Source organism: Pollachius pollachius, assembly GCF_949987615.1.
Source record: "Pollachius pollachius genome assembly, chromosome: 12".
In the NCBI taxonomy this organism is placed as follows: Eukaryota; Metazoa; Chordata; class Actinopteri; order Gadiformes; family Gadidae; genus Pollachius; species Pollachius pollachius.
Window position 1 is genome coordinate 381,741 of NC_136945.1, and position 68,260 is coordinate 450,000.

Here is a 68,260-nt window from a genome sequence, read left to right on the forward strand (position 1 = left end):
ATTTAATGTCCTCCAGCGTGCTTACTCGTCAAACATTTCGAGGTATATGTTGGAGCTGCGGTGCGTCCTGTGGTGGTCTTTACTGACCACAACCCTCTTGTCTTTCTTGACCGCATGAGCAATGACAATCAGCGTTTATTGCCTTGGAGTCTGATTCTGCAGGGGTACAACCTCGAGATTAAACACATTAGAGGACGCGATAATGTGGTTGCGGATGCCCTGTCTCGGGTGTAATTCGCGAATCATTGTAAATAAATTGTTTGTTAAAGTGTATTTTAAAAAAAACACTGATACACATGCTAACCATTTTTGTTCATTTTTTTCTAGTTCAGTCGCGTGTGGCGACATTGGCGAACGACGAAAGTAGTTTGTAACTATTTGTTCTCAATGAGTGTATTTTTGTAGATTGGTATTTTTGTAAATGTTGATATTGATTTTTCAAACTTAAACCCCCAATTTATTTTCTTAAGGGTGGGGGTGTTACGTCATTATAGCGGCACCGCTCCTGATTCTACTCCACAGGCTGTTTGTTCCCGCCGCAGACTGATTGTGGGCGTGGCATCGGGGATATCAGCACACCTGTCCCGATCTCTGGCGGATGATCCCGCACGCATCTCGCTTCCGTGTCGCAACGCCAGGCTGTTTTCACGCTGTGCTACGCCGGCACTTTGCGTCTTATGTGTAGAGTTTACCGATATAAACTGTCTGCAAGTTGCTGTTAAGCACCAATTTCCCATGTGGGAACATTCTTGCTTTTCCTCATTTATGCGTTGGTGGTTGGCGATGGTTGTTTTCACGTTATTAGTTCAGGTTAGAGCAGCGTAGTTAGAGGACCCGGCAGACTCGCCTACTTTTTGTTTCTGGTCGGCAGAAAGATACTTTGTTCCCCCAGAGTTAGGTTTAGTTAGGGTTTCCTTTCTGTTTTGTTTAATTTCCTTTCGTTGATTTAATAACCATCCCACCATGCGTCTAAAGCAATGCTTAAATAAATTCATTGTTTCCAACGCAGCCCATTGTCTTCAGCCTATGTGTTATTTGGTACCATCTCCGACCATGTGGTGGTGCTGTAACAGTCACCTATAAGGACAATTTAATTGAAGTTTAACCCAACTAACTGGCTGGCAACTTAGTTTATTTGTGAAACATGTGGACACTCTAGTGACGCTGGCAGCAGGGAGCAGCAGACAGCTGCAACGACAGCGATCCATTGCAGTCCATCCCAGGTGTTGCAACATTACATTTCTTCAAAAGATCACTCAACCGCACACGCAGTGTATTGCATTGCATTTTGATATGGTACTTTGAGTCTGGAATAAAGTCTTCATTCATTTATTTCATTCATTATGGTTCTAATCATTGTTTCTGTACAAGTCCCGTCTCTGGCCACGGCAGCTCTCTCAGTCCTTATGTGCTCCTGCTGTATAAAAGCTAGTATGGACCCGGCAATAAATGCTTTCGGCCATACCAGCCTGATCACGCCCGATCTCGTCTGATCTCGGAAGTTAAGCAGGGTCGGGCCTGGTTAGTACTTGGATGGGAGACAGCCTGGGAATACGAGGTGCAGTAAGCATTTTTATTTTTCAACTCGAGCTCATTGGCTGTAATGGCCTGCCATGTCCTGATCTTTATCGCCCACTGTTTGGGAGAATTTAACCAACATACAGAAAATGACAACGTCTCTCCAAACTCTATTTGTGAAACATGCGGACACTCTATTGACGCTGGCAGCAGGGAGCAGCAAAGAGCTGCAATGACCACGATCCATTGCAGTCCATCCCAGGTGTTGCAACGCTCCATTTCTTCAAAAGTACACTCAAACGCACACGCACACGCAGTGTATTGCATTGCGTTTTGATATGGTACTTTGAGTCCGGAATAAAAGTATTCATTCATTTCTTTCATTCATTATGGATCTAATCATTGTTTCTGTACAAGTCCCGTCAATGGCCTCGGCAGCGCTCTCACTCCTTATATGCTCCTCCTCTATAAAAGCTAGTATGGACCTGGCAATACTTGATCACGGCCATACCACCCTGAACACGCCTGATCTCGTCTGATCCCGTTCAGGTGTGCAACCAGGAAGTGGATTAGCAGAGAGCAGGTGGAGAGAGCAGGAGGACTTTTTTTTGTGTTGGATTGATAGTGAGTGAGTGTGTTCGATTTTTTGTGTGTTTAGTCTTGTTTCCCCCAGCAGCTTGCTGTTCGGGGGAACGTCTTTATTTTGGTTTGTTTGTTTGTTTGAATGAGTGAAACAATGGAAGAGAGAGCGTGAGTGGAGAGGAGTTGGACAGATACAAAGGCAATTGACTGCATGGAGAACCAAACAACAAAGAACACCGACCAAGGGAAGGCACCGACTACGAGCAGGAACACGGGCAATGGCATGGTGCAGATACCGGCAACCAACGCAGCCATAGGAAGGGCAACGACGAGAAAGAACGCGGACAACAGTAAAAATACCTGGGAGCTTCTTCAAAGAAAAGAAAAGAAATTTGAGAAGGAGCTTACCTTGAAGGTAGAGATCGTCGGAGATGAGATCATGGATACTATGATGGAACTGTTAAGTGAGGTATAAACAAATGTGCGGGGGGGTGAATGGATGCCGTTTTAAAATGCCCAAAAAATATGAAATTGCAATGGCCAATGTTGAAGGAAAGGATAAACTGTTAGATGGGATTAGAATAAAGAAGAGCACGGTAATTGCAACAGAAATTAGAAATGATGAACTGGTTGTATCTTTCTTAAACTTGCCGACGTATATTGAAGATGGTGTCATTCTTGCAAAGCTCGCAGAATGGGGAGTTAAGGCATTCTCGCCGATTAAAAGAAGATTGTGGCCAGGAACGGACATTGCCGATGGAACCAGGTTCTTAAAAGTGCGTGTAGCCCATGCCATTTCACAGTATCTGGTAATATATGAATGTATATATATTATGTGTATATATGAATATATATATTATAATAATATATATAATACAGTGTGTATGGTGTATATCTATAGTGTAAATATAGCTTTCCCAGTATATATTCCCGACGGCCCCTAACTGAAACTTTTCACTGGAGACAGTGTTTTGTTGACGCTCCCTAAAAGAGGCAAAAACATGCGACAGGTGGTCGCGTTATCGCAGCGCGACAGAATCGGCGAACGCGGGAGAAGTGGTTCCCTGCTGGACGTGAAAGAGAGACCGCGAGAGATAGGACAAGAGAAAATAGACATGGAAAAGCGAACAAATTGACTTGAAAGATTGAACATAGACTTGAAGAGCGAACATAGACTTGAAGATTGACCATAGAGACTTGAAAGATTTGACGATACTTAGAACAAGAGGACTTCGCATTGGAGGTGAACACTGGAAAGAGGACCACTCACTTCATGTATGAGAGAGGAAGAGTCCTTACTGTTTTTTGTACACCCCGTGTTCTGAGAGAGCCCGGATCCACGCTGAAGCAGCCTGTCATCAACCTGGCCCTGCTCAAGAACGTTTGGCCGTAGCAGTAGCGGTAGGAACAGAACGCCTCCTTTCATTGAATTGAGTGCACTCAAAGACTTGCTGGGTACCCATTTTATTTAGTTTGTTATTTCCCTTGTGGACCTCTTTTGGGTTCAGCGTTTTGAGTTCAGTGATTTAGGTTCAGTGTTGTTATTATTATTGTGTGAATAATCTTTGATTGATTCTGATTGCTCGTTAGATAAAAGGTCAAACGTACCTCACTGTGTCTGTGTGCTATTCCTTCTATCAGAGTTCTTTAAAGAATACAAGCCAGTCTCCTTACAACCTGGAATTGATGCACCACTGCATTGTGTTATATTACCTTTAACAATACAGTTGGTTACATAAAGTGGCGAGCTAGCCAGGAGACTGGTTATATACTCTGATCAGAGGAATTCATATTTTTCTTATATATTCACCGCTACAATATTTTGCATGATAGAGAACCTAAGATCAAAATGGAATATTGTAACCGCTATGATGTGCATGGACAGAGCTGCCTTTTTGTCTCTGGTATTGACGAAACGTATTCAGATGATTATATTATTTTAGTGATTATTATAGAGATTTTTAAGGTACATGGTGACATAGTGAAATGCATAAGAGTCCCTGATGAAGTAGGTAAACCTAATGGGAGGGTTCTGGTCCAGTACAGAGATGAAAGATCAGTAGCTCGTATGGATCCAGACTTCTTAGCCACAACATTTAGTCCTGATGATTCTAATGCATCATGGCACGTCACCGCCATACAAGAAGAGATGGCTCAGAAACCTGAGGAACAAAGTAACCTAGACAAACTAAAGTTTGCTGCGGCGGTTGCAGGCCTAAGCAAGACCCGTCTGATCCAGATGCTCCAAACTCAGCTTTCCAACCTTCAGATGGGTGGTGATACAGCCAGTTATGAGGACACAAATAACAATGTGCCTGAGATGCCTCAGAGGCCGTCATCTCTTGATGAGAGCCTCATCAATCCCCCCAGTGTCCAGAGAGTAGTTGTCGAGCATGTAATAAAAACGGAATCTGGGTCCTCGTATGTCAGCAAAATCCGCACCTTCTCGGGAAGAACGCCAAAGCCCAATGGAGTAGTTGATTATGAGACGTGGCACACTCAAGTAGAACTGTTATTAAGTGACCCTTCCAGCCCAGATACCCAGAAGGTCAGAAAGATTTTAGAGGGCTTATTGAAGCCAGCTAGTGACCTAGTCAAAAGCCTTGGCATTGACTCCCCGCCTGCACTGTACCTCACCCAGCTTGACGCAGCTTTTGGGGTAGTAGCAGATGGAGAAGAGCTGTATGCAGCATTCCTGGGCGCAAATCAGAATGCTGGGTAGAAGTCCTCTGACTATTTAAATCGCCTACACCTGATGCTTGACAAAGCTATTACCGGGGGAGGACTGTCCATTGAAAGTTCACACAACCAACTCATCAGACAATTCTGTAGGGGTTGCTGGGATCAGACAATGCTCATCGAGCTCCAGCTTGAGCACAAGAAGACTAACCCCCCATCCTTCCCTGAGCTGTTGCTACTCCTCAGAAAGCAGGAAGACAGACGGTTTACAAAAATGAACAGAATGAAGAAGCACCTCGGAAGCGCCAAAGCTATGTCTCACATGCACACAGTCTATGGCCTGTCCAACCGTGATGAGGAGTCAGATGAAACTGATGCTGTTTTAAGCCCGAAGGCAGCCAAAGAGAGCCTAACTGAGACTCAGAAGCTCGCCCAGGAAGTGGCTGACCTAAAGAAACAGCTTGCTTCCTACAAGCCAGCATCAAAGCCCAACGAACCACAACATGTAGAGAACCTCAATGAAAATGCTGTTAGGGGGAACTGTATGGTCTCAAATGTGACAAACCGCAGGATCGGCATGAACACTTCCAACATGCCCCGAGCCTGGTTCTGTTTTAAATGTGGAGAAGATGGCCACATTGCCGCCCTATGTTTAAACGAGCCAAACCCTGCTGCTGTATACCAGAAGAACCTTGAGCTCAGGGAAAGACTTGACCAATGGAGGATGCAGCATCAGGGCCAGCCCGAGTTTTCGTTAAACCTGTAAGGGCTTCTGCTGTGGGACATTCGGAAGCCGTGCACCCCCCTTTATCTAGTCCCATTTCAACCAACCTGAAAGCAAATGTAGTGAGGGCCGAACAATATGCCCAGAATGGGTCACCCCTCGACTATAGACCCTTACCCCATGGTCTTGTAGGGCCACGTTGCAGCACGACAGCCCTTGTTGAAGGCAACCAGTGTAAATGTATTTTAGACACCGGGTCACAGGTTACTACAATCTCAGAGACCTTTTATTCAGACCATCTCTCATCCTTCCCTGTTGAACCTATTAACGCACTGCTTGAGATTTTGGGTGCTGGGGGCCAGCGTGTCCCTTACATAGGCTACACCCAAGTCCTTATATCACTTCCAAAGAGTGTTACTGGCATAGAAGAGAAGATTTCCTCCCTGGTTCTCATTGTACCTGACTGTGACTTCAACAGTGAGATTCCCTTACTGGTTGGGACCAATGTACTTGACAGATTGTACCAGAACGGAGTTAAACGTGAAGGGCTGAAATTCCTACAGGGGCGTGAACTCAGTCACGAATGTCTCATGCTATTCCAGTACATTGCTCAGACTCACAGTGAAGAGGAGGAAGCAAGGCCAGTGAAGTTGCTTGGACGTTACCCAGTCGTCATTCCAGCTGGACAAAGAGTGTGTGTACTAGGAGGTGTCAAGATAAGGACATCCCCACCTCTCACGTCATATGCAATGGAGCCTCCTGCAAACCCTCCTATACCAGGTGGCATCTTCCTGGTACCAACACTACTGGACGTTCCCTATCAGTCCTTCAGCAAAGTCCCTGTCCTTCTTCGCAATATGAGTTCACACGACATCACATTGCATCCAAACCGTGTCATAGCAGAGATGATGATGGCTCAGTGTGTGATGCCCGTGAAACCCCATGACACTCCTATATCCTGTGGCCTCCAGACAGTGGATACAGAAGCCCCCCCAAGTAACAAAATATGCAGCCTGAAAGATTCTCCCTTTCCAGCAGAGTGGAAGAAACGCATCACAGACAAGTTGAATACCATACCTGAGGTATTCGCAGTTGATGACTTAACCCATGGTCGCACCTCTGCAGTCAAACACAGGATAAGACTTCAGGATGAAACCCCTTTCAAGGAGAGGCCCCGGCCGATTCACCCATGTGATAGAGAAGCCGTTAAGCAGCATCTTCGAGAGCTATTGGAGGCAGGGATCATAAGGGAATCAGAGGGCCCGTTTGCTTCCCCTATAGTAGTGGTGAAGAAGAAAAACGGGAAAATCAGACTGTGTGTGGACTATCGGAAACTGAACATGCGTACTATCAAGGACGCGTACGCTCTTCCCAATATCCAAGAAACCTTCTCGGCCCTTAGTGGAGCTAAATGGTTGTCCGTTATGGATCTAAAGTCAGGTTATTATCAAGTTGAACTTGCCGAAGAAGACAAACACAAGACCGCATTCACATGCTCGCTGGGTTTTTGGGAATTTAACCGCATGCCACAGGACGTTACCAATGCACCCTCCACATTCCAGCGGTCAATGGAGAGATGTGTGGGAGACCAGCACCTTAACGAAGTCTTGGTCTTCCTAGACGATCTGATTGTCTTCTCAGACACCTTGGTGGAGCACGAAAACAAGTTGATGAAGGTGCTGAACAGACTCAAGGACTACGGGCTGAAGTTGTCCCCAGACAAATGTCCCTTCTTCCAGTCCTCCGTGAGGTATCTGGGCCACATTGTAGATGCTCGTGGCGTCCACACTGACCCTGAGAAGATATCAGCCTTAAAAGACTGGCCCAGGCCCACCAATCGTAAAGAGCTCAAGTGCTTCTTAGGCTTTGCGGGGTACTACAGGCGCTTCGTACAAGGCTATTCGAAAATAGCAAAGCAGTTGAATGGCCTCACTGCCGGCTATGTGGCTACAAGGAAAAGGGGAAAGGACTATAAGATGCAAAAACCTCACACTTCAGTGAGCCCCAGCCAGCCTTTCGGAAGTGAATGGACACAGGACTGTGAAACCGCTTTCAGAACACTCATAGACAGGTTGACCTCAGCACCTGTACTGGCTTTCGCCAACCCTAACCTCCCTTACGTTCTCCACACAGACGCCTGTGGAGAAGGCCTTGGTGCAGCCATTTACCAAGAGCATGAAGGGACACTTAGGGCCATAGCCTATGCTAGCCGAGGGCTATCGAAAAGTGAACGCAACTACCCGACGCACAAGCTTGAATACTTAGCACTGAAGTGGGCTGTGTGTGAGAAGTTCCATGATTATCTGTATGGTACAGAATTCACAGTCCTTACTGACAACAATCCTCTCACCTATGTGTTGACCTCTGCAAAACTTGATGCAGCAGGTCACCGCTGGTTAGCAGCTCTGTCAACGTACCGTTTTGAGGCAAAGTATCGGCCTGGTAATACAAATCAAGATGCAGATGGGCTGTCAAGGCGCCCCCAGGAACCCTCACAAGAAGACTATGCTTTCCTCCAGGAAAAAGAGAGGATCGAGGAGCTTCGTCAAGGTGTGCTGGACGGGAATCACAAAGTACTCTCAGAGGACACCTTCACTGCCCTCTGCCAAAGACACTCAGTGAGACTGGAGCCCTGTGAATAACCCCCGGAACCCCCCGCCTTAGCAGATTCCCTAGCGGTGGACCCCCTCCGCCACACGAGTTACACCTGCCTTGCACAAAAAACTGTTCCAGGGATGACTCAAGAGGATTGGCACAATTCACAGAGGGCAGACCTGTCCATAAGGCGTGTCATCCAACTCATTGAGAGAGACTAAGTTAGAGCTACCGGAGGTGAGGCTCTTCCTCAGAGAGTGGAATCGACTTGAACTCAAAGACGGAGTCCTGTTCAGGAGATATGTTGACAGAGGAACAGAAGGCTACCAGTTAGTCTTGCCCGAGAAATACAGAGCCAAAGCACTAGAAGGTGTTCATGATGAAGTGGGGCACCTCGGGTTTGAGCGTGCCCTTCCCCTGGCCCGCGCCCGATTCTACTGGCCAAAGATGGCTCAAGCAGTCGATGTGAAGTGTCACACATGTGAGAGGTGTTTCAGAAGAAAGACAAACCCTGAGAGGGCTGCCCCAATGATGAACATCAGTACAAGTTACCCCCTTGAATTAGTCTGCATGGACTATTTGTCTATTGAACCAGACAACAAAGATACACGAAATGTATTGGTGATTACGGACCATTTCACTAAGTTTGCTGTGGCAATTCCCACAAAAGACCAAAGAGCAAGAACTGTAGCTAAAGCACTCTGGGAGAACTTCATCGTTCACTACGGGTTCCCTGCCTGCCTTCATAGCGATCAGGGAAGGGATTTTGAAAGTCACACCATCAAAGAGCTGTGTTCCCTGATAGGAGCGGAAAAGGTGAGGACTACCCCCTATCATCCTCGCGGGAACCCAGTCGAAAGATTCAACAGAACCCTGCTCGGCATGCTTGGAACGCTGGAGGACAAAGACAAGTACCACTGGAGAGACTTTGTGAAGCCACTTGTCCACGCGTATAATTGCACAAGGAACAACACCACCGGCTACTCGCCTTATGACCTGATGTTTGGCAGACAACCGACCCTTCCCATCGACCTCGTTCTGGGATTCCAGCCATAGGGGAATCATGCCAGGACTCACTGAGTATGTAAAGAGCCTTCGAGAAGGGCTGCTGGAAAGCTATGCTCTAGCTGCAGAGAGTGCACGGAAGATGGGAGAGAAGAACAAGACAAGGTTCAATGCCAAGGTCAGAGCAGCAGAACTGATCGCAGGTGACAGAGTCTTGGTGCGAAATGTCAACATCAGAGGGAAACACAAGCTTGCATACAGATGGGAGAGAGGGACCTATACAGTCGAAAAGAGGATGGGAGATGGACCGGTTTATGTCGTAAAGCCGGAAAAGGGTGGCGGCCCTCTACGCACTCTCCACAGGGACCTCCTCTTGCCATGTGGGTTCCTACCTGTCACCGATGGGAAGGAAGCTGAGCAAAAAGGCCCCTCTAAGGTGATGAAGTTGAGATCTGGAGTGCGGCCAACGATGGATGCAAGAGACAACATGCTGAGCCATGAAGAGGATGTTGATGTCTGCAGCAGCAGTGATGAAGAGGAACTTGTGGTGGTGCACAGGCCCGAAGTGACTGTGATGGGACCCTTAATCAAGACTGTGGAAAGGAGTGTCGAGATAAGAGCCCGCAGACTCAGATCAGACTCAGATCAGACTCCTGCTGAGAGCTTAGAAGCTGCCATTGGAAATATTCGCCATGCCCTGGACCACTCACTCCAGGGAGAGCTTCAGGAACGAGCAGTGGAGCCTCTTCATGATAACCTTGAGCCTGTGGATACAGATCAACGACATGAGTGTGATATCAGATCAGATCTCACGGCTGTGGAGGAAGAAGTAGCAGCGGCCATCAATCCTCTGCTTCAAGCTGAACAGTCAGAAGACATAGGAACACAAGCTGAAATCAGGAGGTCAAGCAGACCACGACAACAGCCTGATAGACTGCACTACGACACCCTTGGGAGACCCTTGATCCTGGCCATTGTTGCCTTCTGCAAGAGTCTGGAAGGCCTCCTCCAGGGTCCTGCCAGGTGGCAGGCGCATGAAGGGACTCATGCATTCTAGGGGGGGAGTATGTAGCCCATTCTATTTCACAGTATCTGGTAATATATGAATGTATATATATTTTGTGTATTTATGAATATATATATTATAATAATATATATATAATACAGTGTGTATGGTGTATATCTATAGTGTATATATATATATCTTTCCCAGTATATATTCCCGACGGCCCCTAACTGAAACGGTTCACTGGAGACCGTGTTTTGTTGACGCTCCCTAAAAGAGGCAAAAACATGCGACAGGTGGTGGAGTCATCGCAGCGCGACAGAATCGGCCAACGCGGGAGAAGTGGTTCCCTGCTGGACGTGTAAGAGAGAGAACGAGAGATAAGACAGGAGAAAATAGACTTGGAAAAGCGAACAAATAGACTTGAAAGATTGAACATAGACTTGAAGAGCGAACATAGACTTGAAGATTGAATATAGACTGGAAAAGTGAACATAGAGACTTGAAAGATTTGACGATACTTAGAACAAGAGGACTTTGCATTGGAGGTGAACACTGGAAAGAGGACCACTCACTACATGCATGAGAGAGGAAGAGTCCTTACTGTTTTTTGTACACCCCGTGTTCTGAGAGAGCCCAGATCCACGCTGAAGCAGCCTGTCATCGACTGGCCCTGCTCAAGAACGTTTGGCCCTAGCGGTAGCGGTAGGAACAGAACGCCCCCTTTCATTGAATTGAGTGCACTCAAAGACTTGCTCGGTACCCATTTTATTTAGTTTGTTATTTTTCTTGTGGACCTCTTTTGGGTTCAGCATTTTGAGTTTAGTGTTTTAGGTTCAGTGTTATTATTATTGTGTGAATAATCTTTGATTGATTCTGATTGATCGTTAGATAAAAGGTCAAACGTACCTCACTGTGTCTGTGTGTTATTCCTTCTATCAGAGTTCTTTAAAGAATACAAGCCAGTCTCCTTACAACCTGGAATTGATGCACCACTGCATTGTGTTATATTACCTTTAACAATACAGTTGGTTACATAAAGTATACTATAATTAAGGTAAACTGAAACTTGCATTGAAAACAGATACTGTTAATAATAAATAAATAAACAAAAATTGGGTCATAGGCTGTTTAGGTTAAATCATAAAATGAGATGAAATAAACAAAAATACACCACAACAGAGCCTATAGATAATAAATAATAACAGATAAATGATCAAATGGAGACTCCTTGAGTGTGTGGTGGAGAGGTGGGACGCTGCTGGTCCGACCGGTAGGTTGGTGGAGGGTCTCTTAGAATGTCTTTAGCTGGTGTGTAGAGAGAGAGGGGCTCACACACACACACACACACAATATCTCTCAGATAGCAGTTGTTATGCTACCATTACGTCTGCACATTATTCTGGCTCCTATTGCACTCCTACCATCCCTGGAGAGGGATGCCTCTTCAGGGTTCCTTCTGCAGGTTCCCTGATATTAGGGGGGGTTTCCCTACCCTTTGGGGGGCTAGGGTCAGGGGGCGTCCTTTAAGAAGCGGCCTGCGAAGCCCTTCAGATATCTGGTCCAGGGCGTTCTAAACTGTTTGACCTGATGGGGATGTGGTGTTTCAAGGCTGCTCGGATGGCCGGGGAGTTTCCCCCACAGAGCCATCCCGCCGAATACAGACGTGTTGCCCTGGCTGAGAATATAAATACACTCAATAATTATTGTGATGAAAAAACACAAGACTACGCACACACACACACACACACACACACAGACCACAGATAAAAAGACTCAGGGTGTAACATCCTTTAGCGCTACGTATCAGCAGATGCAGCGGTGCAAAGGAGGAAATGAAGATCTGAAGATAAATAAATCTCTTCATTACTATTAGTATGTAAGTCTTATAATGAAGGTTTGATAAAATAAAATAATCCAACAGCTTGATTTTCTATTATCCTTCATTCCTATAACTATATCAGCCTTATTATAAAGGGTAATGATGATAGTTTGATGATATTCTCTTGCAAAACAAAATAGCTTGTTGAATATATCTGGTTCAGATTATCTGGATCGGTGAGGTCTATTCCAGTTTCCCCCAACAGAGCCATACAGCCGAACACAAACATGTTGCCCTGGCTTGTAAATATTTTACTTTAAATAAAATTAGCATGGACTGAATTGAGAATATTGTTGGTCTGCAAGTGTCCATCACGGCTTGCACAACAGCAAAGGTGTGTGTGTGTGTATTTGTGTGTGTCAACATCAACTTTATTATGAGGCCTTGTCCCTCGGATAAGTACATTTACCTTTCACTTGTCCAGGCAGAAAAGTGACTTTTCAGAGTAAAAATTTGTCATTTTACAACAGTAATAATTTTTCATGTTGTTTGCGAATGGAGACTGTAGAATTCAGATGAACAAACAGTTGCAATCATTCACACCATGTCAACCACATCACTAAAACAGCCATAACCCTCCTCTCATTCACACCACCTCTGAGCAATAACTGTTTAAATCCTCACTTCTTCTCAATAGACTGATTTCCATCTTTAAACTGTCCAGGAACTCCCATAGACCAGTCCCTCTTCATGGAGACACAGCTGGGTCCAGGGGAGTCTGCTCTCTCCTCCTGCTCTGGGCTTTAACGCAACACAACACAGCTGTTTATCAGACTAATGATGGAGTCATGAAATACATCCAAACAGTGTCAACATAGAAATGTTTCGTAACAGTTTACAATAAGGTACGCAAAAACACGGGTAGTTACTGAGGAACAAATGAGTAACGAATGATGAACAACTGGGGCCCTAAGTGAAAGTTATTCAGTAACTACTGAGGAGTTACTATCAGGGGCGAGTCTAGGTTCTGCCTTTTCGGTGGGCTCAGCCCCAGGAAGCGGGGGGGGGGGGGGTTATTGTCAGAAAAGCACAGACCTTTTGTAACAGTTTAACCCCAGTTAAACTTACAATACCAATGAGTAAGGAGGATAGGATTAAACATCATAGTTGTGATTTCCTGCATTCTGCTGCATTTTAGGGTGACCTGGTGGAGATCCTACATTTATTTTGGTGGGGGGTAAATCTATGTATTTATCTATCATTCCAACATATTGTATTTTTGAACAGTCTGCTGGTTTATTGTCAGAAAAGCACAGACCTTTTGTAACAGTTTAAACCCAGTTAAACTCATAATACCAATGAGTAAGGAGGAAAGGATTAAACACATTTTGGCTAGTCTCTAGCTCTTTAAGAAGAACTAAATTGTTTATAACTTAACCTTTTTATCTGAGTTATAGACAATAGGATCAGCTAAATAATGCAGTTCTGAACCACTAAAGTGATGAAAGGAAAGAAGACTGTTTGGATGGAGTAATCAAATGGATGTGAACTGTAATAAGAAATTTGAGGTATAATAAATTTCCTTTGGGTAATTTTTACTCAGATGACCATATTTCCCCCTTTTTTTGTATTTACACAGTTACTGAAACACATTGGTTTTCAAGGTAAACTATACATGATAAATATGGAAATTGGATACTAAAATTGTGAAGACCAAGTAAAATGCAAACTTCAAAACAAATATTGTTTCATTGATATCAGAATATTGTTATTATTATATTATCAACAAAGATTTTTACAAGACTTGTGATGCAAGAAAGTACAACATGTACTAGATTAATACTATGAGAAACAGACCACTATTTCGGGAGCACTAAACTATGTCGCCTCACTTTCAGGTACCCATACATTTTTATAAATTGTATCAACATACATTTTAATAAAACTTGTGATGCAAAAAAGTCCACAAGTACAGCCTACTAGCCTAATTCTATGAGAAACACCACTTTTTTGGGAGCACTAAACTGCGTCGCCTCACTTTCAGGGACCCATACATTGTTATAGAACTTGTGATGCAAAAAGGACCTTTTTGCATCACAGGCCTACTTGTTGATTAGCTCACGTTGTTATGGCAATGAAAGCGCCCTCAGCTGATAAAATAATGTCAGCGTTTTTTTAAACTGAAAATTAACACTCATGTCAACTTTTTCTGCTCCTTGCGCCTTATCATGCTTATCATGCTATGCACCATTACAAGCCTCTGCCGACTAAAACATGAAGCAACTCAAGAAGAGGCATAGATAGAATTACCTTGTGGTCAACTGTCATTAAATAGACATCTAACAGATTATGTCAAGGTTTTAAAATGAATTATTACCTGGTCATGTTATAACACAGCTGTAAATCGTGGATTTTCTGAAAAAAAGACAAGCTAGCCTCTTTGACAGACGAAACAGCAGAAACTATGTTAGGTGCGCTCGTGCTGCATTTTTGATTTTGTCAAACAGGAGACGCCCACCCACCAATCAGAGGTAAGAGATTCCTGCAGTAAGGTTGCGCTCGATTTCACAAGCCCATTTGAGCCTATTCATTAGTGTACAGCAACCATCCTCCCACTGCTTGTGTAAAAAAAGGGAAGAATATTAGATTTGAGGACGAAACGATAGGGTAGGCTAAGGCAAGTTTTGGTTGGGCTTGAGCCCACCCAAAACAGGTCTAGCTTCGCCACTGGTTACTATTAAACGGAATAGGGAATACTGTATTAATTAATCATTCTGTGAATTAGCAAACTGATCAATTTATTATGAAAGCAACTGTATTTTCCTGGGATATCACAATTATTTGTTAAATTAACAGGGCACAGATGGGTTCATTGTCATATTTTAATAAAGACTAGAGTTTTCAACCTCTAGTTGTAGTCAAACCCTTAGCAATATTGTGGAAACCCCAGTCGATAATGTAAGAAATTCCTCCAGTAAGTTCATCAGGTCTTCTATGATCTCTTGGAGTTGGGGGAGGGGTTGATGTGGTGGGGATCTGACATGTCAGGTGCACACACTGTTCTTAAAACTTCCAGTAAGTTCATCAGGCCTTCGATAATCTCGTGGAGCCGGGTTAGGGTTGGGCTTGGGTGGGGGTGCAGTGGGTGTGGTGGGGTCCTGATATGTCAGGTGAACACACAGTTCACACACAGTTATTCTAGATCTGACCAGTAGGGGTGCACTCCGAAAAATACATACACACACAGGTACACACACACACTTTTTAAATCCGGTGAAACCTACCTAACGAGGACCAATATGGATTTTGAGGGGTACATTGCCAAGCATGTTAAAATTGTGTTTTCTATCTTTTGCAATGCTTGTGCCTCTGGGGACCTGGACTCACGAGGTCCCCACGGGTTTGGTGTGCAATCAGGTTCAAGTCCCCACCAAGTAGCCAAACAAGTACACACACACACCCACACACAGACCACAGGTAACAAAACTCAGGGTGTAGCGTCCTGCAGCTCTAGGTATCTGGAGACGCAGCGGTGCAAAGGAGGAAATGAAGATCTGAAGATAAATAAGTTTCTTCATTACTATTACTATATAAGCCTTATTATATAGGTTTTATTATATATCTTATTATAGTCACTTTTCCGAGTAAAAATGCGTAATTTTACAAAAGTAATAATTGTTCATGTTGTTTGTGAACGGAGAATGCAGAATTCAGACGAACAAACAGTTGCAATAATTCACACCATGTCAACCACATCACAAAAACAACCATATCCCTCCTCTCAATCTCACCACCTGAAGTGGCAAACCCTTTTTTCGCCCTATTTGTTCCTGAGGCAGAGATAGTCCGACACACATTTCTTGGGAAGCACGCACAGAGAGTGTTTAACTTTGTGTTGATTCATTTATTAAGCAATAACTCAGGTTGACTTTCCAGGAAATAACGAAACATAAAGACTCCAAACAATGTAACTGTTTTTGCGGCCAATACAGGGTTCTTAGTATTGTACAAAAAGGGACTTTTCCATGTAAAATAATATGTCAAATAATGCGTCCAATATTGTGTCCAATAATGCAAAATAATGCATCCAATATTGTGTCCAATAATGCAAAATAATGCGTCCAATATTGTGTCCAATAATGCGAAATAATGCGTCCAATATTGTGTCCAATAATGTGAAATAATGTGTCCAATATTGTGTCCAATAGTGCGAAATAATGCGGTCAGAAAACTGTTGGCTCCCTGCCTTCCAAACCTGAACAATAGTAGTTAGCCTGCCCTATATGAGGGCCTCCAATAGGCTCCAGGTAGATCGTGACACACCTATTTCCCCAGGTGACACAAAGGACTAATCACCACAACCTCACAAAATGCATAAATATACATATGAATGAAAATTTGATTAATATTTCATACACTTTATAATTCATAACTCATACTTTTAGCCTTAGACTCAAAATATATTTACTTAAAAATATTCAACACAAAAGACCTCTAAATGGCTCACTCACTCACTAACTCACTCACTCACTCACTCACATGCTCATCACACACAGACAAACACGCTCACACACACTCTTTCTCACACACACCTTACACACACACTCTTCCTAATTCCCGATTCCCAATGCAATATTCCCCCTGTCAGCCCAACCCTCTCCCTGTGATTGGACGACACTGTGGATCAGAGTGAGCGTACGTTAACCTGCTGACCACTGATTGGTCAACGAGCAACAGGTGTGCCCTACTCAACAAATGAGTAACGAATGAGTAACAACCAGGGCCTCCGTTAGGGCCCCAGTTAGGGCCCCAGTTGTTCATGATTCGTTACTCATTCGTTCCTCAGTAACTACCCACGTTTATGCGTACCTTATTGTAAAGTGTTACCGTAACATCAACTACTGGAACAACCCTAAATGCTTTTAGACCACACACACAATCTCTCTCTCTCTCTCTCTCTCTCTCTCACTCACTCACTCACTCACTCACTCACACACATACGCAATGTCTCCCTCTCTCTCTCTCTCTCTCTCTCTCTCACTCACTCACTTACTCACTCACACACAATGTCTCTCTCTCTCTCACTCACTCACCCACAATGTCTCTCTCTCTCTCGCTCTCTCTCACACTCACTCACGCACGCACGCACGCACGCACACACACACACACACACACACACACAATATGTCTCTCTCTCTCACTCACTCACTCACTCACTCACACAATATGTCTCTCCCACACACACACACACATACACACACACACACGCACAACGTCAGCAAAACAAACTGATTCTGCTGTTCCCATAATGTGGTGAGTTAAGTTGTATTCAAATTTGAATACAAATCTGTAGTGGACTCCTAGACATGTCCACCACGCTATCTGCTATATTATACCTATGTATGTTGTATCTTTATATTCAATGAAAAACAATCTTGTGTGTGTGTGTGTGTGTTTGCGTTTGCATTGGTCCGTGATTCTGTGTGTCAACTGAAGACATCTGATAAGAGTAGAAGAAAAACACTGTCACTTCCTGACACTGATGATATCAGATTGCAGGCTGATGATTGGTCAAAATTAAAACATGTAAGGTGGTTTTTCCAGCTGATATAGCAGAGCTGACTCCTGAGAGCAGACGTATTGGAAGCTGTCAGGGAGGAACCATGGTTACCATCTCTGAACCGGACCCTGGAATCTCTGAGGAACCTGAGGACACGTCTTTGGACCGGAGGAAGCACAGGAAGAGAAGATTTGGTAGGTGCCCTTTTGAGAGGATTTAAAATAAATAATCCAGTGAAAAAAACGTGTTTTCATCTGCATTCATTTTAAATGTAATTTTAGAAAACGTTTTTAGCCAAAGGGACCGACCTGATGAACCAGCAACCGTATAGACAGATTTATTCTCCTAAATAATGACATGTGTGTGTTCGAGACAAAAAGCTCACATTAGCCTTACTTGATGTGTGATTACGCCCATGAGATACGGACTATTGATAGGCATCTCAAGTAGTTGTGTGTTTCATGATGTATGTTTGTTATATACGTGGAACAGAGTGCAGAGTAACTTTAGGGAGCAGAATACAAGTTTAGTTTTTTCATTACTTATTATTAATGGTAGTTCATGACATTAGAGTGACAATGGTTTATTTAATCAACAATTTTGTGTTTTAATAAAGGCTGCTCATTTAACTGAAGTGATATCAGGTGTACTTATGAATTTAACATAATTATATAAAGTTTGTCATTAATATGAACATATCTCAAATTATCCCACAACACATGTCCTCATATTTTCTGCGTGGGCCGATGTGAAAGACCGTGGTGACATGCAGGCCACATGTTGTCCCCCCTCGATTACTGTGTGTATACGTATGTATTTCTGTGTGTATTACTGTAAAATGTGTGTGTGTGTATGTCAATAATGAGGGAATAATAACATGTATGCTAGAGACCAGTACTTTCTCTGTTTAAGTGTGTTCTAAACACGAGAGCCACAGTACCAGTCATCACTTACTGAGGTGTTCTCAGTAGAGGTCTTCAGGTGTTTCTTCAAGACGGGGAGGGATTGTGCAGACCGTAGGGAGTCTGGACTGTGAATGACAGCCACGCAGTATGAATATATCTGTGTGTACATTACTCTGTGTCCGTGTGTGTGTGCTTGAGTGAGTCTGTGAGTTTGTGTGTAGCAGAAGAAAAACATTTCCTTACACTGATGGTATCAGATTGCAAGCTGATAATTGGTCAGAATGAAAACAAGTGAAGTTGTTTTTCCAGCTGATAGAGCAAAGAAGAAGGGTAAGCTCAGAAGCCGTGGAAGACGTCAGAGAGCAACAATGGTCACCATCTCTAAACCTGACCCTGGACTCTCTGAGGAACCTGAGGACACGTCTTTGGACCAGGAGGAGACCAGGAAGAGAAGATTTGGTAGGTGCCCCTTTATAGAGTATTTAAAAGAAATAATAACTTTTTTAGCCAAAGTGACCGTGTGTGTGTGTGTGTGTGTGTGTGTGTGTGTGTGTGTGTGTGTGTGTGTGTGTGTGTGTGTGTGTGTGTGTGTGTGTATGTGTGTCCTACTCCTGAACAGCTCTATGGTTTCACATCATTGTCATTGTGAGCATCGGACTGCTGAGTATTCTCCTCATCTCCCTGCGCTTCAGTGAGTCTAAATCATATCATCCTGAATAGAATTACAATACAGTATAATCATATTAATGACTGTAATAAGAGCAATGATAATGATACATATTGTTTTTGTTAGATTCAGTGATAATAATAGGGTTAGCACACACACACCGCACACACACAATCCACACACACATGCACGACCACACACGCACACGGACACACACTGCACACACGGGCGCGCTGATGCAGACGTTTCAAGACAAGGGCAGCGCAGGACACCGCATACACACACACCACACACACATGCACACATGCACGCACATACATGCACGTGCATACACACACTGCACACACGCTGATGCAGATGTTTCAAGACAACGGCAAGATTGAGATAACAGCCCCGCCGTCGACACACTCTCCCACCTGAGCCTTATGTCTATCATAGGCACTTTTTTGCAAAACGTTATTTTTCTTTAAACATTATCCAACTCCTGAGCCTCCCGAAATGTCTTGCGATATAGAAATCCCCCCTCCCCCCTGCCGACTGTTTTAGTTGTTTTATTTTTCTCATGTTTCATGTGCAGGCTATGTGTGACTGTAGGCTACTGCTGCCTGTCTTGGCCAGATCACTTGAAGAGATGTTTAATCTCAATGATGCATTCGTCTGTTAACAAAAAAAGCATCTCCCACGTCAGGTAGCCAATGTACAATCTGCAATCTTGCCCTCACAACCCCTCCCCCTCCCCCACACAAGCCCGTGCTTTAGTTCACTATAGTTAGGTAGGTTGCTGCCTTAGCTGTTGTTACTTGAACACAATTTTCAGCTGTTTGTTATTATTATTTTCAACTAACCAATAGTAGTTGCCATGCATTTTTTAAGTATCAATACACTTTGAGCCCTGAATAACAGTAAAACCTATTGAATGATTGATTTGTATGCATAGTTTACTACACTTTCCATTAAACAATTACCCCTGTAACCCAACAGTTAGCTGAACATTACATGGTCCCGTCCTTCCACTCCCTGTTTTCTCACCCTGTTTAAACAACAAATCAACTGCATTTGTCCCAGTGTTTGTGCTATGGGAAATTAAAGGTCCCATGGCATGCTACTTTGTGGATGCTTTAATATAGATATTAGTAGGCCCCAAACACAGTATTTATAGACGTTCCCGAAATTCAGCCGTGGTGCAGAATTTCAGCCACTACGAGCCAGTTGCACATTGAGCTTTCCCCAAACGCGCCGTTTCGGTGTCTGCAGCTTTAATGCAAATGAGGAGGAGAGAGGCGGGTCAAGGAGGAGGGTGGGGGTGTGGCCCTGAGCAGCTTGCGGCCACAGTACCATGAGCTCTGTTTACAATGGATGTATCGCAATGGCGAGGCGCACACAGCCTTTGGCCGTGTTCTGTAAATATTCTAGAACACTCTGGGTGCTCCGGCGGGAGTCCTGGAGCTCTATTTTTAAATAATATCACATTATACGTAGATATCTAAATCATATAATATATATTATCACGGCCAAAAGCTGTGTGAGCCTCCAGACGATATTATGAATCTCAAACGACCGCGTCGGGTTCTCCAACGTCTCTGGTTCTTCCACGTCCACATCAATCTGAAATAGACTGAACAGTGACATGGAAGAGAAAGGGATTGTTGACCGCGGTTGTCTCCCGCCGGAGCCTCGCTAACGAGGGACCGCCGCCTCAGCAGTGGTCAGCGCTTAGGCACCACCGCCTCCTGCAGCGCCGAGGCGGTGGTCCCTCGGCAGCGGGAAGTGGGGCTCAAGCGGGAGACATTCACGGGCAACAATCCCTCTCTCCTCCATGTCATGGTTCACATACTTCAGGGGGAAAAGCCAAAGTTCCTTTCCCCCAATGTCTCTCAACCATGGCTGAGATAACCCCCACTACGAGTCTCGTTGTGGAAATACCAGAGACGAGAGTCTGACGTGTTATGCGCCATAACACCAACAGCAGAAGGGTTATCCAAATAACAAGGAAGTGTACAACACTTGCGTTACAGTCCTTGAGCTCTATATCTAAATTATATCATATAATACATAGAAATCAATATCATATAATACATATTATCACGGCCAAAAGCTGTGTGCGCCTCCAGACGATATTATGAATCACAAACGACTGCGTCGGGTTCTCCAACGTCTCTGGTTCTTCCACTTCCACGTCAATCTTAAGTAGACTGAACGGTGCGCTGCCAGCTGCCAGCTGCCGGCTGTCCGCTGCCTGCTGCCGGCTGCCAGCTGTCCGCTGCCCGCAACCGGCCAACCGTTCCCTGCAGTGCAGTCAGGGTTGAGCCACAGCATGGAGGAGAAAGGGATTGTTGCCGTTTGGACTCTCGGAGCTCTATATATAATAGTATATAATATTATATAATTTAATATATAATATCAGGGCCAAAAGCTGTGTGAGCTCCGGATGGCCGTAGCGCGTGGGGATTGGGCTTCGAGGGGTTTGTTTACCGCCGTTGCTATGGTTACCGGTCTTGTGTGTCCCAACGGTTTATTCGCGAAGGTATCTAATAAATCTCTGTCTAATCAATAGTTCATCCACTGCCTCTTCCGTGGTCATTACAATATAATGAACCGACCGTCGGGTTCTCCACGTCTCTCCCTCTTCCACAACAGGTGGAGACAGCGGTGGTTATCGGCCGTGGGGGACAATGGACAAAGGATGCTCGGTTCATAACTAAAGAGACAATTATTAGGCTTCCTTCGTTACGTAATAGCTGAACCGAAATGTTATACGTTGTAACATTATAGGCAAAATGTTGTTATATTATGCGCTCAGAAATGAAATACAATATCGGCTGGGGTTTCCACATTATAGCTATGGGTTTAATTACAACTAGAGGTTGAGCGTGCACTGCGCGCGCTTATCCTCTAGTTGTAATAATAGCAATGATAATGATCATTATTGTTTTTGTTAGAATTTGTGCTACTAAAATGAATAATTGTAACAATAGCAACGATAATGATATTGATAACTGTAGTTATTGCTATTTTAATGAGTATTAATATTATGGACTTTGTGTTCGGTTGGCTGTGGGTCCTGTGATGTTTAGAGACGATGTCGTTCTGTTTTAGAGCTCTTATCTTCTGTATTCCTCTGTCCTGTTCTAGACTCACCATCACCCTGGAGGGAGGGGAGAGAGCACTTACTGGGTGATCTCGGTGAGGGTTTTATCCAAGTTATTAAATCAACCGTGTCATTAACATTAATTTCAAAAACACCCTCTGCTTTTGTGATTCATATTGTGGTCTACTAAGGTCAGGTTTCTATTGTCGTCTATTAAGGTCATGCTTCTATGTGGTCTGTTAAGGTCAGGTCTCAGGGTTGTGTGTCCGTAACGAAGACCGTAAGACAAGCAGTTCTCTGTTTGTTCAGGATTTTCTTTTACATTCAACAGATGAATTGACACTTCAGGGCTGGATGCTTTATGACAAGAGTTTCTACCTTATTTCTACTACTAAGAAGGGCTGGAGGGCCAGTAGAGAAGACTGTCTGCAGAGGAAGGCAGACCTGGTGGTCATCAACAGCAGAGAAGAACTGGTGTGTGTGTGTGTGGGAGAGACATATTGTTTGTTTGAGTGAGTAAGTAAGAGAGAGAGAGAGAGATATTGTGTGTGTGTCTGGTGTGTGTGTGTGTGTGTGTGTGTGTGTGTGTGTGTGTGTACTTTGTGGTCATGACAACAGATGCTATTACCTTTGGAAACAGGTGTTTGTCAGCAGATTGATGGGTCCTTCCTGGATTGGACTGAGTGATCGAGAGACAGAGGGGACCTTCAAGTGGGTGGATGGTACCCCCATGACCTCAAGGTAAGGCTGAAGACTCTATTCAGCAGCATCTCTTCTCTGAGAGTGACAGAGTGACCTCCTCTGTCTCCTCCTCGTGGTTCTCAGTTGGAGACACGTCAAACCACGCGATGACGGCGGAGCAAGAGACTGTGTCGTGGCAGGGGAGGACGGCTGGTCTGAAGAACCGTGTTACAGACTGCACCACTGGATCTGTGAGAAGAGCGTAGACCTGGATCATCTGGAGGCTGAGCTGAACAAAAAGGGTCCGCAGACTTTGTTTGTGTTCATGAGTGGAGGACGGTTCCTCCTTTCTGTTCTCTGTGTCGTAGATACAGTAAATACACTCTTTAAGAGTTGAAAGGTTGTTGTGTTTAGGTCTACTAAGTTAAGGTTTCTATTGTGGTCTACTGAGGTCATGTTTCTATTGTGGTCTATTGAGGTCAGGTTTCTATTGTGTTCTACTGAGGTCATGTTTCTATTGTGGTCTACAAAGGTCAGGTTTCTATTGTGGTCTACTAAGGTCAGGTTTCTATTATGTTCTACTAAGGTCAGGTTTCTATTTTGGTCTACTGAGGTCATGTTTCTATTGTGATCTACTAAGGTCAGGTTTCTATTGTGGTCTATTAAGGTCAGGTTTCTATCGTGGTCTATTGAGGTCATGTTTCTATTGTGGTCTATTAAGGTCAGGTTTCTATTGTGGTCTATTGAGGTCATGTTTCTATTGTGGTCTAATAAGGTCAGGTTTCTATCATGGTCTATTGAGGTCATGTTTCTATTGCGGTCTCCTCAGGTCAGGTCACAAGGGTCAACCCTTTCTGGGTTCACTTGCACTAGTTTTTATTTGAGCTGCTCAACGGTTTTGCGTTCTTCTCTGCAAGCTCCGCCCCCGCCTCGTTAATCTCTGCGCTGGAGTGACTTCCCCTCCCTGGGAGATCTTTGTAGACACTGCTGTGATATTCAATCATGTATGAGGAGGCAGGCGAGAATACTGGGGGTGAATCCCCTGGGTCGCCCTCTAGTGGACAGGTGTTAGGACAGAGTGAAGGGAGTGTCTGACGCTGCATCTCTAGATCCGTGTTGTAAACGTTCACTCCTCTCCTCCTGCTTTCTTCGGGTTCAGTGATGCCCACGGAGGAGGAGGCCCCCAGCATCACAGAGTTCCACTCCTCTACCCACGTGTTGCCCGTGGGCCAAACGGCCCGCTATACCTGCCACGCCGGCGGCACGCCGGAGCCCACAGTAGAGTGGCTCCACAACGGCCGGCCCCTGGAGAGGGACGGCACAGACGACCAATCAGAGGCCTGGGTAGAGAGGGGCTTCCTCTTCGTCAGAGGGGTGGGGTATGGCGTGAACACGGTCTGCTGCATGGCGAGCAACAGCGCTGGCACGGCCAATCACAGCGCTCAGCTGCTTGTCTTTGGTAAGTCCTGGATCCAAGGAGAGATGTTTGTTGATGATGTATTCATAACACTGTTGTTGATGTATTCATAACACTGTTGATGATGTATTCATAACGTTGTTGTTGATGTATTCATAACACTGTTGTTGATGTATTCATAACACTGTTGTTGATGTATTCATAACACTGTTGTTGATGTATTCATAACACTGTTGTTGATGTATTCATAACACTGTTGTTGATATATTCATAACACTGTTGTTGATGTATTCATAACATTGTTGTTGATGTTTTCATAACACAGTTGTTGATGTTTGCATAACGTAATTGTTGAGGTGTGTGCAGCACTCGAGTTGAGGGGGCATGTCATCCCCCTTTGGAATTAAAATTATCAAAATCATCCCCCCTCTGAAACAGCCATCCCCCCTTCCCATCCCCTCTTATTTTATCAATTAATGTGGAACTATTACTGCTATTTCATTATAGTGGTTTTCTTTTTCAATTCGGCGCAACCTTACTTTTTCCCAGGGACAGATTTGACAGCGATACTGCATTCTCGGGCAGTATGCTATTGCGCAAGCACGCAGGCACACTTGTGGCGCGCCTGTGTACTTGCGCAATAGTGCCTTCACGAGCTCTCATTCCACACCGTACGAGACAGACACTGGTAGCGTGAAGCTGTCTCTGCATCTCAGACATCGCTTCTGCAGACAACTCTGTCCCCTTTTCTCCCTTTCATTCCAACCCATGAGCAACGCTAGTCTCCCTCCTCTGCCGAATGCATTTTTGAAAAAATAGAAAAAGAATCTGTTTTTAAAATCCTTAAATGTGATGCATGCCTCCGAATCGTGTGGTGCGTCTGATCAGCTGCGTTTTTTGGGATAAAGTATATAATAATATAATAATAATTATTATTATTATTATTATCACACGTTGGTCTCCCACCATATGCGCTGTCATCAGCAAAAATAATCTGTCCCTAAAAGTTAAAATCCACCATCCCCCCTGGCTGTTTTTTACAACTCGACCACTGGGTGTGTGTATCTATGTATGTGTACATATGTATATGTATGTCTGTGTACATATCTATATATATGTACATAGAGCGCAGGAGAACAGTACTGATGATGATGATGATGATGATGATGATGATGATGATGATGATGAAGAGCAGTTCAGCAGCTCATCATGTCTGGTTCTCCCTCAGATGCCTGTGAACTCACACTGGACCCCAACACGGCCCACAGACGACTCTCTCTGTCTGAGGACAACAGGAAGGTGACGGGGGTTGGAGAGGACCAGTCGTATCCGGATCACCCAGAGAGATTTGACTCCCAGTACCAGGTGTTGGGTAGAGAGGCTCTGACTGGCCGCTGTTACTGGGAGGTAGAGAGGGAAGGACCTGTTGTTATAGGAGTGACATACAGAGGAATCACAAGGAGAGGACGGGGTGATGACAGCAGGCTTGGATGGAACAACAAGTCCTGGAGTCTTTATTGTTATGATGATGGTTACTATGCCTGGTACAACGGTACAGGAACAGCCCTCCCTCTCCCCCCCGCTGGCTCCACCAGAGTAGGAGTGTATCTGGACCGGCCTGCTGGCTCTCTGTCCTTCTACAGAGTGTCCCCAGGTGGAGGAGGGTCCTCAGACACACTGACACACCTCCACACCTTCTGGTCCTCCTTCACCCAGGAGGACCTCCTCCCGGGGGTCTGGGTATGGGGGGGGGGGACCCCACTGGGAGAGGAGAGGGGGCGCTCAGCGACTCTGTGTCGGTTGTAGAAAAAAAAAACGCACGCGCACAAACACACACACACAGACACACACACTCACACACAAATACACACACACACACACATACAGCAAACACACACATACACAAACACACGCACAAATCTTACAAACACACACGCACAAATCTTACACACACACACACACACACACACTAGTTAGAGGATGAGAGGCTTTTGATGAAGAGCTTTGGAGGCCTGAGAGGACTGATGACTCAGTGTCTCTGTGGCAGTTATAGTCCCTCTCTCTCTCTCTCATTTTCTCTCTTTCTTTCTTTCTTTCTTTCTCTTTCCCGCTATCTGTCTCTCTTTGTTTCTCTCTCTCTTTCTCTTTCCCGCTATCTGTCTCTCTTTGTCTCTCTTTGTCTCTCACACTCTCTGTCTCTCTTTTTCTTTCACTCTCTCTCTCTTCTGGAAAGTATAGTATGATAAACCATGAAAATACTTTTAAGATCTCCCATATTTAGAGAAGCACATTTATTATTTGAAATGTATATAAAATACCTATTGATGGTAAATCTTTGTATATTTTCAGACATCACCAGTTTTCATCTTAAGGGCTCTGATATCATCATTTTTGTGATAACCCTGATTTACACCCTGATTTACAGCAGATTTTGTATTTTATTAATAATAACCAATAGGTCTATGGGATAATGTTGCATGTTGTAAATTACTTTAAACTGAATCTTGATTTTTTGTGTTCTGATGGGAATCAAGCGTCTGCAGAACATGCTCAGTTATTAAAGATACGTGCACAATGTTGATGATTTGTAAAGTCTGCTGCTTCTATTGTTTTAGTCCTAGTGTTTATCGTGTACATGTAAGGGACTATTTTTCTGTCTTATTTGTTAATGAAGCATAATTGTAATAAACAACTCAGTGGATCCAACTGAATGTTCTCATGTGTTCAGCCGATGATTTCTCGTTTTATTAGTGAATAATGCTTCCATAAGTGCCTTAAGAATAATAATGTATTAATCTGAAATTATAAATAGAACAAGAAATGTTTTCTCCGATATTATTCTCCAGGCGCGTCGTTAGACCTGGGCATTCGAGGCTATAGCCCCAGATCTTCATTATTAATAATAATAATAATAATAATGCTGAAAATAGCCCTTTAGAGTTTACTTCTTTGTGGTTGCATTACCAGCAGCCATAGATGCAACATTGTAGCCAGTGAAATCCGCAAAGTTCCATGTATTCCATGTTCCATGCGTGTCCATGTATGGGCAGATTTAGAATAATTTGTTGCAGAATGTTGCAAATTCAACGTCGGTATTCTTTCTTCTGTATGCATAGCGCATCTCGTCGATATTGCTGTTTCGTTCTGCCAGCCTTTTAGTGAGATCAGGGAGTGTTGAGAAGGACAGTAATAAAATATATTTTGTAAGATGGATACAAGAAGAGAGACCTGCAGTGAATTCAACCCGGTCCACTTGACATCGGGTATGTGCATGACAGTGGTACCGTAAAACTTCAATAGCCCGGGCTTTTATTTGTTTCAATCACTGAGCTTTCGAACAAAACTCTTGCTCAGCAAGATGGGAAATACCATCAAATGTATCATTTATATAAGTATGAATATTAGTAACCGTAGGTTACCAGGCAATCGAATAACGCCTGCACGCATGCTAAAACACACACACACACACACACACACACACACACACACACACACACACACACACACAATCTGTCAACGTCACAACCAATTCGATTCTGTCTAGAGGGGAGTAACTGAGCGGCCCCTCCCGAAGTGGTACAGCCCAGGTGGGCCTTGAACTGCGATTGGTCACAAAGACGCAAAAACAGCTAATGATAACAACATTGAACTCTTGTGCAGCAGGCTTGAACAGAGTGACACACACACACACACACACACACACACACACACACACACACACACAGTTAAGGAGTTTTTCACCCGCTCCGTATCCAGCTTGTTCCACGCTTAAAGCACCAGGCTACTAGTATGCGGCGAGCTGGGGCTCATACATTCATGCAGACTGGCTTTGAACGGCTGCTTCCATGTACTTCGCGTGTGCCGTGTTTTCCCGCCGATGTGGGGAAAGCATATGGTTATGCTTTTGAGAGCTTAAATAAATGGACTATATAAGTTGACTATGAACAATTATTGAAGTTGAACATTTTGTTCAGCAAATTTGACAACTGACAGATGCAATATTGTAGCCAGTGAAAACTGCAAAATTCTGAGTGTACAATTATGGGCAGATTTAGAATCATTTGTTGCAAAATGTTGCAAATTGTATTCTCCATGCATAGCGCATCAGGTCGATATTGCGGTTTAGTGCTGCTTGCACAGATTCAGGAGACCCGCAATGAATTCAACCCGGTTGAATTCATTGGCAGGGACGCGGGAAGTCAGTCCGAGGGGGGGGGGGTGCTGAGAGAGTCTATAATGACATCATAATAAATGCTGCGCAACATCCATTGTTTACAGAGACGAGATGACGGGTGACGTCACATTCAGGGCTCCGCTCTGATAAACCCTCTACTGGTGTGTAAAAAGACTAACTCTGTCAACTAGCCACTGTTATTCACAAACGTTAGCAAGTAAACAATGTGGAAATTAGAGTCAACTCGGCTGATACTGTGCTGAATTTCACACACTAACAAGATGCCGACAAGCTGTTGCGGTCCGGGATTATACCCAGCGTTATAACAAGGATTCAGGGGGTTATTTCTAAAGGTTTACAAAGGAAAGTGACAATAAAAGAAAGCCTTAATTTTCATCCAGAGTTACGAGTTGTCTGATATTAGGAAAGTGACGGTTTCTCCGTCAAGTGAACTGTCCGTCTTTGCTCTTTTTTTTTGCCAACCAGTCTGTCCAAAACAGTCTGCGCAGTCATATGCTCCTTAGCTACTGCTTGTGACATAAGGACATTAATTGGGGTCCTTTTCAATGCCGCCAGCTTGCTTATGGCTTCTGTATGGAAACAAGATTTTTCATGCTCCCGAAACTTTTCACCTGCCTTCCGCCAATTGCCAAACCCTCCTTTAATGAAGTTGCCAGCATTAATTATCCCGTCTGTCCTGACAAGCTTTTCCTCTATTGCAGAGCAGCACACGAAGCATAACGCGGTGTCGCTTTCCCCAACGTGGGGTAGCCACGCCCACTGGCCAAACCAACCAACCTTAAATGACCGGCTAAAGTTGTCACCTGCCGATCGCCTGGCTGGGAAGTGAACTCCTTTGGCTGGCAGGGCTCTTCAACAACAGAATAACTAGTTGTTGTGACTGCCGGCAGTTGCACGTTAGCCAAAGCCAAGATATTAGGATCGACCGGATGGGGGTTAGCATCATTGTTGCCGGCGCAGTCGATATTAGGCTCGACCGGGCTAGCAATAGCACCATTGAACTCTCTTCCTCAGGGATGCTGGGGAGACAGCGGGCTGCTGACAGGGAATCGGATGACCGGCAGGTGTTTTGATGAAGTTTTGCCTTCTTCGGGCCAAAAAAAATCGGAAATACATCTTTTCTGCGACATGTTGCACTTCTAACAAGCTTGACTTTTTGAATTTTCCCGCCGCGCATAGCATTGTTCTGCGTTGTGCGTCATAGCCTACGTCAGCCTACACGGACAATGTTCTAAATAAAATGAAATGATATGATAAATATCATGAAAAGGGTGGATGTCAATAATGTAATGAAAAATCCTGTTGTATAATAAAATTATACTCTAAAAAAAAAAAGTAGTGATTTGTTCAGAACACTTTCTCACTTGCAGTTACAGCCAGGGGCCGCCAAGCACCCCCACTTCCCGCGTCCCTTATCATTGGGTAGGCGCATGACAGCGTTTATTTGGCAACAAGCTTTTCTAATGTCTCATTTTGGCTGCCGGTGTATGTGGTGCACTTTCCTATCCTTAACGTCAACATTAACCTACTCAGTAGGCCTGCCCTGACATGAGTCCGACATGACGATTGGTCTTTCCTTTCCTTTTCAAACTACGTTACAATTGCATATTTCATCAGCCCTATTTTCAAATTTTCTTGAGGGAGAAATCCTCGAACCCCCCTTTTAAAAAGGGCTCCAACTTCTGGGCTTTAGGCCCGAATGTTTTAAATTGCTATACGCTCATACCCCCTGGCTCTACTTTGCTGTTCTTGTTCACACTTACTGTATGTTTGCTTCGTTGTTCTTAGTCATACTTGTTCCCACTCGTTTGGGTTCCACAAACCTCAGCCTGATATATGTGGAGAGGATTTTTTTCTAAACACTCAGCATCTCAAACACTGGGTCCAGCTTTACATGCTGCATCCTCCTTTGCAGTGTGCAGATGTTAGGCAGTGGAATCTGCATTTGCTGGAGGGTTTCATAACCAGTTGTCCATTTTATTTGTATTACTTTTTTAATTGTCTCCTTTCCTCACCGTACTCCTCTTTTGTTTTATAGTGTATATATATATATGTATTAGGGATGCACCGATACCGATACCAGTATCGGGTATCGGGCCGATACTTCATTAAAATACTCGTACTCGTATTCGTTTTTTAATTGCCGATACCACGCATGATACCACTATGTCAGTAGCCTTCATCAAACCGGTCGCATGCGGAGATGAGTTGTCCTACCTAACTTCAATGTCTAGGGGGAGATAATGAGCCGAAACTCGGCGATTCTGCCAAAGAATAGTAACAGAACAGTGTTAATCAAACAGTAGGCTAAGTCATGTCGGCGATTTGGGCATATTTTAAGATAAAGGATGACGACAGGAGTAAGGCAGAGTGTAAGATCTGTAATGCTTCCGTTTCGAGAGGCGGAAAGGAAAGTACTTCTTTTAATACAAGCAATCTCATAAAACATCTGAAGACGCACCATAGTGCTAAGTACACATAGTTCAGTAATGCTAGCGGAGCAAGACTGCCGACCTTAACTGACGTCTTGCAAAAGCGAGAGAAAATGTCCAAAGACAACTCATGGGCAATAAAAATAACAGAGGCACTTACTCACTTCATAACGCTCGATGATCAGCCACTTTCAGTTGTTGATAATGTCGGATTTCGCCGTCTTCTAGAAGTGCTAGAGCCCAGATATGATATTCCCAGTCGCCTCTACATCACAGATGTGATGTTGCCAAAGGTGTATGATAAAGTGAAAAATCACATTAGGTCCTTGGTGCATGATGCTGAGGCAATAAGCTTCACAACTGATATATGGACCAGCAGTGTCTGCCCAATGTCTCTCCTCAGCTTGACTGCCCAGTGGTTAGATGAAGCGTTTACCCTTCAACACATGGCCTTACACGCAAAACCTTTTCGGGGCACTCACACTGGGCAAGCCATAGCTAATATCTTCGAAGACATGCTACAAATATGGGGTATCCAAAAAAGCTCTGTCCATGTTGTGCTCCAAGATAACGCAAGAAATGTGGTCAAGGCCATGACGGATGCGGGGCTCCCCAGCCTGCCGTGCGCTGCTCACTCTCTTCAGCTGGTGGTTCACGCCTTCTCTCTCAGAGGAGTGTTGCTGATGCTGTGGCAGTCGGTCGCAGAATAGTTGGGTATTTCAAACATTCGGATTTAGCCTACTCCCGCCTAGAGGACATCCAGTTACAGATCAATCAGTCCATAAAACGACTCCTACAAGACGTACAGACTCGCTAGGCAGCACATTTTACATGATCCAGTCCCTGATCGAACAGAAACGGGCGCTGGCTAGGATTTTTTTAAAATAGGAATTCCTAAATGGCCACATAGCCTAATGACTGTAAATGTTGTCTGTTTTAGATACAAAAGTGTGCATTTCTTGAAGACCAACATTGCTGCAAATGCCAAGGAGGAGCTGCTGATGAGACTGATTGCAGAACAGGACAATCAGGAAGATGACACCCACTGTGAACCACCTACCAGAAAACCACGCAGGGTGGACCAGGCCAGCAGCAGTTTAGACTGTATATTTGATGAAATTGCAAATGAGCAAGCATCAGTAGCACTGACCCCAGCTGCTCTGGGTGTTACCGCACAATTGGAGACATACCTTGGGGAGGCCCCAGTGGCCCGTTAGGACAATCCACTGCAATACTGGGGGGTAACAAAGTGCGGTTCCCTTCTCTGGCCACCAAGTGGCACGCAGATACCGCTCAGCACCTTGCAGTAGCATTGAGAGCGAACGGCTGTTTAGCTCAGTGTCACACATTGTGAATGAAGGCAGAAACAGGCTAGCACCTGATCATACAGAGATGATTCTGTTCATAAAAAAAAATCTGCCTCTCACCTTCTCCAAAAATACATAGCCTAGTTCAGAGGCAACATTGTGTGTTGATAGTCATTTGACCACATAGTTTGTTGATTTGTTTAGCCTTTCTGAAGAAACATGGGAATAGTGCCACATGGTTTGTGTACTTGAAAGAAGGAGACTTTTGATAACTGAAATGTGATAATGTGCTTATTAAGCAATAGTTCTACCCACTTTTTTTGATTATTTTTGTTGTTATTCACTTTATCTGGTTATATTTACATTTACTCTAATGTGATGGCATTTTGTCTTTGAAGGCTTTTTTGTTAAAACCAGATAGCTCTGTTTACTTTTGGCTTGCAATAGCTTTCTGTTCATTTTGTATGGCCTTACTAAAGCTTTGACATAATCTTCGGGGCAGAAAATAAAATCTGCCTTCAAATTAATTGCACGTCTTCTTTCATAAAGACCAATTCTAGAAAATATCGGTATCGGTACTCGGTATCGGCAAGTACACAAATAAAAGTATCAGTATCGTATCGGTTTGCAAAAAAGTGGTATCGGTGCATCCCTAATATATATATATATATATATACAGTGGGGCAAAAAAGTATTTAGTCAGCCACCAATTGTGCAAGTTCTCCCACTTAAACAGATGAGAGAGGCCTGTAATTTTCATCATAGGTAAACCTCAGCTATGAGAGACAAAATGAAAAAAAAAAATCTAGAAAATCACATTGTCTGATTTTTAAAGAATTTATTTGCAAATTATGGTGGAAAATAAGTATTTGGTCAATAACAAAAGGTCATCTCAAAACTTTGTTACATGCCCTTTGTTGGCAATGACAGATGTCAAATGTTTTCTGTAAGTCTTTACAAGGTTTTCACACACTGCTGCTGGTATTTTGGCCCATTCCTCCATGCAGATCTCCTCTAGAGCAGTGATGTTTTTGGGCCTTCGCTGGGCAACACAGACTTTTAACTCCCTCCAAATCCCTCCTTGAAATGCTTCTTACGAAGCCACTCCTTCGTTGCCCGGGCGGTGTGTTTGGGGTCATTGTCATGCTGAAAGACCCAGCCACGTTTCATCTTCAGTGCCCTTGCTGATGGAAGGAGGTTTTCACTCAAAATCTCAATATACATGGCCCCATTCATTCTTTCCGTCACACGGATCAGACGTCCTGGTCCCTTGGCAGAAAAACAGCCCCAAAGCATGATGTTTCCACCCCCATGCTTCACTGTAGGTATGGTGTTCTTTGGATGCAACTCAGCATTCTTTCTCCTCCAAACACGACGAGTTGAGTTTTTACCAAAAAGTTATATTTTGGTTTCATCTGACCATATGACATTCTCCCAATCCTGTTCTGGATCATCCAAATGCTCTCTAGCAAACTTCAAACGGGCCCGGACATGCACTGGCTTTAGCAGGCGGACATGTCTGGCACTGCAGGATTTGAGTCCCTGGCGGCGTAGTGTGTTAGTGATGGTAGCCTTTGTTACTTTGGTCCCAGCTCTCTGGAGGTCATTCACTAGATCCCCCCGTGTGGTTCTGGGATTTTTGTTCAGCGTTCTTGTGATCATTTTGACCCCACAGGGTGAGATCTTGCGTGGAGCCCCAGATCGAGGGAGATTATCAGTGGTCTTGTATGTATTCCATTTCCTAATAATTGCTCCCACAGTTGATTTCTTCACACCAAGCTGCTTACCTATTGCAGATTCAGACTTCCCAGCCTGGTGCAGGTCTACAATTGTGTTTCTGGTGTCCTTTGACAGCTCTTTGGTCTTGGCCATAGTGGAGTTTGGAGTGTGACTGTTTGAGGTTGTGGACAGGTGTCTTTTATACTGATAAGGAGTTCAGACAGGTGCCATTAATACAGGTAACAAGTGGAGGACAGAGGAGCCTCTTAAAGAAGAAGTTACAGGTCTGTGACAGCCAGAAATCTTGCTGGTTTGTAGGTGACCAAATACTTATTTTCCACCATAATTTGCAAATAAATTCTTAAAAAATCAGAAGTTGTGATTTTCTGGATTTGTTTTTTTCATTTTGTCTCTCATAGCTGAGGTTTACCTATGATGAAAATTACAGGCCTCTCTCGTCTTTTTAAGTGGGAGAACTTGCACAATTGGTGGCTGACTAAATACTTTTTTGCCCCACTGTATATATATATACACACACACACACACGCACACACACACATTCTTGTTGTCTCACTCATTGTTTAACAAAAAAACGGGTGGGCGGGCTGACGGACGGACAGACAGACAGACAGGGTCAAAGGTCAAAGCTCTAGGTGTTGAAGGAGTATCTCATTGTTCTTTAGGAGTGGGTCCTAGACTTTAACACAGATAAACTGTTGTGATCCGTAGTCACTTATCTCCATCTAGTGCAGACTTTCTCAAAGTGTGGTCCCCGGACCACTGGTGGTCCGTGAGCGACCCCTAGTGGTCCGCGAGGTGACAGGTGAAAAATAAAAATTAAATAAAATTAAAAAATAAATGAATAAAATTTAACATTTCAGTCTTTAAATTTCAGTGTTTCTCAAACTGTCTGTGACATATATGTATTTTTTTGTGGCATTGTCTGACTTGAGTAGTGCAGTGGACCGGTTTGCGACACCGCAACCGGTTTACCTCAAATGAAGTGTGACCCTGCTGCCGAAACTGTGGGAATGTGCAAAGCGGTGTCAAGCCTGGATGTATGGTGCGAACAAGTTACAAATGGATCAGTGGATTAGGACCGGGTCATGTAAAAGAAAAGCAGATGAAAATTCTGATTAGACAGGAAAAGTTGTTGAGTCCCAGGATGTTGGTCCAACGCCCGCGACGTCGTCAAAGCAGATCCCGCCGCCAGCTCGTCATGAACGTGAAAAATCCACCGCTAAGGTGAAACGGAGGTACCACAGCGACTACATACAGTTTGTTTTGTTTTTGGACTGGCGACGAGGAGGATCCTAAACCACACTGTGTGTTGTGCTATGAAACGTTAGCTAACAAGGGAATGAAACCTGCAAAGTTGAAGCGACACATGGAAACTAAGGAGTACTTGGGGAAACTTACTGGATTTTTTGAACGGAAAAGCGACAAACTCACGCAGCATATGATAAAAGAGGCTGCACAGTTTTTTGCACCCAGAGAAAATGCTAAGGCTGCTGAGGCTTCATACAAGTCTTGATCCCTCTTGATCGCTAAAGCTGGAAAACCTCATTCAATAGGTGCAAATTTAGTTAAACCAGCTGCAAAGGTGATGACTAACATATTGTTTGGGGGAAAAGCCAGCAAAGAAATTAACAGGATTCCTCTTTCCAATGACACCGTCCAGCGGCTGAAAGCATGGAAGATCAGCTGGTGACACGTTGGCGCCAAAGCCAGTTCTTCTCACTACAGCTGGATGAATCCACCGACATTGGGAACGACGCAAATCTGATGTGTTTTGTGAGATATATTTATGCCTGTGAAGTGCATGATGACTTTCTCTTCTGCCGTTCCCTGCCGACCCACACCACAGGTGAAGCAGTTTTTCACTCACTCAATGATTTCATTATGACGAATAATCTGGACTGGTCAAGATGTGTCGGCATTTGCAACGACGGTGCAACTGCAATGACAGGAAAGCATAAAGGACTTGTGGTGCGCGTTAACGCAGTTGCGCCGTCTGCAGCAGCAACACACTGTAGCATCCACAGAGAACAACTGGCTGTGAAACAAATGCCACAGTGCCTAAAGTCAGTACTGGACGAATCTGTGAAAATAGTCAACAAGATCAAAGGCAAAGCACTGAACACACGTCTTTTTAAAGCTCTGTGTGAAGAAATGGAGAGCGAACACACAAAACTACTGTTCCACACTGAAGTTCGCTGGCTGTCGCGTGGCAATGTTCTCACCCGTCTCTTTGAACTGCGAGACGCGGTAATGTTATTAATGCACCACGGCGATGAACTGTATGACAGAATGCATGATTTCCAGTGGCTCGCAAAGTCGGCATACTTGGCTGATGTTTTCAGCGCTCTCAATACTTTGAATGTGGCGCTGCAATGGAAGACCGTCACCATCTTCAATGTCCAAGACAAAATGAAAGCCACACACATGAAAATGGAATTATGGGGTGGCCGTCTTGATCGCGGAGAATTCAACAGTTTTCCCACACTTGCTGATTTTATCCTCACTGCTGGAGAGGACATGGATAGGAGCACAGTTGCATCCTTCAAGCAACATCTGCAAGACCTCCACTTGCAGCTGGGAATATATTTCCCAGAATTAGACAAGCTTTGAGTGGATCAGAAATCCATTTGGGGACAAAACGTACATTGAGCAAGTCAGTTCCGAACTTTCACCAAAAGAGGTTGACAGCCTTGTGGACATTGCATCAGATGGGAAACTGAGAACAACTGGCATATTGTTTTGGGGCTATTTTGAGTTAGGTGGTCCTTGAGTGTTTTTTTATGGGTTAAGTGGTCCTTGGTCTGAAAAAGTTTGAGATACACTGATCTAGTGGACGAGACAAACCATTGCACCCACCTCATGAAGTAACAACAACCATTGGTCCTACACTCACAAACCACCAGCAGTGATTTTGACCTCAAATCAAATGGAAATGCAATCAACCCAAACACTATTATTAGCAGAAGTAAAGTTCTTTAGAGTTTCATCGTGGACATGCCCTTTGTTTTTTGTTCTGTAGGCATGTCCAAACTATTGCACAAAGGGCCGAGTGGCTGAAGGTTTTCTGTCCAGCAGCAGCAGCCCAACAGACTTGACTTCCCTCCTCTTGTCTCTGTCTTAAGCATTTACTTGTTGTTACGATCTGACCTACCGCGCTCGCTATTAACCTGGGTAGACAGCCCGTAACCTAAGTCTGTCCCTACGTGGTGTGCTTAGCTTGAGTATTGTTCTTAATCTTTCCCTGGGTGAGTTCAATCTAACCTATCTAGGGGGCTAGGTGCGAGGTACTCACCACAGGTCCACAGCCGTCGTAGGGGAACAGCTCCGCCGCACCGGCACCTAGTCTGCAGGTGACCAGCCAGCGCTTTGATCCAGCCTTTTAATTCACGGTGTGTATATATATATATATATATATATATATATATATATATATATATATATCCCAAAAGTGTTCTCTCATTTAAGTCGCCAAGCAACGTGTGTCCATCGGGTTACTTTCATGCACCCCTCTCACCTGATGAAACCAGGCACTCTCCACTCAGTCTCTAAACTCCCAGCGCCCCCTGCCCACTCAGCTGTTGCTACTTACCTGTGATGAGCACCTCAACACCGCCCCCTCTGTGTGACATCAGTACTGGCCGTAACCCTAAGCATACGCTACCCTACCGTAACACTTGTTTATTCATTTACTCCTTCATTTATTTATTTGTTTGTTTTTTGTTATAGCTGCTTATGTGGCAATACATTTGCTCGTCCTTAAGTCTGGTGATTACAATTGTCCCATATATCATTACGGAATGTTTCACATGCAGTGCACATTTTATGCATGCCCTTTCCCTGCAGTAGCAATGTTAGCTCAACGTTTAAGCCCTTTGTTTTTTTCTCAAATAAATGAGTTTAAGAAAAGACAGCGGTGTTGTGTTTTTCACTTTTTTGGAAACCCTTTCTATGTCAATGTAATGTTAACAAGACTTCAATTATTTTCACTAGAGAATAAACTGGGCTGGTCCACTAATAGAGAGGCCGTTTGTAAGAAGGGCCTGAGCCGGCTTGACTTCCTGAGGAGGCTCATTAAATATAATAGTATATATATATATATATATATATATATATATATATAATATTATATTCATTATAATAACTACTATTATTAACAGCGCCCCCTCCATGGACAAGTAGTGCAAGGGAGATACATCCCTTTCAACACGGCTGTAACTGCCCAGCTATCAAGCTGGCACAGACGATCAGGGGGAGTGAGATCACCTGGGGGAAGGCGGCGGCAGGAGGGTATTAAAGGCCGAGCACACGGCAGTCAAGGGAAGAGAGACGCAGAGGTGAGACCGACATGCTGTTGCCCTAACTCATGGAATACCTTCCCCCAGGAATAGCGGGAGGACGCCGGGAGCAGCATTCACGCCGGACACCAAGACGGGCCTGGCCGGAGACCCTACCCCTCCCCTTTTCCTCATAGCGGAAGTCACCTTAGTTGATGTATGATTTTCCTTATTCCCCTGAGCGGTCCTTCAATAAAAACCCTCGTTCCGACACCAGGCTTGCGCATCCTTTATTGGGAAACTCAGCCCCCAGCCACTGGGGTTGCCACAGTGGTGGAGAATGCAGGCAACACGATTCTTTGGCTGAAAACCCTCAAAACCACACCATGATGCAGCCAGGGGAGCAACCCGCAACTACCTGCAACTACCTGCCTACGCCGCACCCACGAAGCGGCTGACCAAGATGGGACCGGATGATGACGTCGAGGCGTACCTCGAGATATACAAGCGTACTGCGGAGCGTGAACGGTGGCCTGCAGAACAGTGGGGCGACATTTTGGCACCCTTCCTGACCGGGGAAGCCCAACGGGCCTACCGGGATCTCCCCCCGCTTCAGGCAGGGCACTATCCCACGCTCAAGCGGGCCATCCTGGCCCACTATGGACACAGTCTCCCAGCCCAGGCGCAACGCTACCATGAGTAGATATATGACCCGCTCGGCTCAGTGAGAAGCCAAATCTCACACCTCATCCGCCTAGCCGAGCGGTGGCTTATGGAAGGAGACGGACCCCCTTGGCTGGACCGGCTCGTAATAGATCGATGCATCCGATCCCTGCCTCCCGGAGCCAAGCGCTGGGGCTCAGGGAAGCAACCCCAAACAGTGAACGACCTCATTGAGCTGCTAGAAAACCACCAAGTCACCCAGCGGCTGTGCCAAGGAACAGATCCCCCTTCCAGAGGAGGCGAGATGCGGGTCGAGCGACGCGGACGGGCAACGGAGTCCCCACGTCCCCAGGCACCATCACTCTGGGTACGACCACGCCGGTTGCGTAGCCGGCCTGTCTACATGGCAGCCCAGCCACCGCCCTCCCTGTCCGACGGCGACGAGTCCCCCCGAAGACCTACGAGAGGGACGGGACGCCAACTACACGCCTCGTCCACGGACTCCATTCCCCGGGGGACCCCAGACACGATGACCGCCTCCGAACAGACGCCCCCACCGGAGGAGAGAGAGAGCCCGGACCTCATCGATTTCTCGGAGGTACCCCTCGCTGTCGAGGGACGTACGGACAGGGGCGGACGGTTCGCCACCGCCCAACTGGAGGACGACACCCTTTACCATGCCTGGGGACACGTGCAGGTCCATGATGGCGTATCCAGGGACTCGGTGAGAAGTCGGCACTACCCACTCTTCAGCACACGGGGGGGATTACTGCTCAGGGTAGTGCAGAGAGGAGGAGAAGAGACGGAACAATTGGTAGTGCCACGAGCATACGTGAGCAATATCCTGTATATGGCCCACACTCACCTCCTGGGGGCACATCTGGGGATGGATAAAACAAGGGACAGGATCCTGAATAGGTTTTATTGGCCTGGGGTAAAAATGGATGTCGAGGACTACTGCCGGGCCTGCCCCGAGTGTCAACGCACTGCCCCGAGACCCATAGCACGAAACCCCCTCATCCCCATGCCGCTGATAGAAGTCCCCTTTGATAGACTAGCGCTAGATATCATAGGCCCCCTGCCCCCGATGAGCAGAGGACACCGCTACATACTGGTCATTGTTGACAGACCAGGGCACCTGTTTTATGTCCCGAGTAATAAAAAGACTGCTCAGCATGCTGCAGGTCCGCCACCTCCGGACCCCCGTCTACCACCCCCAGACCGACGGTCTCGTGGAGAGGTTCAATCGGACCTTGAAAACCATGCTGAAGAAAGTGATGGAATTGGATGGGAAAAACTGGGACCAGCTACTTCCACACGTACTATTCGCTATCCGGGATGCACCCCAGGCTTCCACTGGCTTCTCTCCCTTCGAGCTACTCAATGGCAGACGACCGAGGGCTCCTCGACATCGCAAGGGACGCCTGGGAGAACCAACCCTCCCCGCTACGCACTGTCATCGAACACGTGGAACAGGTGCGAGGCCGGATGGCACAGATCTGGCCCCTGGTCCGGGAACACCTTGGACGAGCCCAACAAGCCCAGGCCCGGGTGTACAACCGGGGAGCCCAAATGCGCACCTTCAACCCGGGCGACCAGGTCCTCGTCCCGACCTCCGAGTGCAAGTTCCTGGCTAAATGGCAGGGGCCATACGAAATCATCGACCGGGTCGGCGACATCAATTATCGGGTCCGGCAACCAGGAAGACGCAAGTCCGTCCAGTTGTACCACGTCAACCTGCTAAAACGATGGCAAGCACTGACTGGCCCCCGGGATCCGGCTCTCCTGACACTGTCCGCTCGTCTACCCCTCCCCGAGGTCCAAGTGGGGGAGTCGCTGAGCCCGAGCCAGACCCAGGACATGCGGTAGATGGTGATCCAGCATCTCGACGTCTTCTCCGCGCGACCCGGGAGGACTACCCTAACCAGCCACGACATCCGGACGGAACCGGGAGTCCGACTCCGCCTCTGCCCCTACAGGGTCCCGGAGGCACGCCGTTCCTCCCATCAGGGAAGAGGTCGCCAGCATGCTGCAGATGGGGGTCATCGAGGGGTCCCACAGCGCTTGGTCCAGCCCGGTGGTTCTGGTACCCAAGCCAGACGGGACTTATAGGTTCTGCAATGACTTCCGCAAACTGAATGAAGTGTCAGCATTTGACGCGTACCCCATGCCCCGGGTGGACGAATTGATAGAGCAACTGGGCTCGGCCAGGTTCATATCCACCCTGGACCTCACCAAGGGATATTGGCAGGTCCCCCTCAGCCAGAGGGCCCGGGAGAAGACGGCGTTCGCCACATCCGACGGGCTCTACCAGTATACCGTCCTCCAGTTCGGGGTGCATGGGGCACCTGCGACCTTCCAGAGGATGATGGACCGGGTCCTGCGGCCCCACAGGGAGTACGCCGCCGCATACATCGATGACATCGTGATACATAGCAGCACCTGGGCCCTGCATCTGCACCACCTCCGAGCCGTTTTGGGAGCGCTCCTCACAGCCAGCCTCACAGCCAACCCAAAAAAGTGCCACCTGGGCCTGGAAGAGGCCTCCTATCTGGGCTATCGAGTAGGGAGGGGCAGTGTAAGACCCCAAGACGGAAAGGTGCAGACCATCCGGACCTGGCCCAGACCGCAAACCAATAAGCAAGTGAAGTCTTTTCTGGGACTCGTTGGCTATTACCAACGATTCATCCCCAACTTCGCCACACTGGCCAGCCCCTTCCACGAGCTAACGCGTAGGGCTCTATCCAACAGAGTGGCCTGGACGGACGAGATCGAGGACACCTTCTCGCGCCTACAACAAGCCCTATGCACCGAGCCACTGCTGATCACCCCCAACTTCAATCTCCCCTTCGTGGTTCAGACTGACGCGTCTGAGGTGGGACTGGGAGCGGTCCTGTCCCAGGTCCGGTCAGGAGAAGAGCACCCCGTATCTTTCATCAGCCGGAAACTTCTGGCCAGCGAGAGGGCGTACTCCACCGTAGAGAAGGAGGTGCTGGCGATCAAGTGGGCCCTGGAGAAACTCCGTTATTACCTCCTCGGACACCACTTTACCCTCATCACCGGCCTGGCCGGAGACCCTACCCCCCCCCCTTTTCCCCATAGCGGAAGTCACCTTAGTTGATTTTCCTTACTCCCCTGAGCGGTCCTTCAATAAAAACCCTCGTTCCGACACCAGGCTTGCGCATCCTTTATTGGGAAACCCAGCCCCCAGCCACTGGGGTTGCCACAGTTTCTAGGGAGGTTTGGCTGACCCGGTTAGGGTTAGGGTTGTAATTGTTTCTAGGGAGGTTTGGCTGGCCTGGTTAGGGTTAGTGTTAGGGTTGTTATTGTATCTAGGGAGGTTTGGCTGACCTGGTTAGGGTTGGGGTTGTTATTGTTTCTAGGGAGGTTTGTTTGACCCGGTTAGGGTTGGGGTTGTTATTGTTTCTAGGGAGGTTTGGTTGACCCGGTTAGGGTTAGGTTTGTTATTGTTTTGTAGGGAGGTTTGGCTGACCCGGTTAGGGTTAGGGTTAGGGTTGTTATTGTTTCTAGGGAGGTTTGGCTGACCCGGTTATGGTTAGGGTTGTTATTGTTTCTAGTGAAGTCATTTTCTCGAGGTTTGGCTGACCCGAATAGGGTTAGGGTTAGGGTTGTTCTTGTTTCTAGGGAGGTTTGGCTGACCCAGTTAGGGTTAGGGTAAGGCTTGTTATTGTTTCTAGGGAGGATTGGCTGCCTGGTTAGGGTTAGGTTTAGTGTTGTTATTGTTTCTAGGGAGGTTTGGCTGACCCGATTAGGGTTAGGGTTGTTATTGTTTCTAGGGAGGTTTGATCACCCGGTTGGGGTTAGGGTTGTTATTGTTTCTAGGGAGGTTTGGCTAATCCGGTCAGGGTTAGGGTTAGGGTTGTTATTGTTTCTAGGGAGATTTGGTTGACCCGGTTGGAAGAGGACGGCGACTTGGCGTTTGATGGTCTTGAGGAAGCAGCTGGAATTGCCGGGAGGTCTGAGGGCATCAAAAAGGGTCTTGGTGGCCTCGTCCACATGATGGGGGAGGGAACAGATTCTGTGAAAGCGGATGAGTTGAGATTTAATGATGGAACTAAAAGTGTGTCGGGGGTGATAGCTGGTGCTGAATAATAAAGAATGTCTGTCCGTGTCTTTAAAGTAAACTTTAGTTGTAAATGTTTTCTGTCCCTCCACCGCATTAGTGAAGAAGACCACTGTGTCCAGGAAGGGGACCTGTTGGAGATGAAGGGTGGGCTTAAATTTTATGCGGGGGTGTTGTGAATTAACAATATTATTAAAGTTATTGAATTCTGCCTCAGATTTGTCCCAGAGTCCAAATATTTCATCCAGGTAACGGTAATATACCAGGAGGCGTGATGAGCATTTAGGAAAAGCTGCCTGGTCCCAGTCAGCCAGGTAGATGTCTGCGTACGAGGTCGAGGCCGCTAGCACCACCTCAGGGCGACGGGGTGCCTGGGCCCTAGCACCACCTCTGGGCGACGGGGTGCCTGGGCCCTAGCACCACCTCTGGGCGACGGGGTGCCTGGGCCCTAGCACCACCTCTGGGCGACGGGGTGCCTGGGCCCTAGCACCACCGCTGGGTGACGGGGTGCCTGGGCCGGACGCTCTCCGAGGGAGAGGCCATCAGGCTGGGTGGGTAAGGAGGTAAGAGCCGGGGTTCAGGGCAGAGGGGCTGGTGTGGGTAGCTTAAGAGTACCACCACCGAGGCACAGGTGGGCTGGGGAGGACGTGGGTCCTCTATGGTGGTGGTCCGTACTGGGATGACAGGAGGCGGGCGTGGCCTAGTTACTGGGAGGTATTGTGGTAGAGGAGGGCGGTCAGGTCGAGGTGGTTGAAGGTCAGGTAGGACTGTGGAGGGAGGAGGGAAGTAACGGGTCGGATTAAGGGAAAGGGATGGGAGGGAACAGAGAGGGGATGGTGGAAGGCCTAGACGGTAACGTTAGTGTGTTCTGGTTCTTAAAAGGAGCCAGGGTGACCTGCGGTCGTATAGGGAGCGGTGGGAAAGCCATGCTACCCGATGAGTAGCGGGGGAGCAGGCGGTGGCGAGGTGCTCAATAGAGAGCGTAGTGGGGGGATAGAAGACGCAGTGAGGCGTCTGCCGTACCGCTGGTGGGCCCCCCTGAGGGCTCTGTCTGAAGCCTCACTGTTAGAAGGCCCTAAGCCAATGCTGAGGTCCCTTTGGATCTCAGCGCTCCTCTGGAAGGTGGAGGTTGTTGTTCATCCAGCTGATGGTGTTATCCTTGATCTGAGACAGTACAGTGTCATTAGGAGCACTGGCTTTATGAAAGCTGTTCAGTAGGCGACCTTCTTTGCCGTCCCTAGTAGAGGGGCCCCTTTGAAGAGGGCTTCCTCCAACATCTCTGCATGGTGGATGGCCTGTAGTAGTTTAAAATAGGATTTTATTAATTGGAGGTCTGTATTAATTATTGTGTTTGTTCCAACAGGGATAACCCTTAATGGAGGAGGTCTATGTGGTCCAGTGGGGTTAGTCCCTAATACCCTAAATCGATTATTGGAAGAGTTGGTCATTTGATTCAAATCAGACAGGCCAAGAATAATTCAAAAGAAAGGGGGGGGGGGGGGGGGTGGGCGCTAACAAAACACAACAGAAGAGATGTAAAGCATAGTATAATTAGGGGAAACTGAAACTTGCATTGAAAACAGATACTGTTAATAATAAATAAACAAATTGTGTCATAGGCTGTTTAGGTTAAATCATAAAATGAGAGAAAATAAACAAATGCACTACAATAGAGCCTATGGATAATAAATAATAACAGATAAATGATCAAATGGAGACTCCTTGAGTGTGTGGTGGAGAGGTGGGACGCTGCTGGTCCGACCGGTAGGTTGGTGGAGGGTCTCTTAGAATGTCTTTAGCTGATGTGTAGAGAGAGAGGGGCTCACACACACACACACACACACACACACACACACACACACACACACACACACACACACACAGATAACAAGACTCAGGCTGTAGAGTCCTGAAGCTCTACGTATCTGGAGACGCAGCGGTGCAAAGGAGGAAAAGAAGATCGCTGAGATCTATTCCAGTTTCCCCCAACAGAGCCATACAGCCATCACAAACATGTTGCCCTGGCCTGTAAATATTTCACTTTAAATAAAATGAGTATGGACTGAATTGAGAATAGCGTTAGTCTGCAAGTGGCCATCACAGCTTACAGAACAGCAAAGGTGTGTGTGTGTGTGTCAACATTAACTTTTTCATGAGGCCTTGTTCCTGGGATGAGTACATTTAAATTTCACTCGTCCAGGCACAAAAGTCACTTTTCCGAGTAAATATTTGTCATTTTACAATAGTAATAATTTTTCATGTTGTTTGCGGACGGAGAATGCAGAATTCAGACGAACAAACAGTTGCAATCATTCACACCATGTCAACCTCATCACTAGCTACTAACAGCCATATCCCTCCTCTCAATCACACCACCTCTGAGCAATAACTGTTTAAATCCTCTCACTCAGTCACTGACTCACTCACTCACGCACTCACTCACTCACTGCACACACAAACACGCTCACACACACTCTATCTCACACACAACTTACACACACACTCTTCCTAATTCCAGATTCCCAATGCAATATTCCCTCTGTGAGCCCAACCCTCTCCCTGTGATTGGACGACACTGTGGATCAGGGTGAGCGTACGTTAACCTGCTGACCACTGATTGGTCAACGAGCAACAGGTGTGCAGCCTCCCCTAGCCCCAGGTTGGTTTTCAAGTCTAATGAGAACCCTCTCTCTCTCTCTCTCTCTCTCTCTCTCTCTCTCTCTCTCTCTCTCTCTCTCTCTCTCTCTCTCTCTCTCTCTCTCTCTCCTGTGTAAAGTTGGTCAGTAAGTGCTTTGATTCAAGTTACAGTCAGTGCCTTCAACGATGAAGATGTACACTAAAAGTGGAAGAATCCTTTAAGTACATATAAAAAAAAATCATGAAAGAACTAAAGCATCAGCTTTTAAGTGTTGTACTATATAGACAGGAGATAGGGATGGATAGAGGATATCTCTCAGATAGCAGTTGTTATGCTACCATTACGTCTGCAAATTATTCTGGCTCCTATTGCACTCCTACCGTCCCTGGAGAGGGATCCCTCTTCAGGGTTCCTTCTCCAGGGTCCCTGATATTAGGGGGGGTTTCCCTGCCCTTTGGGGGGCTAGGGTCAGGGTCGTCCTTTAAGAAGCGGCCTGCGAAGCCCTTCAGATCTCTGGTCCAGGGCGTTCTAAACTGTTTGACCTGATGGGGATGTGGTGTTTCAAGGCTGCTCGGACGGCCGGGGAGTTTCCCCCACAGAGCCATCCCGCCAAATACAGACATGTTGCCCTGGCTGAGAATATAAATACACTCAATAATTATTATGATGACATGGAAAAAAACACAACACTACGCACACACACACACACACACACACACACACACACACACACACACACACACACACACACACACAGACCACAGATAACAAGACTCAGGGTGTAGCATCCTTTAGCTCTACGTATCTGTAGATGCAGCGGTGCAAAGCAAGAAATGAAGATCTGAAGATAAATAAGTTTCTTCATTACTATTATTATGTAAGCCTTATAATGAAGGTTTAATAAAATATTCGTCAACAGCTTGATTTTTTTATTATCCTTCATTCCAATAACTATATTAGCCTTACTATAAAGGGTAATGATGATAGTTTGACGATATTCTCTTGCAAAACAAAATGGCTCGTTGAATAGACCTGGTTAAGATTATCAGGTTCGGTGAGATCTATTCCAGTTTCCTCCAACAGAGCCAGACAGCTGAACACAAATATGTTGCCCTGGCTTGTAAATATTTACTTTTAATCAAATTAGCATGGACTGAATTGAGAATACTGTTGGTCTACAGGTGTCCATCACAGCTTGCAGAACAGCAAAGGTGTGTGTGTGTGTGTGTGTGTGTGTGTGTGTGTGTGTGTGTGTTTGTGTGACATTAACTTTTTTGATGAGTCCTTGTCCCTCGGATAAGTTCATTAACCTTTCCCTTGTCCTGCCACAAAAGTCACCTTTCCGAGTAAAAATTCGTCATTTTACAATAGGAATATTTTTTCATGTTGTATGCGAACGGTGAATGCAGAATTCAGACGAACAAACAGTTGCAATCATTCACACCAACCACATCACTAAAACAGCCATAACCCTCCTCTCAATCACACCACCTCTGAGCAATAACTGTTTAAATCCACTCACTCACTCACTCACTCACTCACTCACTCACACACACAATATGTTTCACACACACACACACACACACACACACACACACACACACACACACACACACACACACACACACACACAGGCAACATCAGCAAAACAAACGGATTCTGCCGTTCCCATAATGTGGTGAGTTAAGTTGTATTCAAATATGAATACAAATCTGTAGTGGACTCCTAGACATGTCCACTACGCTATCTGCTATATTATACCTACGTATGTTGTATCTTTATATTCAATCAAAATAACCTTGTGTGTGTGTGTGTTTGTGTTTGCATGTGTCCGTGAGTCTGTGTGTCAACTGAAGACATCTGATAAGAGTAGAAGAAAAACACTGTCACTTCCTGACAGAGTGTCAGATTGGTCAGAATTAAAACATGTGAGGTGGTTTTTCCAGCTGATATAGCAGAGCTGACTCCTGAGAGCAGACATATTGGAAGCTGTTAGGGAGGAACCATGGTTAACATCTCTGAACCGGACCCTGGAATCTCTGAGGAACCTGAGGACACGTCTTTGGACCGGAGGAAGCACAGGAAGAGAAGATTTGGTAGGTGCCCTTTAGAGAGGATTTAAAATAAATTATCCAGTAAAAAAAAACGTGTTTTCATCTGCATACATTTAAAATGTACTTTTAGAAAACGTTTTCAGCCAAATGGACCGACCTGATGAACCAGCGACCGTATGGACAGATTTATTCTCCTAAATAACGACATGTGTTTGTTCGAGACAAAAAGCTCACATTAGCCTTACTTGACTTGTGATTACGCCCATGAGTTACGGACTATTGATAGGCATCTCAAGTAGTTGTGTGTTTCATGATATACGTTTGTTATATACGTGGAACAGAGTGCAGAGGAACTTTAGGGAGCAGAACACAAGTTTAGTTTTTTCATTACTTATTATTAATTGTAGTTCAACGTGACATTAGAGTGACAATGGTTTATTTAATCAACAATTTAGTGCTTTAATAAAGGCTGCTCATCTAACTGAAGTGATATCAGGTGTACTTATGAATTTAACATAATTATATAAAGTTTGTCATTAATATGAACATATCTCAAATTATCCCACAATACATGTCCTCATATTTTCTGCGTGGGCCGATGTGAAAGACCGTGGTGACACGCAGGCCACATGTTGTCCCCCCTCGATTACTGTGTGTGTACGTATGTATTTCTGTGTGTATTACTGTAAACTATGTGTGCATATATGTCAATAATGAGGGAATAATAACATGTATGCTAGAGACCAGTACTTGCTCTGCTTAAGTGTGTTCTAAACACGAGAGCCACAGTACCAGTCATCACTTACTGAGGTGTCCTCAGTAGAGGTCTTCTGGTGTTTCTTCAAGACGGGGAGGGATTCTGCAGACCGTAGGGAGTCTGGACTGTGAATGACAGCCACGCAGTGTGAATATATCTGTGTGTACATTACTCTGTGTGTCCGTGTGTGTGTGCTTGAGTGAGTTTGTGAGTCTGTATGTAGTAGAAGAAAAACATTTCCTTACACTGATGGTATCAGATTGCAAGCTGATAATTGGTCAGAATGAAAACAAGTGACGTTGTTTTTCCAGTTGATAGAGCAAAGAAGAAGGGTAAGCTCAGAAGCCGTGGAAGACGTCAGAGAGAAACAATGGTCACCATCTCTGAACCGGACCCTGGACTCTCTGAGGAACCTGAGGACACGTCTTTGGACCAGGAGGAGACCAGGAAGAGAAGATTTGGTAGATGCCCCTATATAGAGTATTTAAAAGAAATAATAACTTTTTTAGCCAAAATGACCGTGTGTGTGTGTGTGTGTGTGTGTGTGTGTGTGTGTGTGTGTGTGTGTGTGTGTGTGTGTGTGTCCTACTCCTGAACAGCTCTATGGTTTCACATCATCGTCATTGTGAGCATCGGACTGCTGAGTATTCTCCTCATCTCCCTGCGCTTCAGTGAGTCTAAATCATATCATCCTGAATAGAATTACAATACAGTATAATCATATTAATGACTGTAATAACAGCAATGATAATGATACATATTGTTTTTGTTAGATTCAGTGATAATAATAGGGTTAGCACACACACACCGCACGCACACAATCCACACACACGTGCACGACCACACACGCACACGGACACACACTGCACACACGGGCGCGCTGATGCAGACGTTTCAAGACAAGGGCAGCGCAGGACACCGCATACACACACACCACACACACATGCACACACGCACGCACACACATGCACGTGCATACACACACTGCACACACGCTGATGCAGATGTTTCAAGACAACGGCAAGATTGAGATAACAGCCCCGCCGTCGACACACTCTCCCACCTGAGCCTTATGTCTATCATAGGCACTTTTTTGCAAAACGTTATTTTTCTTTAAGCATTATCCACCTTCTGAGCCTCCCAAAATGTCTTGCGATATAGAAATCCCCCCTCCCCCCCTGCCGACTGTTTTAGTTGTTATATTTTTCTTATGTTTCATGTGCAGGCTATGTGTGACTGTAGGCTACTGCTGCCTGTCTTGGCCAGATCACTTGAAGAGATGTTTAATCTCAATGACGCATTCTTCTGTTAACAAAAAAAACCATCTCCCACGTCAGGTAGTCAATGTACAATCTGCAATCTTGCCCTCACAACCCCTCCCCCTCCCCCACACAAGCCCGTGCTTTAGTTCACTATAGTTAGGTAGGTTGCTGCCTTAGCTGTTGTTACTTGAACACAATTTTCAGCTGTTTGTTATTATTATTTTCAACTAACCAATAGTAGTTGCCGTGCATTTTTTAAGTATCAATACACTTTGAGCCCTGAATAACAGTAAAAGCTATTGAATGATTGATTTGCATGCATAGTATACTACACTTTCCATTGAACAATTACCCCTGTAACCCAACAGTTAGCTGAACATTACATGGTCCCGTCCTTCCACTCCCTGTTTTCTCACCCTGTTTAAACAAGAAATCAACTGCATTTGTCCCAGTGTTTGTGCTATGGGAAATTAAAGGTCCCATGGCATGCTACTTTGTGGATGCTTTAATATAGATATTAGTGGGCCCCAAACACAGTATTTAAAGACGTTCCCAAAATTCAGCCGTGGTGCTGAATTACAGCCACTACGAGCCAGTTGCACATTGAGCTTTCCCCAAACGCGCCATTTCGGTGTCTGCAGCTTTAATGCAAATGAGGAGGAGAGAGGCGGGTCAAGGTGGACGGTGGGGGTGTGGCCCTGAGCAGCTTGCGGCCATGGTACCATGCGCTCTGTTTACAGTGGATGTATCGCAATGGCGAGGCGCACACAGCATTTGGCCGTGTTATGTAAATATTCTAGAAAACTCTAGAATATTTACATGCTCCGGCGGGAGTCCTGGAGCTCTATTTTTAAATAATATCACATTATACGTAGATATCTAAATCATATAATATATATTATCAGGGCCAAAAGCTGTGTGAGCCTCCAGACGATATTATGAATCTTAAACGGCCGCGTCGGGTTCTCCGACGTCTCTGGTTCTTCCACGTCCACATCAATCTGAAGTAGACTGAACCACGACATGGAGGAGAAAGGGATTGTTGACCGCGGTTGTCCACCACCGCCTCCTGCAGCGCCGAGGCGGTGGTCCCTCGGCAGCGGGAAGTGGGGCTCAAGCGGGAGACATTCACGGGCAACAATCCCTTTCTCCTCCATGTCGTGGTTCATGTACTTCAGGGGGAAAAGCCAAAGTTCCTTTCCCCCAATTTCTCTCAACCATGGCTGAGATAACCCCCACTACGAGTCTCGTTGTGGAAATACCAGAGACGAGAGTCCGACGTGTTATGCGCCACAACACCAACAGCAGAAGGGTTATCCAAATAACAAGGAAGTGTACAACACTTGCGTTACAGTCCTGGAGCTCTATATCTAAATAATATCATATAATACATAGAAATCTATATTATATAATACATATTATCACGGCCAAAAGCTGTGTGCACCTCCAGACGATATTATGAATCACAAACGACTGCGTCGGGTTCTCCGACGTCTCTGGTCCTTCCACTTCCACGTCAATCTTAAGTAGACTGACAGCAGCCCGCTGTGGGCAGCAAAGACAGCCATCAGTGTTCAACAGCGTGACCACTGAGTGACGTTACGTAACAGCCAATCAGCGTTCTATAGCGTGGCCACTGAGGGACGTAACGTAACAGCCAATCAGCGTTCAATAGCGTGGCCACTGAGGGACGTAATGTAAAAGCCAATCAGCGTTCAATAGTGTGGCCACTGATGGACGTAACGTAACAGCCAATCAGCGTTCAATAGCGTGGCCACTGAGGGACGTAACGTAACAGCCAACCAGTGTTCAACCCGCCAACCGTTCCCTGCAGTGCAGTCCGGGTTGAACCGCAGCATGGAGGAGAAAGGGATTGTTGCCGTTTGCACTCCCGGAGCTCTATATATAATAGTATATAATATTATATAATTTAATATATAAGGGGGGTTTCGAGGGGTTCGTTTACCGGCGTTGTTACTAATATGAATAATTGTAACAATAGCAACGATAATGATATTGATAACTGTAGTTATTGCTATTTTAATTAGTATTAACATTATGGACTTTGTGTTTGGTTGGCTGTGGGTCCTGTGATGTTTAGAGACGATGTTGTTCTGTTTTAGAGCTCATATCTTCTGTATTCCTCTGTCCTGTCCTAGACTCACCGTCACCCTGGAGGGAGGGGAGAGAGCACTTACTGGATGAACTCGGTGAGGGTTTTATCCAAGTTATTAAATCAATCGTGTCATTAACATTCATTTCAAAAACACCCTCTGCTTTTGTGATTCATATTGTGGTCTACTAAGGTCAGGTTTCTATTGTCGTCTATTAAGGTCATGCTTCTATGTGGTCTGTTAAGGTCAGGTCTCAGGGTTGTGTGTCAGTAACAAAGACCGTAAGATAAGCAGTTCTGTATGTTCAGGATTTTCTTTTACATTCAACAGATGAATTGACACTTCAGGGCTGGATGCTTCACGACAAGAGTTTCTACCTTATTTCTACTACTAAGAAGGGCTGGAGGGCCAGTAGAGAAGACTGTCTGCAGAGGAAGGCAGACCTGGTGGTCATCAACAGCAGAGAAGAACTGGTGTGTGTGTGCGTTTGTGTGTGTGTGTGTGTGTGTGTGTGTGTGTGACATTAACTTTTTTGATGAGGCCTTGTCCCTCGGATAGGTACATTAACCTTTCATTTGTCCTGCCACAAGAGTCACTTTTCCGAGTAAAAATTCGTCATTTTACAATAGAAATCTTTTTTTTTGTGTGTGTGTGTGTGTGTGTGTGTGTGTGTGTGTGTGTGTGTGTGTGAGTGAGTGAGAGACACATTGTGTGAGTGAGAGACATTGTGTGGGTGTGAGAAAGAGAGAGGGAGAGAGTGTGTGTGTGTGTGTGACTGAGTATGTGTTTGTGTGTGTGTTCATCTGTGTTGTCATAACAACAGATGCTATTACCTTTGGAAACAGGTGTTTGTCAGCAGATTGATGGGTCCATCCTGGATTGGACTGAGTGATCGAGAGACAGAGGGGACCTTCAAGTGGGTGGATGGTACCCCCATGACCTCAAGGTAAGGCTGAAGACTCTATTCAGCAGCATCTCTTCTCTGAGAGTGACAGAGTGACCTCCTCTGTCTCCTCCTCGTGGTTCTCAGTTGGAGACACATCAAACCACGCGATGACGGCGGAACCAGAGACTGTGTCGTGGCAGGGGAGGATGGCTGGTCCGAAGAACCGTGTTACAGACTGCACCACTGGATCTGTGAGAAAAGCGTAGACCTGGATCATCTGGAGGCTGAGCGGAACAAAGAGGGTCCGCAGAATTTGTTTGTGTTCATGAGTGGAGAACGGTTCCTCCTTTCTGTTCTCTGTGTCGTAGATACAGTAAATACACTCTTTAAGAGTTGAAAGGTTGTTGGATGTGTTTACGTCTACTAAGGTAAGGTTTCCATTGTGGTCTACTGAGGTCAGGTTTCTATTGTGGTCTACTGAGGTCAGGTTTCTATTGTGGTCTTATAAGGTCAGGTTTATATTGTGGTCTACTAAGGTCAGGTTTCTATTGTGGTCTACTAAGGTCAGGTTTGTATTGTGGTCTACTAAGGTCAGGTTTCTATTGTGGTCTACTGAGGTCAGGTTTCTATCGTGGTCTATTGAGGTCAGGTTTCTATCGTGGTCTACTAAGGTCAGGTTTCTATTGTGGTCTCCTCAGGTCAGGGCACAAGGGTCAACTATTGTGGTCACAAGGTTTCTATTGTGGTCTACTGAGGCCATGTTTCTATTGTGGTCTACCAAGGTCAGGTTTCTATTGTGGTCTACTGAGGTCATCTTTCTATTGTGGTCTACTGAGGGCATGTTTCTATTGCGGTCTACTACTAAGGTCATGTTTCTATCGTGGTCTACTAAGCTCAGGTTTCTATTGTGGTCTACTAAGGTCAGGTTTCTATTGTGCTCTATTGAGGTCAGGTTTCTATTGTGGTCTACTGAGGCCATGTTTCTATTGTGGTCTACCAAGGTCAGGTTTCTATTGTGGTCTACTGAGGTCATGTTTCTAGTGTGGTCTACTGAGGTCATGTTTCTATTGTGGTCTACTGAGGGCATGTTTCTATTGCGGCCTACTAAGGTCAGGTTTCTATTGTGGTCTATTGAGGCCATGTTTCTATTGTGGTCTACTAATGTAACGTGAGCGTTTGGCTGAACCCAAGTGCACAGACGGGCGAAGAGCGTGGAACAGTGTCAATCGTTTATTCGGATTCAGGATCGGCAGGCAGGATAGTCAGACAGGCGGGGATCAGGAGCAGGCAGGATAGTCAGACAGGCGGGGGTCAGGAGCAGGCAGGATAGTCAGACAGGCGGGGATCAGGAACCGGCAGAATAGTCAGACAGGCGGGGGTCAGGAGCAGGCAGGGTAGTCAGACAGGCGGGGATCAGGAGCAGGCAGGATAGTCAGACAGGCGAGGATCAGGAGCAGGCAGGATAGGTGGTAGATCAGGATTCAAATCGCGGGAAAGCACTGTGAAACACAAGAGACAATCTGGCAGGGAATGTTTGGGAGGAAAGGACTGATATAGACTGATATATAGAGGAAAGGACTGATAATTGGGAGTGATCAGGAGGGCAGGCAGGTGAATGGGAAAACCAGGGGTAAATCATGACAACTAAGGTCAGGTTTCTATTGTGGTCTATTGAGGTCATGTTTCTATTGTGGTCTACCGAGGTCAGGTTTCTATTGTGGTCTATTGAGGTCAGGTTTCTATCGTGGTCTACTAAGGTCAGCTTTCTATTGTGGTCTACTAAGGTCAGGTTTCTATTGTGGTCTACTAAGGTCAGGTTTCTATCGTGGTCTATTGAGGTCAGGTTTCTATCGTGGTCTACTAAGGTCAGGTTTCTATTGTGGTCTCCTCAGGTCAGGGCACAAGGGTCAACCCTTTCCGGGTTCACTTGCACTAGTTTCTATTTGACCTGCTGAACGGTTTTGCGTTCTTCTCTACAAGCTCCGCCCCCACCTCGTTAATCTCTGCGCTGGAGTGACTTCCCCTCCCCGGGAGATCTTTGTAGACACTGCTGTGATATTCAATCATGTATGAAGTGGCAGGCGAGAATACTGGGGGTGAATCCCCTGGGTCGCCCTCTAGTGGACAGTAGTGTTGACTCGTTCGCGAACGAATCAGTTCGAATGAACGAATTGTTAAGACGAACGAACTGAACTGGTTCCTCTCTCTCTCGTTCGTCTCGTTCGCCTCGTTCGTCTTGCTCGCCTCGTTCGTCTCATTCGCCTCGTTCGTTCTCAGACTCGACTCCTCCCAGACCCACTAGACGCTGACTCGCTGACAGTTCGTTCACTCACTGTGTGAGTGTTGAGGAGGGACCGACTGAGAGACGTCACGGCACACGAGAGCCAGCCAATCGTATGCTGTTCTAGGACTGAGTCTAGGACGCTCTTGTTGAATTTTAGTCAATGAGAGACAGAAATCAACAGGTTTAATGGGGAAAAAACAAATGGGCTTAGTGAGCGAGCTATCTATTATTCACATTGGCCATCTGTTGCATGGACGTATTTAAAGGATGCATTGTACATATTTATAATTCGAAATTCGTCCCAGCCTTTATACCACATTTTTCACAACCTACCAGCTCTCGTTGTGAAGACTAGTCACCGCGCAATTCGTTTCAATGGAAATCGCGACAGTATACTTTCAACATAAAGTGTACATATTTATCATTTGAAATTCGTCCCAGCCTTTATACCAGAAACTCTAGAGTCTATAGTGTAGCGACCCTGGGACATTTATAGAGTTTGTGTGTTATGTGTTGCATTGTATTTCGTTGTCCGTTATGCCAATTGTCCTCTGTGCATGCATTGGATGTTCTTCTTGTCAATCAATGTGGGGGGCGAATCATCAGGTCAGCTACGGGAGGGCCTTGGGCGAACAGGAGGGTGGGGGCTTGCACGTTGAAGGGACCGGGTTGGGGGGTTGCCAGGGTAACCGGTTGTTGTTAGTGTGGCTTTTTGCCGTTGGTTACGGGTTTTCAGTGACCTGGTTTGTCACCGGCGAGGTCATTACAATAGCGTATAACTGCGTTGTCTGATGACAGTTTAATTCATTTTTCACAATTAACCAGCTCTCGTTTTGAACGCAGTGTTAATTTTGGAAGCTAGATTTAGTCTTTGGCTGCACAGGGTTCTGTTTATGGGAGCCTTAAACACCCGGGACACCCACCATCATCGCTAAATCAAGTCTATTATTTTGCTGATATGTTAAACATCCAATAATCAACTACACCCCCCATCCCGCTGCGTTTGGTTAAAGTTGTAATGTTGATGTATGAGAATGAGAACGAGGGAGGCGCTGAGTCTGAGCCGTTCATTCCATGATTCTACCGGAAACTCGACTGAACCGGAAACTCGACTGAACGAACGAACGAGGGGCTGAGTCTGACTGACTCAGAGAACCGTGTATGATTCGATTCAACGCTACCGGAAACGCGACTGAACGAACGAACGAACGATTCGCGAACGACTCCTCTTGGCGAACTGAATGACGCGAACTGGTTCGCGGAAACAAATCACTAAATCCAACCCTAGTGGACAGGTGTTAGGACAGAGTGAAGGGAGTGTCTGACGCTGCATCTCTAGATCCGTGTTGTAAACGTTCACTCCTCTCCTCCTGCTTTCTTCAGGTTCAGTGATGCCCACGGAGGAGGAGGCCCCCAGCATCACAGAGTTCCACTCCTCTACTCACGTGTTGCCCGTGGGCCAAACGGCCCGCTATACCTGCCACGCCGGCGGCACGCCGGAGCCCACAGTAGAGTGGCTCCACAACGGCCGGCCCCTGGAGAGGGACGGCACAGACGACCAATCAGGGGCCTGGGTGGAGAGGGGCTTCCTCTTCGTCAGAGGGGTGGGGTATGGCGTGAACACGGTCTGCTGCATGGCGAGCAACAGCGCTGGCACGGCCAATCACAGCACTCAGCTGCTTGTCTTTGGTAAGTCCTGCATCCAATACAAGGAGAGATGTTTGTTGATGTATTCATAACGTTGTTGATGATGTATTCAAAACACTGTTGTTGATGTATTCATAACACTGTTGTTGATGTATTCATAACGTTGTTGTTGATGTATTCATAACACTGTTGTTGATGTATTCATAACACTGTTGTTGATATATTCATAACACTGTTGTTGATGTATTCATAACACTGTTGTTGATGTATTCATAACGTTGTTGTTGATGTATTCATAACACTGTTGTTGATGTATTCATAACGTTGTTGTTGATGTATTCATAACACTGTTGTTGATGTTTTCATAACGTTGTTGTTGAGGTGTGTGTATATATATATATATATATATATATATATATATATATATATATATATATATATATATTTATACATGTATTTATACATGTATGTGTGTATATATATCTATATGTGTGTTTGTTTGTCACTATATGTTTATATGTGTACTTTTTTTATTGTCACTTGTGTCATCCCCTGCTTTACCCTAAACGTAGCGAACCCAAAACCGTGAGATGAACCGAACCACAAATTCTGTAAACCGTTCCCTAGTTTTTGTGGATGTCATGACGTGAAAGAGGTGTTTTTTAAGTCCATTGACGTTTAGTTTCTACCGGAAGCAGACAACCAGCCATGTTTGTTGTCCGATAGAACCTAGCCTCAAACCACAGACTCGTTCTCAAAAACAAAACAAACTATAACTCAGACGTGCAAACTTAATCAAAAAGTGAAAGGAAAGTGAAACAGTACAGGAATAGGAACTAGAAGTTGTACAATTATTGGAGATATTGTACTTGTACTGCCATTACACACACATTGCACATACTGTGTGTGTATATTAGTATGTTTGTTTATGTATGTGTATGTATGTTTAGGTATGTGTACATATTTATACGTATGTTTACATATGTGTACCAGTGGCGGCGGTGGTTTTTAAAGTGAGGGAGGAAGGACTGAGCGCTTGGTTGCCATTGGCCTGCTTGCACTGTTAGTGGCGTATGGTGGCATAAGTATGTGATACTCAAGTTGTTTCAGGGTGTTTTGGTGAACTAAAAAAAAGCAGGGAGGGATAATTATGTCAATAAAATGGATACAAATCCACCAGTGGCAGCATTGTACTTGGACTGGTGGGCAGCAAGTCTTGGACTACAAGGGCAGAAGGAAAGGATGCAAAGCCAATTGGTCAAATCAGGCCTACTCTTGATTTGTTTTTTGTTTGTAAGTAAATAAAAAAATCTGGGCCTATCATTGGGCATATTTCTGCTCGCAAAGACTGAAGCTATAGGTCGTAATTTTGCAATGTTTATTTTCAGCTACAATTGTTTTAAGAAAAATTAAGACACAAGACCAAAAGTGATGCCATTTAAAATGCATCATGCTCTGAGTCATTCACTAACATCCTTTCCACAATATCAAACAGAACGGTCAGAGTAACAAACAATTAAAAGAACAAGAACATTATTTCCCAACTATTTACATGGGCTAACATTGCCTAACATTGTTTGAGGCAAATGTGGATGTTAATGGATGTTTCAGAATGTTGGTCATGGTGTTAAGCCAATTAAGTTTGAGGGACTTCATGTATAGATCAAGTCACACACACACACACACACGCACACACACACACACACACACACACACACACACAGAAACAAACACACACACACAGACATACACAGTCAGACACATACACCCATTCATAACATAATATACACACACACACACGCCGACACAGTCACACTCACCCACGCACGCATGCACACACACACACAGACACACACACACAAACACACACAAATACAAACACACACACACACAGTCAGACAAACAGAAACACACACACACACACAGATACAAACTAAACTGTATATATATAATGTGTATTTATACTATGTATGCATGTGTATGTGTACTTATGTACACATGAATAAATACATGTCTGATGTATGAACCAGTTCTATGGTTCATCAGTCCATCTCCAGCCTGTCTGTGTGTGTATGATGATATAGATATGAATCCTAGCCAAGTGCCCCCAGTGATGTGAATATGTATGTGTAGGTGAGCAGGTGTATGTCTGAGTACATCTCCAGCCTGTATGTGAGCTCAGCTCCTTCTGTCTGTTCTTTACACAGGTGTCCCTTTGGAGGTTGAGTGACATGTATGTGTATTGGGAAACCCAAAAGTGGAATATCTTGGAAGATATTACAAATATTGTTTAGATATTTCATGGATGTAATAAGCTCATCAAACATTTGTATGATGTATGATATGTTAATTTAAAGTAAATACTGAGGGAGTAAATGCACTTTATACATTTGTACTCGTTTCAATGTTTTGATTAAGACAGCCACTCACACACACATGGGATTTCCAATCAACTTTAACTTTAATTATCTTAAACACAATGTGTCCTATTGCTTAGAAAATAAACAGCACATGATTCCAATGTAGTACCTATCATATGATATTTTTTTTGTCTTTCTATGTTAATGTTTGAAGAAGAGAGAGCGATCACAAAAAGAGTCTGAAGGAGAATAAAGAGAAGAAGAGCGCAGGAGAACAGTACTAGTGATGATGATGATGATGATGAGGATGAAGAATTGTTCAGCCGCTCATCATGTCTGGTTCTCCCTCAGATGCCTGTGAACTCACACTGGACCCCAACACGGCCCACAGACGACTCTCTCTGTCTGAGGACAACAGGAAGGTGACGCGGGTTAGAGAGGACCAGTCGTATCCGGATCACCCAGAGAGATTTGACTCCTGGCCCCAGGTGTTGGGGAGAGAGGCTCTGACTGGCCGCTGTTACTGGGAGGTAGAGAGGGAAGGACCTGTTGTTATAGGAGTGACATACAGAGGAATCACAAGGAGAGGAGGGGGCCCTGACAGCGAGCTTGGACTGAACAACAAGTCCTGGAGTCTTGATTGTTCTGATGATCGTTACTCTGCCTGGTACAATGGTACAGTAACAGACCTCCCTCTCCCCCCCGCTGGCTCCACCAGAGTAGGAGTGTATCTGGACCGGCCTGCTGGCTCTCTGTCCTTCTACAGAGTGTCCCCAGGTGGAGGAGGGTCCTCAGACACACTGACACACCTCCACACCTTCTGGTCCTCCTTCACCCAGGAGGACCTCCTCCCTGGGGTTAGGGTATGGCAGGGGGAGACCCCAGGGGGAGAGGAGAGGGGGAGCTTAGCGACTCTGTGTCGGTTGTAGAAAAAAAAAGCGGGCGCGGGGGAGGAGGACCGTCGGCTGCAGTACTGCAGTACACACACACACACACAAACAACCACACACACACACACACACACACACACACACACACACACACACACACACACACACACACACATACACACACACAAACACACACACACACACACACAAACAACCACACACACACACACACACACATACACACACATACACACACACACACACACATGCACAGACACACACACACACACACATACACACATACACACACACACACACACATGCACAGACACACACACACACACATACACATGCACAGACATACACACACACACACACACACACACACACACACACACACACACTGAGAGGACTGATGACTCAGTGTCTCTCCGGCAGTTATAGTCTCTCTCTCTCTCTCTCCCTCTCTCTCTCCCTGTCTCTCTCTCTCTCTCTCTCTATTTTTCTCTCTGTCTCTCTCTATTTTTCTTTCCCTCTCTCTCTCTCTATTTTTCTCTCTCTCTCCCTCTCTTTTTCTTTCCCTCTCTCTCTCTCTCTCTCTCTCTCTCTCTCTCTCTCTCTCTCTCTCTCTCTCTCTCTCCCTCTCTTCTAGAAAGTATAGTATGATAAACCATGAAAAGACTTTTAAGATCTCCCATAGTTAGAGAAGCACATTTATTATTTGAAATGTATATAAAATACCTATTGATGGTAAATGTTTGTATATTTTCAGACGTCACCAGTTTTCGTCTTAAGGGCTCTGATGTCATCATTTTTGTTATAACCCTGATTTACAACCTGATTTAAAGCAGATTTTATATTTTATTCATAATAACCAAGAGGTCTATGGGATAATGTTGCATGTTGTAAATGACTTTAAACTGAATCTTGATTTTTTGTGTTCTGATGGGAACCAAGCATCCGCAGAACATGCTCAGTTATTAAAGATATGTGCACACCTGTTGATGCTTTGTAAGGTCTGCTGCTTCTATTGTTTTAGTCCTTGTGTTTATTGTGTACATGTAAGGGACTATTTTTCTGTTGTATTTGTTAATGAAGCATAATTGCAATAAACAACTCAGTGGATCCAACTGAATGCTCTCATGTGTTCAGGCGATGATTTCTCGTTTTTTTAGTGAATGATGCTTCAATTGTGCCTCAAGAAAAATAATATATTAATTAGGGCTGTCAAATTAACGCGTTTATTCCGATTAATTAATCACAGAAAAAATAACGAGTTAAAAATATTAAGGCAGATTAATCGCACTTCTATAGCGCCCTTTGACCCGGTGCGTCATTTGCGTTAAAACAAAATGGAGGCAGACGAGAAGACGCTGCTCGGCCCAGTGCACGGAAAGTTCAAGTTTAAACTCCCAGACGGAACTGTAGATAGGAACGCCGTTATCTGCAATCTCTGTAGTAAGGAATTTTCCTATCACCGGAGTTCATCAACCCTTAAATATCACCTCAACGCAAAACGTTTGGTAGCAAGCTGGCAGGTACGAGCTGCCACCGCCCCTGAAGCTGGCGCTAGCAGCCAGCCTCGTCAAGCCACACTCGACTGAGATGCATTGAATCCTGAGTGAGATGGAAATGTTATTCATTTGATCTTAACATGCACCGTATGTTAATGAAAGACACTCATCTGCCGTAATTAAATTATTTTTGAAATACCTTCTCGGAAAAATATGAGATTAATTTAGATTAATTAATCACAGAGCCTGTAATTAATTAGATTATGTTTTTTAATCGCTTGACAGCCCTAATATTAATCAGAAATTATAAATAAAACCACAAATGTTTTTCCTCCCTGGGTTTTGGTTGGGGGGGTTCTCAGTGTCTCTGTCGGTTGTGGAAAGAAACCACAGACAGACGGACGGACACTCTGTCTCTCTTTCTCTCTCCCCGTCTCCCTCTCCCCCCCGTCTCCCTCTCCCCCCCGTCTCCCTCCCCCCCCGTCTCCCTCTCCCTCTCCCCCCTGTCTCCCTCTCCCCCCCAGTCTCCCTCTCCCCCCCGTCTCCCTCTCCCCCCCGTCTCCCTCTCCCTCTCCCCCCCCCGTCTCCCTCTCCCCCCCGTCTCCCTCTCCCTCTCCCCCCCGTCTCCCTCTCCCCCCGTCTCCCTCCCCCCCCCGTCTCCCTCTCCCCCCGTCTCCCTCTCCCCCCCGTCTCCCTCTCCCTCTCCCCCCCTGTCTCCCTCTCCCCCCCGTCTCCCTCTCCCCCCCGTCTCCCTCTCCCCCCCGTCTCCCTCTCCCTCTCCCCCCCCGTCTCCCTCCCCCCCCGTCTCCCTCTCCCCCCCGTCTCCCTCTCCCCCGTCTCCCTCTCCCCCCCGTCTCCCTCCCCCCCGTCTCCCTCTCCCCCCGTCTCCCTCTCCCTCTCCCCCCTGTCTCCCTCTCCCCCCCAGTCTCCCTCTCCCCCCCGTCTCCCTCTCCCCCCCGTCTCCCTCTCCCTCTCCCCCCCCCGTCTCCCTCTCCCCCCCGTCTCCCTCTCCCTCTCCCCCCCGTCTCCCTCTCCCCCCGTCTCCCTCCCCCCCCCGTCTCCCTCTCCCCCCGTCTCCCTCTCCCCCCCGTCTCCCTCTCCCTCTCCCCCCCTGTCTCCCTCTCCCCCCCGTCTCCCTCTCCCCCCCATCTCCCTCTCCCCCCCGTCTCCCTCTCCCTCTCCCCCCCCGTCTCCCTCCCCCCCCGTCTCCCTCTCCCCCCCGTCTCCCTCTCCCCCCCGTCTCCCTCTCCCCCGTCTCCCTCTCCCCCCCGTCTCCCTCCCCCCCGTCTCCCTCTCCCTCCCGTCTCCCTCTCCCCCCGTCTCCCTCTCCCCCCCGTCTCCCTCTCCCTCTCCCTCTCCCTCTCCCCCCCATCTCCCTCTCCCCCCCCTCTCCCTCTCCCCCCCGTCTCCCTCTCCCTCTCCCCTCCCCCCCGTTTCCCGTGTGTGTGTGTGTTCGGTGTGTGTGTGTGTGTTCGGTGTGTGGGTGCGTGTGTGTTTGGCGTGTGTGTGTGTGTGCGTGTGTTCGGTGTGTGTGTGTGTGTGTGTGTGTCTATGTAAGTTCTCTTGTGTGTGTGTGTGTGTCTATGTAAGTTCATGTGTGTGTGTGTGGGTGTCTATGTAAGTTCATGTGTGTGTGTGTGTGCGTCTATGCAAGTTCATGTGTGTGTGTGGGTGTGTGTGTTTGACAAGTAAACCTTTTAAACTTAATTTTTGTGGATATTGGGTGAGGTATGCGTCGAGGGGAAAAAGGACCGTCAATCTGGAGCTTCACTAATCGACCTATTGATCCTACAGTAACAACACAAGCTTGGCTATAATGTGTGATTCAAACACATTGAAATTGTGTGTATAAACTTTTCGGATGCACATTTTACAGGCTTAACTGAATCTTCTCTTCACTTCATCCAAGACTTTGTGTTTTATCTGACGCCACCACTGGAAGTCTGTCTTAGAGGGCTTGGAAGGTCAGGAAAAACAAAGGAAAAGTCACTAATCACTCATCACCTTTTCAGGGGAGTTCCAATGTACCAGAGCGATGCTGTTTAGGGGTTTTAACTGAAGCTTTTAGATGAAAACGTCCTGAAACTAAAGGTGTTGGGTATATTTGGTGTAATGAGCTCACAGGAGTCCCAGCGTTCTGCTCTCAGCGCTTTATTAAAACATTCCTGGACACGACGCTCGGTGATCATGAGGGATGTGATGATGATAGTTGATCAGGAGCCCGTCCTCTGGCCGGGTCACACGGGGCTCCAGGTGGGAGGTCAGAGGTCAGAGCCTGTCCTCTGGCCGGGTCACATGCTGTTTAAGTCCGGTGAGTATCCTGGGCTTTGTTTCGCCGACATATATGATGTGGCATTCGGAGCATGTGATGGCGTAGATTATGTTTTTGTCCAGCGTGGTGAGTTTTTGTGGAACAGGGCTGGAGGTGGAGGCGGGCTGGTTCCTGATGACCGCCAGCTGCTGAAAGTGGCCTCGTTGTTGAGAGGGGGGGCTTCTAATATATGTGGAGAAGCGGCCCGCACCAGGACATCCTGGAGGTCCCAGGACATCCTGGAGGTCCCAGGACTTTCCTGTAAGCTGAAATTATTTTATGATTCTGGAGTGTGTGTGAGACGGAGTGGGTGACGAGGGGTTAAGGTGAGACGGAGTGGGTGACGAGGGGTTAAGGTGAGACGGAGTGGGTGACGAGGGGTTAAGGTGAGACGGCGTGGGTGACCAGGGGTTAAGGTGAGACGGAGTGGGTGACGAGGGGTTAAGGTGAGACGGAGTGGGTGACGAGGGGTTAAGGTGAGACGGAGTGGGTGACGAGGGGTTAAGGTGAGACGGAGTGGGTGACCAGGGGTTAAGGTGAGACGGAGTGGGTGACGAGGGGTTAAGGTGAGACGGAGTGGGTGACGAGGGGTTAAGGTGACACGGAGTGGGTGACGAGGGGTTAAGGTGAGACGGAGTGGGTGAGGGGTTAAGGTTAGGGCAGGGGGAGGCGGGGTTAAGGTTAGGGCAGGGGGAGGCGGGGTTAAGGTTAGGGCAGGGGGGGGCGGGGTTAAGGTTAGGACAGGGGGAGGCGGGGGACGAAGACCCAGACGGCGGGGGTCCCCAGAGGAGGCCCCCGGCCCGAGCTCTGCCATTGGCCGGACAAGATGGAGCGCAGGAACCCCTAGTGTACCCCCCGCCCCTCAGGACCCTGAAGAGGGTCCCGGTCGCCCTCCGCATGTCCGTCTCCTCCGGGCAGGGTCTGTGAAACCGGATGATTTGTGATTTAATAATACCCACCAATGTGTGCTTGGGGTGAAGGCTACTTCATGGAGGAGTGTGTGTGTGTCGCTGGGTTTGAAATCAACTTTTGTGTGAAGGACTGTGTGTGGTGCGTGTGTGGTTAGAAATCGATGTGTTGCATGTTGTGTATATTTATCCTTAATAGTAGGGTGATGTGTATTGAATATGTGTATGAATTGCAGGAAGTGATCTAAGCTTTGTGGCCGGAGCCCGAAGATGTCGTCCAGGAACCGACAGTATGAACCCAGCCATGTAGATGTTCTCATAGCTGGGGGGGAACCTCTTGCCCATCGCCGTCCCGTGTGTCTGGAGGTAATGCTTGTTGTTATAAACAAAGTCCTTCCTGCAGGTTGATGGTCAGTGACTCCAACAGGTGACTGGGGGGGCTGTCGGGGGTCTGGGTACCGGAGGAGTGCAGAGCGGACAGCCCGCAGGCCAGGATCCATGTCCATGTTGGTGTAGAATTAATCTAGATCAACTGTAAATAAAAAGGCTTGTGTGTAAACCGGTGTGTTATTCAGTGTTTGGATGAGGTGGTAGGTATCTTTGATAGCTGGGGTGTTTCCGGGAGATGGGCTTGAGGTGGTACTCTATAAACTCAGCTGCTGCAGAGGACTCGCTCCCACAGTGGGAGATGATTGGTCGCCCCGGCGGCACTAAGAAAGGGACCGTCCAGGACTCAGGCGCCTTGTGGATCTTTGGCAGAAGATAAAACAGGCGTTCGCGTGTCTTGACCGTCTAAGTATATGTACTGTCTATGTGTGATGTATTTACGTTTATGGAGGTCAGTAAATATATTGCGAATTTGATGTTGTGTGGCCAATTGGAGTGAATCCTGTATGGGTCTGTAATGTAATGGATTCCCTAACAGTCTGTGTGCTTTTAAGAGGTATTGTTGTGTATCTAAGATCACTATTTTGGACCCTTTGTCTGCAGGTTTAATGACTATGTGTTTGTAATTAGGCATGTGTCCAGTGCTGTATATTCTTGTTCAGTAGTGTTGGGTGTTTCTAAAGTGTTGTTGAGTGGTTATGTATGGCTGTGTGTTTATTCGTACGGAGGAGTGTGGTGAGGTTCTCCGACAAGGCGCCCGGCGGTGGTTCCCAGCTGGACGGCCCCTGAAACGGTGGAATGGGCCCACCGGGACGGCCATGGAAGGGTTCTAATCATTTAAGTGACCGGTTGTAATGGTGGACGGGGGGTGGGGATGAAACTAAGGCCCCTCTGCAGCAGCTGAGTCTCCGTTCCTGACAGATGGAAGACGGTGGATAGGTTCAGAATGTTAGATTCCTGGGGACGGGGGGGTCCCTGTTGGGACGTAGCCCCCGCCCGAAGTTTAACTGAGCCAGCCGATGTTGTAGTATGTGTGATGCAGTGTCTGCTGTCCAATGTATCTGGTCGTGAGTTGTGTGGAATTCAGAGTGGTGTATTTCAAAAGGTGAGTTGTATTATGTAGTGATGAATGCATTAAGTCGTGTTAATAGGGTCTGATGTGGTGCAGCTAAATGATGTGAGAAATGAATGATGAGGACATAGATGGTGGCCTGCGGGTTTGTCCGTCGTCGACTCCAACAGGTTGTCCCTATGGTTGATGCCCAGAGCGACCACCACAATCTTGGTGTGTGAATCGGGAGGATTTTCATCTAAGATCTGTGTGATGTCTTGGTATTTGGCTCTGTGATAACTGTCAATGTGGACGTCTGTGTGTGTGTGGGGAGGCATCCGACTCAAGTTTGAGTCACCGATGATCAGTACGGGCTTGATGGATCAAATAGTCCAATCCCTCTCTTTATGCCCCGTAGGATCGGTCATTTTGAATATCGTCTTGTTCGATCGAGGCTTCGGGTCGGTGGTTACACTCGGCCGTCGGCGCTCGGGAGTGATGGTGAGGGGACTTAACGTGGCCGAATTAAGGGCGTGGTGGAGTCTAAGCTGCACAGTGCGCTGTGAGGGTGTGCTGGTGGACTGGACGGACAGCGGAGGAGACTTGGTGTTGTTAGAGGTGGCTTCAGATTGGGATTGCTTTGTGGGACATTTCCCTTTGCTTTGACCCATCATCATGGTGTTCTGTTCAGCCACCTCGTTGAGTCTCTCCGCTGTACCTGTACCAGTCCGGGTCTGTGGTGGGGGCCGCTGCTTGGTGGAATCTACAGGAGGGGGAGGAACAGAGTGAGTGGGGGGTGGACTGAGATCTAATTCTATTGAGGGGGAGACCAGGGTAACTATGTGGAGCTGCGGGGGGCTGTCTCTGGGTGGCGGTGGGTGAACGCTGTGAGGCCAACTTGTGTGTCGCCTGCTTGCTTTGACAGTGATAATGTTCATACGGGGGTCTGTGTGATTAGCTTGGGATATTGGAATGGTCAACAAGAATAGAAAGCCAGGCAAGAGCAAAATAAAAAGGGATAAAAACATTCCGATGAATCAAAGCAAAAGAGAACAGTGGATCTGGTGATAAAAACAGGTTAAACCAGGGGGGTTAGAAGTGGGCTGCCCCCCAGCAATGGGGGGTGGTGAGTGGAGGGTCCTTAGTATGGATTGGTGAGTCTCTGCCTCCGTTTGTGTCCCCCAGGTGGTGATTGTCCGGGGGACCTTTTCCTGAGGCCTGCCGGGGGTCAGTGGGGGTCTGTGATTGGCTTCTCCAACCAACAGGGAAGAGTTTTCCTGTGGTTCTGCTGTGATCTGGAGGTCTCCTGGGAGCTGGTTCACATGCCCAACTTAAAACACCCCAGGTAAGAGCTTACCAAAGAATACTAAAAGGAATAAAAAGATAAAAACATTGAACAACTCGGCCCGGCGAAGGTATTTGTTGGGTGGTCACTTAGCTCGACAAGCTTCTTAAGAATGCAATAAAAGGAATAAAAACCCCAATAGGGTAAAAGGATTGCCCTTGGAAAAACTGGGGATGATAAAATAAATAAAAAAGGTAAAAAGGGAGGTTCCTGACATTTCGTTGTGCAACAACTTCTTCAGAAGCTAGGTAAGGTAACACTCGCAGGTCAGGGTGAGGGTCAGGGTCAGGGTCAGGGTCATGGTTAGGGTCAGGATGAGGGTCAGGGTTAGGGTTAGAGTCAGGGTCAGGGTTAGGGTGAGTGTGAGGGTAAGGGTCAGGGTGAGGGTGAGGGTCAAGGTCAGGGTCAGGGTCAGGGTGAGGGTCAGGGTTAGGGTCAGGGTGAGGGTTAGGGTCAGGGTCAGGGTGAGGGTTAGGGATAGAGGATCAGTCCCTTCACCCCATCTGGTGTTGCAAGGGAAGATAGGCACGGGCATAAGCAACTAAAGATGGACCTGTAACTTTTGCAACCTTAGAACAAAAAACCTATAATCAAAAGATATACATGTGATATTTTATGCAAATTTGAATAAAATAAAGATGATAAGGGGAGACTTTTTTTGCATCTACAACAGTGATTGGATGGGGTGGGTGAGAATGAATTTGGGCAGTAAAGGTGAACAGTTTTGGTTGTTCATTATTTAAATCAGTGCTAATATCACTGCTTGTTGTTTTCAGGAGCAGGTTCTGCTAGTCGGGAGAGTGGTGGAGAAACCAAAGGTACAGGCGCCCTCTGGTGGACGACGGGGGGGCTGGCGCTGTCCCAGTGAGAGGCCATTAGGCCCAGTGACCAAAGGGGGGCGGGGCGTG

The 68,260-nt window shown here is 46.2% G+C and overlaps 1 protein-coding gene and 1 long non-coding RNA gene across 2 annotated transcripts in view; both read left to right on the plus strand.

Annotated features, from left to right (window-relative positions):
- Nucleotides 1–17,562: 17,562 nt before the first annotated feature.
- Nucleotides 17,563–58,816, plus strand: LOC307083654 (uncharacterized protein; the record flags this gene model as incomplete). Its single annotated transcript, XM_079747604.1, has 9 exons — nucleotides 17,563–17,685; nucleotides 18,706–18,855; nucleotides 19,016–19,087; nucleotides 51,815–51,865; nucleotides 52,100–52,242; nucleotides 52,615–52,715; nucleotides 52,800–52,957; nucleotides 56,323–56,628; nucleotides 58,794–58,816. Exons 1-9 carry the CDS (start codon nucleotides 17,595–17,597, stop codon nucleotides 58,814–58,816), a joined length of 1,095 nt encoding a protein of 364 aa, XP_079603730.1. The 5' UTR covers nucleotides 17,563–17,594.
- Nucleotides 58,817–62,845: 4,029 nt separating this feature from the next.
- The window catches only part of LOC307084248, a 15,163-nt gene continuing 9,748 nt past the window's right edge, over nucleotides 62,846–68,260 (plus strand). The window contains exons 1-4 of the long non-coding RNA XR_013812305.1: nucleotides 62,846–63,922; nucleotides 64,806–64,935; nucleotides 67,193–67,352; nucleotides 68,129–68,260. The exon at nucleotides 68,129–68,260 is cut by the window's right edge and continues 2,749 nt beyond it. This is a non-coding gene — a long non-coding RNA (uncharacterized lncRNA). The remainder of the gene's footprint in view (nucleotides 63,923–64,805; nucleotides 64,936–67,192; nucleotides 67,353–68,128) is intronic.